General features: G+C 31.7%; 1 protein-coding gene and 1 long non-coding RNA gene across 2 annotated transcripts; one reads left to right on the top strand and one right to left on the bottom strand.

Annotated features, from left to right (window-relative positions):
- Positions 1 to 16,220: 16,220 nt before the first annotated feature.
- Positions 16,221 to 67,335, top strand: LOC123653630 (protein Tob1). The gene is made up of 4 exons (XM_045589625.1): positions 16,221 to 16,488; positions 65,341 to 65,640; positions 66,705 to 66,796; positions 66,964 to 67,335. Exons 2-4 carry the CDS (start codon positions 65,352 to 65,354, stop codon positions 67,333 to 67,335), a joined length of 753 nt encoding a protein of 250 aa, XP_045445581.1. The 5' UTR covers positions 16,221 to 16,488; positions 65,341 to 65,351.
- LOC123653631 lies at positions 21,829 to 22,483 on the bottom strand. Its single transcript, XR_006743133.1, has 2 exons — positions 22,074 to 22,483; positions 21,829 to 21,941 (listed from the first exon to the last, which is right to left on the bottom strand). It is a non-coding gene; the product is annotated as an uncharacterized LOC123653631 (long non-coding RNA).
- Positions 67,336 to 72,089: the final 4,754 nt, after the last annotated feature.

Genomic DNA, 72,089 nt, shown 5'->3' with positions numbered 1-72,089 from the left:
TATACGCATATTTTAATGTAAATTTCATGCTACAGATGAACTCGCTTTGTTATGTTACTTTTATTATGTCCATTCGGAATATAACTCTTGTTACGATTTTTTTTAATATTCTCATCTGCTGTAGTATTATACGTAAATTAATTATGTATGTTTAAAATCTAAGAAAAATTGATGTTGTATTTTAAATTTAAGAAAGATAAGAATTATGGCGCCCTTTTGGAATGAAATAAATCCTGACTATCATCAATAAGTAAATGTCAAAGTTTACTCTGACGTATCTGCCTATTTGTGAATCTACTACAAAAACTCTTGTTACATATTCGGGACATTAATAAGTGTTCGGACGAGAATCGATTTTCATTGTATTATTTCATCTCCAGATTTCCTGACGCCGCACATCTCACAGCATTGATTTATATAAATACTAGCTGACCCGGCGAACTTCGTATCGCCTAACACAAACTTTATCGTATGGTATTAAAGTTCAAATTGACTTTTAAGTATTATCACAAATCTTTTGTATGGGAGTATAGAAAAGTGTTGTTTTTAGACTTTTTCAGAAAATTTAAAAATTTTTTTTTAGAATTTTTCTCTCCGTAAGAACCATCCTCGTACTTCAAGGAATATTTTAAAAAAAGAATTAGCGAAATCGGTCCAACCGTTCTCGAGTTTTGCGCTTAGCAACACATTCAGCGACTCATTTTTATATTATAGATCTGATATATCTGATCAAATTTTCTTTCATTCCTTCGCCGATAATTGTTTTTTTAATTATAATTCAAAATTTATTTAGCTTAGCTAGAGTAACAGTTTTAAGCATTTACTTCAGTAACTTGTGTACGAAATTTCTGTACGTATTATAACAAATTAAACAAATAAAACTTTCTATCACATTAATACAACTATGATTGCACTAATAAACTATTTCAATTTAAACCTATTAAATTGTGCTACTTATTTTTGTCACGTGTTAATTAGCGGCAAAACTCACAACCGTTACTGAAAATAGCCGACGATGTAGCAATTCAAACATAATTAAAAGCATGCAACATAAATGAAATCTGTATTCAGATTGCCCAGTAGTTGTTAAACTAGTAATATCTACATAATTATTACTAGACACGTTATTTCAGTCAGTCTTCACACGATCGTATTGTAAACACAAATCTGATAAGGAAACAGCGATAAACCGCATAGTCAACTTTCTGTCTAACTAAAAACGCGTAAAAAGCAATATCCACGCACAATTCACAAACAATTTTTTCTAGAATAAACGCCATATTGGCCGAATTCAATAAAAAGTAGGATTGACTCGGGATAGAATTCACTCCTGAATATAATGAAATGAATTCCCCGTGGACGCCCTTTTCGTCCCTATTAACATTTTTATGAAATATAAATGGAATTGAGCTTTAGTTTTTTTTACGAAAGCCTTTATTGTTTTTGTTTCTATATGGCATTGTTCTGAATTTCCTCATATTTTTAATTTTTTAGTACTAGCAACTGCAAAAACGTAGTGAATATTTAAAGATATGTAACATAAGACGCCAGAAAATCTTTAATCTTTGAGTATTTCTGATTTTTAAATCAGAAATAAATTCGGTTCTCTTATACAAGATAATAATTGAAAAATTTCTGCAAATACCTATAATTCAGTAGAAATGTTACTAGTTTTTATATTGAACAGTACACTATATAGCCTGTGTTTTCCTTTTGTAATCTCGGGTGGGTTGATGAAAGAGTATTCCAAAACCAAAAACGTTTTTTAAAAACCAACGAGAAGACTTTTGATTCCTAACACGAAACAAACTCATTTTCTTTTTAGCAAGAGTTTTAAATGTAATTGAAATTTAAGCAACAAAATAAATATCAAAATCAAACAACAAGAAGAATAGAAAAAAATTATAAGAAAAAGAAACTAATAACAAGATCGCAATTTAAAGGGCCAATTTTCTGTGACTTGCATGAGAAAAAACTATTTGATGACAGAAACGAACAAACAGCTGCTTGTTTAACTAAGCGTATCGGATACAATTCGCCTATCTTGTTGACGGTTTGCGCTAGTTTACTTTATATAATATCGTTCTGACAAACAAGTCGAACGGAAACGAGGACAATTGAATAGTTTTGCGGTTTTATGTAATTTATTTTCTTTCTTAGATTAAGAATATTTGTATGCATGTAAATATATGTGTCGCACAGAAGACGGGCAGCATCGTCTTCGGTGCGACAAAGCCAGCCCTGCGGCCACCTAACCTCCTGCCCAACGTGTTGACTATAGGCAACACACAGTCATGAGTTCAGATCAATTTTGGAGCGAATTTGTAGAGATACCTATGTCCAGCAGTGGACTGCGATAGGCTGAAGTGTGAAGTGAAGTATATGTGTACTATGTTTGAAACCTATTTTTTCATTGATTTTTTGTCTCAATTGTTTGTTCGCTTTTTTATTATTGTTTACATGTAAACTTACCTCGATGCTGGATTTTGTTTGAGCCCGCCCTTTGCGAGACATATTATGTTCAGTAGACGATAACCTTTAAATAAATGATTAAAGAATAACGATCCTTATCGTTCAATTTCATACAATTATTTCATTTTCAATGCTATAAAATTTGTTACCATAAAACCTTATCTACTCGTATATCTATGCTTCTATTCGATGTAATATTATCTCAAAACAATTTTGTACCATTTCTATTACGTAGATAATAAAAACGATACAAAATTCGAATGCCATCGAAAAGGATTTAATATAAAAAATAAGGTTGTTTTTATTTGAAGTTGTTTTGCACAGTGTATACAAGTGTATACACGTGTTACGTACAAAGCCTACAAGGGAATCGCTGACACCGCGCGTCGCCACGAGTCGCCGTTGCAATATATGACGTCAATCAAGACTTTTTGAGATTTTTAACATATAACAATTTAATTATATAGAGTCTCTAGCATCGAGCACTATTGTAACCTAGAATAAGTTTTATTGTAATTTCACTATATGAATAAATTTTTATAAAAGTAATTGTTTTTTTTTTTGGATCCATCGGCTGTGGTAAACGTAATTCACGTTACTAACTAAATATTAAAACTCAACCATAAGTTGTGCTGGTTAAATACGTTAACAATATAAATAGACATTTGGATAAATTTCTACTTAAAAAAAAACTAAGCAATTTTTCAGCTATTTTGTTAAACACGTGCCGTAAATGAAACTTTATTCTGTGTCCGGTGCTATAGCTTGATAAATGATAATAGAAAATATTTATTACTATTTATTTAGTGCAGTCAAATCTTCAACATTAATTAAAATTTGGTTCTACGTATATCAAACTATAACTTACTACACCAACAGTTAACCGCTAGTAACGCCGATTATCAAATGTTTAACGTTTTATTAAGGTAAAGCAAGGCCTGAGATATTTTACTTAAAATTTGAAGCTATCCATCTAATGAAGTACCTAGTATCTACAGAAGATCACAGATAAATAATAACATGATTATGTAGTGTTGTGTTTCCTCCGTTAGTAAAGTAACAAGCGCTAAGGATGCACTGTATCGACAGCAAAGTAAGGTAACCTACGCACGGTATTGCCAACGTTACGGTCTATGGTACAGCCTACGGTACGGCCTACGGTATCCACTTGCCATTCTGTGAACCCTCTTTGTGTATAAATGTGCCTAGTTTGAAAATATTATAGCAATACTTAACTCAATTGAAATAAGTATTATGGTTTTTTTATCATTCTTTCATGACGTGTGTTTTCCTCTAGATGTTATTCTGAAGGATACCCTATTAACAACACAAACTGTTTAGACGAGCGGAAATAACTGTTAGGTAAATATAAAGGTGCAATTGTGAATCGTTTCATTAAGTTCGTTCTGTAATTTAACTGACTGTCTTAGTAGCCGTAATAGCCTTAATAGTAATCATGAAATGAAATGAAAATATTTCGCCATTAGGTTGTTATACACACTTAAACACATTACTCATTAAAAAAACTGTTTTGAATAGTTAATATTAAGTTTGTGGCTTAATTACTATATTTAAAAATTAGTACTTTACTAACTACGGTAATACTATACCAAATATTATCCAGCAATGTAGAAACCTTGTGTACTATGAAAATGTATCACTAATTTACGTTAATGTTTCATCATATAATATCTCACAGCTTAGCATAGATCTCTTTCTCCATGTAGGAGCCCGAGTAGAAATTTTTTCGTGTTCCTTAGAAGGACCGGACCGGGCATGCCTGATCTGGACCGCATAAGGTACGTAACGTAGACGATGTGTCTGGACCTGATCAGGATGAGATGAGATTTCCTGATCGGGTCCAGATCAATCATCTGCGTTACATACCTTGCCTGGTCCGGGTCGGGTATGCCCGGTCCAGTCCTTTTAAAAAACACGAATGTATATTCTTGGAAAAAATATTTATTAAAAAAAAGTGAATTGATATTATAAATATGTTACTTAACATAATTATTATTATATTTATTTTCGTTTATTTCAAATGTATTATTTATTTTTGTTTTTACTTTAAATATCAATTATTTTTATTTTTTTTCCTTTTTTAATTAATTATTATTAAGCAGTAATTAATTATTATTATATTAAATTTTATTTATTAACTTTTATTAATTAACATTACATAAGAATCTTAAGCAAAGTATTTGAAAAAAATAGGCTAGAATTGGCGGCTGGACCACTTGAGTTTAGTACTTAGTAACACGTCATGCAATTTGTTTTGTTTGTATAAATTTACAATATTTAAAAATTTACACTAAAGGACTTTCAGTAGGACGAATAATTACGTTAGGTTCAGAAACACATAACACAAATTTATACATATTTGATGTAGTATATAATCATCAATACATATAATAAAAATGTAAATGAAATATGTTTGTGCAAGCTACGAGTAATATTAAAAATGGCTTGATTTAGGTGCGGTTTTTATTAATATATTGTGGTAAGCTTCACTTAACATTTAGTGTTTATTTCATGTCAATCGTCATAAATAAAAAAATATGCCAATTTAAAGAATCACGTTGAACATGTAAATACCCAAACGACGGTGTTTATAATCTAAAATAAACAAGAAGATATATCCAAAAAATGTCGCCCATAGTCACTATTCCACGCAGATGAAGTCATGGGCATAGCTAGTAGTTATTATATATGTTTGTTTTAGTCCCAGATTATGTAAAGCCTGAACAAACATTTGAGTTCGAATCCGTGATCGTTGGAAACCCCGCCAGCTGTGTTACACTGCGCCAACGTAGATATAATACGTTTGTTAACTTTACCTCAATAATAATTTAACGACAAGTAAATCTAAATATCAACAACCTTTCTGGTGCAAAGGTGCGTGTAGGTGTCTAAAACACCGACGATTTGCGGGTTCGATTCCCGCTCGGGATGGATACACACGTGTTCAACGTGATTCTTTAAATTGGCGTAATTGTACAAAAATTTCATTCCGGCTTGGATGTCTATTCTTGTAGGTCTCCCCACCATGCATTGGGGGAATACGTTAAGCTGTTGGTCTGTGATTATTATCATAAATAGCTAATAACGATCGTTACTCATAGTAAGAAATATTTCCGCATACCCGCAGTGGAGCAGCGTAGTGGATTAGGCACCAATCTTTCTCCCGACTAGAAAAAAAAGTCAGGCTTAGCTCAACCAGATCATGTATCTGGACCGGATCAGGATAGAATGAGGTATGCCAAATCCGGCAAGCTCTACAAGGACCAGGTCTGGTCTACACAAGGATAGCCTGATGTAAAATATAATCAAGTAGGTAAGGCATACTGGATCAAGACCCGGTCGGGTCCAGATAAGGACAGCCTGATGTAAAATATAATCAAGTATGGTAAGGCATAACTGCATCAGGACCAGGTCTAGTCCAAATCAGGATAGCCTGAAAGAAATTACGCGAACTGAGCCTGAATCGCGCTATCGATTTTTTTAAGCGCACTAAGTATGCATACTGTTATCAGAACGGTATAGCAGGGAGTCCATTTATAAACAGCGGAGCAATCATAAGAAGTAGGAAGTAGTAACAAGTAATAACAATTAGTAAATTACGTATAAAACTGGGAAATTTTGAAAAAACATTTTAATTTCTTGCGTTTGACAGTTTGTAAGACGAGGCAAACGCTGGCCGGTTAGGTTGTGTAAATGACAATTAAATGAAAATTTCATTTAGTAGACTGACAATTGTAAACCAATTGTAAATAAACCTATCATAAATTTGTTCATGTAAGCAACATACAATGAAAGAAGAATTTACGTAATATTACAGTGCATTGTCAATGTAATTCCTTTAGGGATACATATAAAGCGACAAATATCTTAAGCCTTTGTATGGAGCTTATAGAAACTTTTATGTAAAAGAAAATGTGGTTTACACTTGAATAAATACATATTCTCTGTGCGTTATAGAATACAATGTTTGAAAGAAAATATTTTACTGATGTTTAAAAATAAAAAAACCTTTTATAACTTCTCTTCTAACCATTTTATAAACTTTGGTTCAAATTTGATACTTCATATTACTACTGATATAATTTAAATAACACTTATTCTTCCACTAAAGCATTTTAAAGGTTTTCGCATGGAAACTTATTATTAATTCTGCAAAACTAGCCCGTCTTTTTTTTTGCTTTTTTAATTATTTAAAAATTTTGATCCACGGGCTCAAAATGCCCGTGCCTTTTGTTAATCATTCATGCATTATAATAATACCACAGGCGATTTTTCTTTATTACTACAGATCGACAGTCCTGTGACTGCCTGGTAAAACTAAGACGTGATCCGACGCTGACGGTTTTTTTTTTCCTTACTAAATACGTAATACTATATGGAGAAGTATAAACATAATTCCATTCTAATTTCTGAACATTATTATTTTTCTTATTTATATCTATATTTACACTTATTTGCTAGTTATCATATATGTACACTTATTTCCTAGTTACCATAAAAAAAAACTATCCCGTTGGCGCAGTTTGTAGTAACCCTGCTTTCTGCTCCGAGGGTTGTGGGTTCGATTCCCACCCCGAGTCTGGGTGTAATATAAATATTTATTTATATATTTTTATATGTATTATTTATAAGTATATTTATCGAAAAAAAAAAAATATAGCTATATACCAGTCGGCGGTTACCTATAACAGAAGCATTAAGTTGCTTACTTTAGGAACAGACGACCGTGTGTGTATTGTGTAGAATTTTTTTTTATTTATTTAATTATTAAAATATGTTTCTTATCTGGGTTTAGTAAAGTCATCGATTTCATTTGTTATCAGAAATACATTTTTAGTATGTAAATAAACAATTTTTTCGCACAGATTAAGGGGAAAACTACAACAATTTTAAAATTTGTTATTATTTTTTATATATTTTTAATACCTTTAGATTAAAAGTGACAAAAGAATTGCGTTATATGTTACCCACTCTCTAAATTTGAAGTAAATGGTATAAAGAGTTTTTTTACACTTTCATTAAAAATAATACAATAAAATAATAACATGTTACTTAATTACGGTTTCGTCACATGAACATACTGAAATTCTTACTATAAACTTTATATAAACTATAAACAGTACATATAAATTATAAACTATAAACAGACTTTTCATTATATTTTACATCAAAATCTTGACAAGCAACGAGACAGCGAACTATGTTACATGAAATCCATCAACAATTCATATCGTGAAGGTTAAGATTAAAGTACCTATATCTACTGAAGAAGCGTGAACTACTGAAATATTGACGATACATAACACTATTTTACAAGCCTTTTTTATTTTGTTTTAACACTTGGAGTAAAATTATTGATAATTTGGATTCGTTGTTAGGCGGCCATTATGAATAATGCCTATTATGAGCAATGGCTATTATGAAAGAACATTGCAAAGTAACGCTACTTAGTGTAGCGTTACTGTGTTACAATGTTTTTTTATTTTATTTTACAGTAATATTAAACCGTAATGCACTGATGTGACTAGTAAATTATTTACTGTTGAACTAAACCTTTTTTTTTCTCCTAAGATAAAGTATTTAAGCATAAACCTCTGACTACAGTCGTAGTTATAAATATTTGAAGGTTGTGCAATAAGTATGGAATCATTTGTTGAAAAGCACAGCTAGGCCGGATAACTTCTAGAAGTGTTAACTAAGATTTAAATTCATGGCCTTTTATCATAGATAGATATTAGGCTTCTAGCCGCAAAGCAAATTAGGAAGAGCTGCAAATTAAACATGCGTCTCCGCATTTCATATATACTATAATCTTACCTTATGTGACAATTACACAATTCATAATGAATGTTAATATATTAAAATGAAACTACTATTAAGCCCAAATTCTGTTTTTATTAAAAGAGCTGTTCCACCACTGAATGAGTTGTTATTCTAGGATAATCAATAAAGTGCTGCTGTTAAAATGATTGATGATTAAGAAATTTAACTGTAACAACGTATTACAGAATTTGTACAAATTAAGCACCAAAGTACAAAAATACTGAACACCTATGTAATGCCGTAGCCCATGTATAAACTAAGACTACGAGGCCAATCGGAATGCAGTTTGGACTAGGACTAAAGAGATTATTCTTATGTATTGGAATAGAGTTGGCGTCATCTTCAATCGCGGTAATACTCACCGTCATTTTAAGATGATATTTACGTTGGCAGAGAGTCTAGTACCGAACATGTATGTTTGTATCAAACAAAGCTACTACAACAGATTTTCTACAATCAACAGCTGGTCCTAAAAATAATACAACAAATATACATATGAATCAGGTATCCCTTCCATAGTGAAGAAATGTTTGTAGTAAGTGAAGTATGAGTCGCTGAAAACTCAGTAAGTCACTATATCTAGGTAGCAAAATTATGGTTTGTATCAAAAACACCCTGTTTTTAACCTGTGCAACTGTGTGCCTCAAACTAACAACCGATTTTGCTATTTTTTCCTTTGAGAGATGGAAAAATAATGCGTTTTTGTAAAATATATTTTTGCAGCACTAACGCTAACCGAACTCATCGAACAATGGTATCACCATTACTTTCCATAAATAAGCAGAAGTGTCAACAGATGTTAAATAATTGCCGCTGCCTCCAAATATTTGATATTTCTTGAGTGGTACTTTAAAAAAAATTAAAATACTCAAAGTATGTCGACTTTCGGCTTTCTTATTCACCGTGTGTTACACATTATTATCGCTAGACATCCGAGTCATAATGAACTTTATGATCTCATACGAAAACAACTCCGACTTGAAAACAATAAAAATTTAATTTTAAAATATCAAAATTATAAAGATAAAATGTTCGACACTAATTAGCTACATTTAGTAAATATTAACGAAAGTTCAACATCGTACTAAACCTGAGAGATTGAACATGTTTCTAAGAAACTTCGAAACGATATTGACAAGACAAGTCTTAACATGTCAATAACGCGAGATAATCCTAATGCTTCAGCTCGGAAAGTTTTAAGAGCATATGACAAATTTAGCAAATGAAAGTCTGCTGCGAGATTAGTTTATTGATACAACATATTTCTATATATAAATGAGGTCATTGAACATTTCTTATATAGCTTGTTTTACAAGTAACAATTAATTGCAAGCATAACTATTTACCCATGTTCTTGAAAGTTAACAAAATATTGTATTAATAAATAAATTCAATAACTCAAACAAGTGTAAAAATAATAAAATACAAAATGTAATTGTATATTTACACGCAAATAAAGATAAACGTTTTTTTCACACAGCTGTTTCGCAACTACAGTGTGACAATGACATTACATATGGATTGAAGTAATAACAGAAAATGATGCTAAACAATGACGATACGTGGCCTCGCTCGTCGGTGTGACCAGGACCGATTCCGGTAATAACAATGTCTAGGTACAGGTTTCATAACTATTTTATTCTTGAGCTAAATGCAACTTGAACGTATATGTAAATACAACTTGAACATAATATACCTATACACACAAATATATACCTATATATATAGTATATTTGTGTGTATATGTATAATAAAATGCAGTTACTGTATCGGTAACTAAACTAATCTGTGATATTATAATACATTCAAAATTTTTGCGCTAAACGCTATTTTTAATTAAAATTGTTTCATTAGAATTAATTAAGTAAAGATCTTCAGTAAATCTCATTGGAACATTTGTTCCAATTCTCACCAGAAATTCGGAATCTCCGACAAGATAAGTCAGGAGCTTTTATATTGTTTATTAATATTATAAAGAAAATATCATTAGGTATAAATAAACATAATTATGATTCGTTTAATAATAATTTACACTATTTTATTGCGTTCGTAGGAATGTGGCGAGAAATTTTTGAATTATCCTTTATAATAAAGGTATTGTAATATGCTAGTTCTTCTCGATAATTTGAAGTCGAATTTCTTTGAAAACAAATAAAACACATTTTTTATTTCCACCTTTAATAATAATAATATAATAGTGTTTAGATCAACATTACTCGATATTACATTACTCCACCCGATATGTATGATGAATCGGATAGAAAGAGCAACGCAGTATATTACTTCAAGCGTGAACGTGAGTTTTAAAAAACCTCTTTTCGATCAAATGATCTTTACCAGTTTTAAATGTGAATAATTAAGGCATTTTTTCGATCTAATAGTCCTTACCAGCTTTCAAAGTTAGCTCTTAATCTTTTTCGATGAAATAATACTTACCAGCTATGAAAGTCACTATCCTTAGATAAAAACGTGCTTACCCAATTCAAACTGTGCTTACCTGATTCAAATTTACATTTTTCAGCCAGTCATTATTTCTGAAAGAATTTTGGTTTTTTGACCTTAAGAGATTTTAAGTTTTTTTTTTTAATTTTTATCTTCCAATATACAATTCGTTTTAAATTTTTTTGTCAAAATGTTATTAATGGGATTTCGTAATCATTACAGCCTATACAGTCCACTGTTGGACATAGGCACAAGTTTACGCCAAAAATAGCGTGAACTCATGTGTGTTGCCTATAGTCACCACGCTGGGCAGGCGGGTTGGTGACCGCAGTACTGGCTTTGTCGCACCGAAGACGCTGCTGCCCGTCTTCGGTCTGTGTATTTCAAAGCCAGCAGTTGGATGGTTATCTCGCCACCGGTCGGCTTTTTAAGTTCCAAGGTGTTAGTGGAACTGTGTTATCCCTTAGTCGCCTCTTACGACACCCACGGGAAGAGAGGGGATGGCTATATTCTTGAGTACCGTAGCCACACAGTACGATTTCGTAATATAGCCAATAAAAATTATATATTTTTTTGAATACACATTTTTTGCTTTATGAGGTCAATTTTTTAAATTAAAATGTAAGTTGTCCATTCAAACTTAAGTTATTCTGTGTTTTTGCCTTTCTTGGCTATAATAAATAATTTAGAAATTAAGAGTCTTATTTTTAACGCTATCACAGTTTTCTTAGGGACTAATATGAATTTAAAACTTTAGTGGAATTTCCATTTATCATCCCTCACTTGAAGGTTTTACTCTGCGGCATTCGCGGTTAGGAAAGTTCATCAACTGACCAACATCGCTAGATTAGTATATTTAAGTTATTTCAACAGTTTCTAAACAATGTCTTACGGTTTGTTACTATGGAGTACCGCTAAATATAGTTAATATATTTGACTTGCAAAAAAGGGCTATTTTCAGCATGATCGTGGAACTCCAAGGTTCCCTTAGGGATCTTTTTCATAAAATATTCTCACTTACAATATTAACATATTTAATTCGTAATAACGTTATGAATATTTGAATTCATATAAACAATAGCTTTACACTAACTATAAAAAATTTAAACATTAAAAGTAGAATTTAATTAATTATTTATTTAGACGATTCAAACACTCTTGAAAATACTTATAAAGCCTATTTTAAGGAGGAGGACATTTTGTTTGTTTTTTTTTTTTTCGTTTTGATAAATCTGAACGATTGATAATATTGAGGATGAATATAATTCGATAGCATGTAAAGATGTCAGCTACTTAACTGTCAAGCTGAATCCTTAAAAGGATCAGTTATTTCAGTTAGTTCAGTCAGTCAGTTCAGCCTATTGCAGTCCACTGCTGGACATAGGCCTCCACAAGTTCGCGCCAAAAATGGCGTGAACTCATGTGTGTTGCCCATAGTCACCACGCTGGGCAGGCGGGTTGGTGACCGAAGGGCTGGGTTTGTAGCACTGACGACGCTGCTGCCAGTCTTCGGCCTATGTATTTCAAAGCTAGCAGTTGGATGGTTGTCCCGCCATCGGTCTGCTTTTTATGTTCGAAGGTGGTAGTGGAACTGTGTTATCCTTTAGTCACCTCTTACGACACCCACGAGAAAAGATAAAAATTTAAATTTATATTAGGACTTAAAAGGATAAAAATCTCCTGTTTTCTCCTTTTGGGAATTGATGTAAAACATTGTGAACGAAAAGTTTGTTTGCTTAAATTTCATATCTTACGTTTTTTTAATTAAATTTAGTATCAAGACAATCAACAGGTAACAGCTGACTGTTATAACTATATATTTTTTGATAAATATACATAGAAATAATACATATATAAATACAAATATTACAGCAGGCGGGAATCGAACCCGCAACCCGCGGTACAGAAAGCAGAGGCCACTACAACTCGCCAACTTCCACTTCCAACCACCACTTCGCCAACGGGCTAGTCAAAATTTATGTAAGGGTGTTTGTCAGTCAATTTAAATAAAATACCAAAACAAAAGAATATATATATATATATATATATTTAAGAATACGTTAATACAAAAAATTACAATGTATGTATTTTTAATAATTATTCTGTACCATAGGTTTTATCTTGTAAATATGTAATTACAGCCTGCTTACACTTAAGTCTCGTCAACTTGTGAATAGAAATCTCGGCATTCAGCTTGTTATAAAGAAAAGGTCCTAGATAGCAACAGAACCTTTTGATGAAAGTATGATTAGATTTTATTACTTTACATATTCTATTTTACACCTGTTTGAAATAGGAATACTAGAAGTCCTTTTACTTATCTCATTCTCTCACCGTTCCTCGTCCGAAAAAACCATTTATTACTTCGAAATAAAAACTAGTATTTTGCTATCCCGAAATACCTGTCTCTAAGCCAAAATTCATCTTAGGTACCGCTCAATTATTCTGGCGTGATTGCCTTTAGGGCTTTTTCGGATTGCGATCCTTGAACCCTCTTGAACTACTTAAATATTCTCTATTTCATTCCTATGCTACGATATTTTATTTTTCTACTTTGAACATCATAGATACACAGTCATCATCACTCGTATGAAATTTGATTCTATTAATTTTTACTTAAAAAAAGACGAATTATTAGAATCTAAGATGTTATAAAAATATATTATAACTTATAAAATTAAAAAGTATTTTAATATTTAGATGAAATGCAAGTATATATTTTATTGTAACGTCAAATACCACACTTATTAGTTTTAGGAATTGCTTAGGCATCAATTTACCATAAATTCAAGTACGCATTTACGTTAAAAGTCGTAGAGTACTTACTTAACAGTAATTTAAGTCAACAGGGCAGAAATTGAAATTTTCCCTCAGGTCATTTGAAATAATCCGAAGAAAAAAAAAACTCTTAATGTGTCCTAATATTTTAAGACTACTTTTGTGAGTTTTTTTATGTATTTTTATTTTAATTATTATAATGCATCCACAGATATTTACATCGTAATTAAAAAGCTCTAGGTGTGTGTGCTTTTATAAAAATATTAATAGAAAAAGTGTTTAAATTATTTAAAAAAATGTTGCGCTTCAGTCTGTAATATCCCAATGCTGGGTATAGGCATAATTCCCCATGAAGGAGAAGATCAGAGTGTAATCCACCACGCTGCTCCACTGCGGGTTGGCGGATATTACCTACTATGAGTAACGATAACAAAAAAAAAGTTACTGGAATTAAAAAGTCAAGATTATTTTACTGAAAAAGCTTCTAAAATTGCATTTTATTAAATAATAGTAACTTTTACTTCATAGATTACTATGTGGCACACTATCTACTCGTATTATTACAATATTGAACTAACAACAATTGTATATAATTGTGTTTGCTCGCAAACGAAAAAAAAACCGACTTCAATTACATCGACAAGTAATACAACTAGGTAGGCGAATAATTGTGTTTGTAGGCAAACGAAGAAAAACCGACTTCAATTATATCGACAAGTAATACAACTTAGGTAGACGAAAAAATAGTCAAGTAAATACGCATTATCAAAGATTACTCCAAAAGTTGTGATCAGATCTCGACGAAATTTAATTGTGACCACATGATAAATATCGGCTTTCGATTAAATTAAAAATTATCGACATTGTTACACCCAGTAATAAGTTATGCGGATTTTCGAGAGTTTTTCTTGATTTCTCTGAGATCCCATCATCAGATCCTTGTTTCCTTATCATGGTACCACACTTAGGATACCTCCTTTCCAACATAAAAATAATTATCAAAATCGGTTCATAAACGACGAAGTTATCCCCGAACATACATAAAAAAATATATATATTTACGGTCGAATTGGGTAACCTCCTCCTTTTTTGAAGTCGGTTAAAAAGCAATTTTGTTTTTATACCAAATAAATGTAACCGTAAAAACAAGGAGCTATCAACTTTGTGTATTTTCAGCTAAAAGTACCGACAGCATGTACTCATCCAAAATAACGAAAAAGCGCATGTAACCCTCTCAGCAATGTACAATGAAAATCAAAACGGTAAAATATGTTGATATTTTATTGAATTTATTAATTTATTTATTTTATTAAATTATAACATTGATATTTTACCATAGCTTGGCACACATTTAATCGCTAATTTTTATTTTTTCATAAGTCAGGTTCCCTTTGAATATCGTGCACCATTAAATACTGGATTGCTCAATTTAAACATTTTTTTTTCAGTTGTGAAACTACAAGCGAAATTTGGACGAAAATTTAATATTGATAAATTGCGTTTGTGGTGTTAGACTACATATTTTAAAATATTATTTCATTTATAACAACTGTAGTGAGTAGACGAATAACCCTTTGCTCCTTTCCACGAAAACATGAGCCGACCACATACTTGACCATTCATGAACACTTAAAATTACGCAAAAAATTCATAACGTACGTGTTGAGAGATGAACGAATTGAGAAAATAACCCTTGCTCTTAGACCCACACGTAGGATCATATCACACGAAGTGGGGTTAGAGCAGGGATAAATGAAGATGGTAAATAATAATTTAACATTTTTTATACTATTAGGTCGGCAAATACGACTCTACTGATAGTAAGCGAATACTGTAGCGTATATGACGCCCGCAATACCAGAACACCCGTTGCCGACACAGGACCACAGGAACACAACACTGCTTGAAAGCAATATTATCAATTTATCTGTGATCTTCTGTAAGGTCAAGGTACTTCCCCAGTCGGACTGCTCCAGATTTTGAATAAGATTTTGAGCAAGTGCCCTACAACACAACAGAAATAGTTCAATTAACTGTTAAACCTCAGTTAACATACGAATTTTATCAAAAATTGTCTTTGTAATTAGGGGTTCGGGATACGGTACTCAACTATATAAAATACTCATATTTAATCTAAATATACGATTCGCCTAGAGACATGAAAGCCTTTTCAACCGTATATTACTCTATTGTAATACACTGTGCTATAATTTATTTTCAAAGAATAAATTGAAGGCCTCCGGCGAAATATATTTTATTTGGTTAAAGGGGAAAATTTTTAATATTTTTATAATTTATAAACAGTCAACTTACTAAAAACTAAACCATAGAGACGATATAAGATATTTATTAGATTTTTAGAGGGTAAATATGGAAGTATGGAAAGCGAATATGTCCCGGTTCTAAAAGGAGTTTCATAGTAGAAGTAATAATCACCTACGTTGCACTCATAACGCTACGAAAGCGTAGCATACACCTACAATTGTATGCGCCCAATCTTACAGTAACGTCCTTAAACTTGTCGAGTGTATCAGCACGGTAGAGTGGGCAAGTGCAGCCCAGTCCCCGTGACCTACATCTGACGACCCTCGCTCGGGAAGCTGCTAATTTCCACCATCGTCGAGCGACGTCACGGCGGGGGCCGGGGGTTTCGTCGGCTCGCTGGCTGTGCTCGCTCCGACCAGTCCGCCGCCTCACTCGGAACTGCAAGCACGTCGGTCGCGACCTAGCGCGTAGCCGCGAACAATAAGACCTCACACTCGCCTGATCGCAAAAACACTCAGTGTCCATCAATTATTTTTTTAAAGTGTAGTGAAAAATATTTTTTTAATTGTGACAAGTCAGGCGGGCGGAGGCTCGGGTGGGGCGCGTTCCGCTGACACAGTGGCTCAGTCAGCCGTCGGTCGCCGAGTGGCAAGCACCATCGATTTTCTCCAAACGGCTTTACGCGAGGTACGTAACATCACGTGCTCGTATTTTCATCGTGGCTATTTCCACACGCCGAGTATTTTCGAACGATCTGCTTAGCGTTCAAGGCCGCGTCTGTTTGTACTGAAGTTTACGTTAATAACGTTTACGCTATAATCCCTAGTGTAAATGTTGGACAATACGTTATCTATTATCTCGACGGTCGTCAAGAAGGAAAACGAATCGCTTTCATGGTTTCACGATCTTTGAAACGCGCTTAGAATAAGTAATGCGATAACGCGATATTACCAAGGTTGCAATTTACTCGTCCATAGCGTGTCATATTATTCTTTCACTTCTACATGAATATATTCAATAACAACTACCGTATGATATACCATTATACCAATAATTTGTTTGCACATAAATGTAATTTGTTTAATGCGTGTTCGATGCAGATACATATGTAAGTATGATCATGACCTACAGACAGCACCGATCTAATATTACTATAGCGATAGGCATCTGGCATCTGTTCAGATTATATTCATTCAGAAACTCATATAAATTATTGCATATTTGAACCCTTTTGTAGAAAGTTATATTTCATCATTACTTTGTACGTATGAATACTCTTATCGTCTATGCAATATCTCGTAAAGCCTTAAAAAATGAGTCACCTACATACAAGTTTGTGCTCTATATTTCGTAAAATCATCTCTCTCCTATAATTTTAAATATTTTACATAAGCCACACGAATGTTTCAATTACATAGCATATGCTTATTTAATTATTTACTTGATTTAATTCTATAAAAAGGTTTTTTGATATCCTGTAAAAATAAAATATTGTTTGTAATCTAAAAGTTTAGTAAAATGTTTATAGACGTGTATTTTTTTTTATTCAATTTACATTTAAATATAAATGTACAATTCTCTTGGCTGTAACATCGATTTCCAACCTTACCTATTAACCTTTTACGTTGTTATTTAGATTTGCAAAAGAAAGCTATATGTTAAGTTTAGCTTTAAGGATGCTACGAACTCTTATCATTATCGCTACTCATTTAATATAATACATAAGTAACCAATAGTTTAAAAATACTAAACAAATATTTGTCATATTCTACAAAAACGATTTTAAGGAGTAAAAAATGTGGCTTGAACGGTTATATCATCTGCATTAACATAATATATCAGCGCTTGATGTCCTCTGCAGTTACAACCATATTGTTTGTTGATATTTATAATAGAGTCTGTTCTTTGAATGATGATAATGTTAACATAACGTTTCATATTTTTTCTTACTAACTAGATATTTTTGCATATTTTTTTTTTTCCTTTTGACACGCCAGATAGCTTCTTAAAAGAAGTTTAATTAATCTTTCATTTAATTGTATATTAATATAAGTACATAAATACTCATATTACATCTAACGAGATATATACCAAATTTATACTAATATCATAAAGAGGCAATGTGTTTTTTTTTTGTAACAATAACCAACCTGGAACAATTAAAAAAACGAGTGTTTTTTAGACCACATGACTGAAGTAAAACTTCTTATATTTAACTTATGTCTCCCTCTCAACTTCCGTTCGCCTCACCCGATCTCACATTTCGTAACGTTCTCGTCACGCATTCACTAGCTTACACCCCAAGTCAAGCGTGCGTAAAGTAGAAATATGCCAAAGTAGAAATATACGTTATCACTGAGTGACATTGGCTTTATTTTAACAGGAAGAAACCGAACAGCCAAAATCGTATAACCTACGCGGGCGAAGTCACGAGCGTAAAGCTAGTTTTATAATTTTCCTTGAGATAAATTACTTATGCATCACATTTTTTTAGACAGCCCTGATGGGTTTTAAACTTCTTCTGTTCTTAACGTTTCATTGTATAAATATAAATACATATTATATTATGTATAACAAGCTATATCATAACTATATATTAATAATTTCAAGCCAGATTTTAACAAGTAAACAGCAGAGCTATTAATCAGTGTATCAACGTACGTAGCTTAACGGTCATGGCCCGCGTCCAACTTAGTATCCAGGTCAATAGGTTTAGTTTATTTTTCAGTATATCGCTGAAATTCAGTATCTGAATATCATATTTAAAGGTCGGAATTATATCATAATTTTTCAGATTGCTTAATACGTAAATGTGAATGGATAAGGCTTTTATTCTATTACAGATCATTTTTTTTAATTTTTTTTAATGTGAACATATTTTTGTTGTCGATACGACCACATTGTTGTTCCGCTAAATGTATAATTATATTTGTATATTTAGTGATTATTTTACATTTCCTATACTACACTCCATACTGGTAATTTTGTAACTTACATTTCACAACAAAAGCTCTGAAACAAATACGTGCATTAAGATACTGTAGAGTATTTTAAATGTATGCGAATTGTATGTTGTAACATATTACGAAACATAATTTATAGCTTAATATTTCTCTTTTTCTTTAGAAGATGTTATATGTGATATATATATATATATATATATATATATATGTTTAGCTGATGTCTTACAAATAAGTTAAAAGCGTATTGTGTGTCATATAAATTTTAACTTGCTAATAAATATACCCTATATTTCTAATGTTAATCTTTAAACTTTCTGTATATTATTTGTCAGTTAAGCATCCATTTTTAATTTATACTAATTTAATAAAGCTAATGAGTTTGCTTGTAAGAACGCTAATCTTAAAACCTAGCCTGTCGTTTAAAAACACATATATATATATATATTTTTTTTTTTAATAATTACATGTTGATTGTGAAAGGTAACAAACAATATAATTATGTCATTGAACGCAGTACAATCGCGGTAAAAATTGAATGAACATAGGTTATTAGATGATTAGACCACGTAACCATGTCAAGGTATTGTCACGGTTGCGGCCCATCGCCCAATGTACGCCGTGACCCCGAATTCACTTAATAAAAATGACGGTGATTATTTAGAATCGGAAGGAAATGGTTGTATTGGTTAAGCAATCCGTCATACATAGATATATATCATTGCTAATCTTTTTTTTTTTGACCTGTGATTAGTTTAAAATTTTCATCAAAATTTTAAATGGTAAAAAATTATTTAATAACGTAATGCTTGATTGACTGATTAAACAGTTTGATGCCATATAAAAAAGCAAAGTACCCGCAAAAGAAAAAATAATTTACACTAATAATTATGTATGAAATTTATTATAAAAAACTAACATAGCTTTTAAGGATCTTACTTTATATACGTGTATAAATATTATTGTAGTAAAAGGACTCCCAAAACTTCTTATGTATAAAGTCGAGTACGATTAATCAATGCCTAGCCTTTTCAACCAGTCTGGCCTAAATTCAACTCCCTTACTTCACGAAGATGGTTAAGTTTCCAAGCTTTTTTATGAGAGAAAAGCAACTTTCCCTTCTTGAGAGTTAATTTTAATTCGGAAATAATTATCGCAACGTCATTAATTAAATTTTTAATTTTTTTTTTAGAGTGAAGCAGGTCTCCTTTAATAAACTTTTTTTTTGTTATTTTTTGCTTCCGAGGTAGGAACTCTTGTTTCGATTTTAATTAATATAATCTGTATTTATAATTAAAATGTGGATTTCATAGAAACCTAATTAAAACTTATTTTCGTAATTTTTAAAAGCTTATTATAAAATGTGAGTGATTATAACAATTTCCTTAATTATAGTAACGACACAACAACATAAATACGTAAATATATTAATGATCGAAATACGTTAGAATATACATAAGCATTTTCTTAAGTTATAATTATATTATTTATTATATTATTACAATCACAAATTATTTAGTGTTTATCGTGTGTGTATCATCTTATGTTTAAGTGTCGCTTATTTTTTTAAACCTTGATAATATAATTTAAATAATTATACTTTGTAATATGTCGCTATTCTATTTACGTATTAAATACAACACGTACACAAAATACAATTCCAATTGAGATTCTTATTCACTCTCAATTAAAATATATTCTTAAAAAAATATTTCAGTAACAATAAAATAGCGATCGACAATATCAAAATTACATACGTATTCCGAGATCGTTCGATAAGCACGCAATAAAACTATTTGCTCAATGAAAAAACAGAACTACTTGTACATATTGTTCACTGTAATATAATAGACATGTTATTGATCGGTCATCTAAAAAGTATTAAAATTTTGAATGAATATCGATGACTCGATAAATAGAGAACCTACATAAGGTATAAAAAATTAAGTTAAAGTTACGTTTATTGATAAATCATTTATGTATTACATCTCTACAATCGTAAGAATTTTATAGGCTGTGTAATATCATCTAATTTGTGTAAATGAATGTAATAGAAAACGCAATTATACTTCGTTGAAGTAAATAAAGGCTGCCATCATGGGAGATGTATTTTTTTAGTACAACAATATTTAAATACTGTGACTTTATATTAAGTGTTCCTTATATACATTTTCAAATGCTTATTACAATATGAAAAGGTAGAAACAGTTCACGGTACATAAAAATGTACCATGATGTATTAAGTAAAGATCTAATTAAAAAGTTGAGAATATTTTTTAACAAAGGAATAACTTTTTTAAGTAAATAAATGTAAAAATATACTTAAATTAACTCAAAGAGTAGTTTAGTTAATTGATACATCAAGAGAAAACGAGCCAACTCGTGCTATAATGCGAATTAAAGTGGTTTCAAAGTCAATGCCAAGATAAACTTAGTACTTCTAAATGCATTAGTACAAATACGAAATTATTTTAGTAAATGAAACATAAATATTTAATTAATTATTTCATTTCAAACGAGTCATTTCGTAATTATAGTTTTTTATCCTAATAATTATGTGTAAATGATAAAAAAAATTAAGATACGACTAATTACTGAAGATAAACCATTGATGTCACAGAGAGTAAATCTTCGGGGGTCGTCTAGTTAAGAGTTTAGACATCTTTATTATATATATATATATGCTAATAAATAGCTTAATATGTAAATATAATTAGCATACATTATAGTATTATGATATACTACTATTATACTTAAATAGCGCAGTAGCGCAGACAATAATAACTTGAAGGTCATTACATAGAAAGCAAACTATTTCAATGTTATGTTATCGGTAAAAGAAGACTAGAAAAAGTATTTTCAACGTAATTATTTACTTGCGTATAAGGAAAAAAACATCGATCTTTTTCTTTCATATTGAGCTAAAAAAGTAATACAAAATATTGATATTTCCAACTTTTTAGCTTTTATGAATGATACCTAACTAAATTGATTGACTTTTTTATTGTATGCAAATTTCTGAACACATAGAAACAAAGAAAAATATCCTAAATAAATAACGAAATAATCTTGTAATCACAACCCATATTTATTTAACTCTTCTGATTAAACACTAACATAAAATTATTTGAAACGATAAGTGTAGTTATCACCAATAAACATATAACACTAACGAAACATCTGAAACAATAACACAACACAATTATGATTCATTACAACACAAACTAATATATCGAAGCAAGCATTCGTGTAAAACGTTTTAATAACTCGACATCAAACGAAAATAATTACATACGAAAACGCCCACATTACCTGCACGAATGCGTCATGTGGATATTAATTTATTCCTTTATCTTCATCAAAAAGCGAGATAACCGATCATTTGTGCGATACTCGAATGCCAAAACGTGAATGTTATTCCACCGTTTCATCTGGCATTTATTCAAAACTGCCAACGAATTTCTGCTGCCTTGTTTCCAACTTAAACATCAATGGATGCGCTTTTAATACCCTTGAAAGTTTTTCTTTTTTACGACCTAAAATATAACAAAAAAAAAACATTAAAATCGTTATTATGAACATATACTTATAGTCTAACTAGGTCTATAGATTTGAGTTTCAACACTAATTTTAATGACCCTATGAATTGACGTCATCCATTGTATTCATTATTGCCTAACTAGAGAGGTAAACAAAAACATCAAGATACTGGAAATGCAATAAACCAAATTAATTGTTTAATGAAGTTATACTTATTTTGGCGCGTGAGGGAAAAATGATGAGAGTAAATTTTTACGATGCGCGCGCATACCGTCACAAAAAACCGACACTCTGTAGTTAGGTAGTCAAGGAAGAAATTAGCAACGTGAATTAGCTAGCCAATGAAGGATAACTTATTACGTGCGTACATAAGTACATACACTTTTTTTATTTAATGTTAAAATTACGAGCAAAATTTTACATCACAATAACAAATAAAACGACATATCATTGTTACATTAACATTACGAACAGACTGTTTAAAGTTTAAGTCACGTTTCGTCTAAAATGTAATAAGTCGGCACGTGATGAAGTGTTTGCCAAATTAATAATAAACGTTGTAGACGTTCCAAGAGCTAATTTAATGTGTTAAGAGATTTAAGATCACAAAAAAATCAACTTAAAAAAAGTGGAAGATAAAACAGATAACTAAGACGCACTGACAGGTTATTAAGATGATGTATAGAAATTTTTATAATTAATCTTAAATTAAATATCGATCGTAATTTAGGATCATACAAGTGTGTTTCGTAATTTAGTTTAAATATAAAACAAGCAAATATAATTAATTATAAATGAAACCTTCACAAAAAACGCTGTAAATTTAATAAGTAACCTATAGAGAATTAACGTTTATCCTGCTATTATATTCCACGTTGACGCAACGGTCCACAGCACTAGTTTGTGGCTGTTGCGCTGGTGGTTTCGGGTTCGATCCCCGCACATGACAAACATTTTTATTGGCCATAAAGATGTTTGCCGTGGTCTGGATGTTTGTGCAGTTTTTGTGGGTCTCTTCACCGTGCCTCGGAGAGCACGTTAAGCCATCGGTCCCGGTTGTTATCATGTACACCTGATAACGATCGTTACTCATAATAGGGAATAAATCCGCCAACCCACATTGGAGCAGCGTTGTGGATTAAGCTCTGGTCCTTCTCCTGGCGAAAGAGGCCTATGCCAGCAGTGGGATATTACTGACTGGCTCTTATATTCCGTGGTAAATAGAAAAATTAAATAAAGCGTTCTAAACAAAGTCCGTCTCATCACTTCGGATTGCTTTATAAAAAGATTAGGTGTATTCAATATCTATATAACATTATTTGGCGTATCGAAATCTCGATTGGTAGAAATTTACAATGGTTTTTAAATTTCAAATGTATATAACGTATTCTCTTCAAGTTTTCTCGTATGATCTTATAATTTTGAATTATGTAATACATGTCAGATATTTCTATTAATATCGTTAGTTGTGGTAAAGAAGTGAAGAAGGTCTACAGTTTTTTCGTTCATTAACAATACATAATCAATCTACTTATATGCTGCTAAGGTGTGATAAGTATTTATAGACAACGATGGTAGTTTAACATGAGGTAAATTAGCTTGTGCTGGAAATTTCCATAAAAATATGAACTTTCATTGCATTATATTCGTTTAGACTACGATTTTAAAGTAGCTTGCGAGAAATTGTCTTAACATCGACAGTCGCGGCTTTGATTCTTTGAACACATATTTCTATTCATACTAATCTGGGTGTATTTACTTGTGGTTACCCATTGTATCCGGACAGCAAATAAACCTTCGTTCCTGGTCGTTATCATGGACATCTGATAGCGATCATTTGTCGTTCTTTTCAAATTTTTCCCCGATCCAAACTAGAGTAGCGTTTGCCCATTAGTGGTACGTTTATGAGCTATTTCAGTTAGTTTTATTTTAGTATTCGTTAATCAGACCTAACGCGCGAATATCGGTTCTGAAGCCAATCTTGTTAACTCAAATAGGATTACTACGCTTATTCATCACACTAAGCCATTTCTCCCTACTTAAGCCCCGTTTATTGTGTCTTATCAAATGAGAACATAATATAGCTGAATGGAATATATTTTTGTGTATTGTCTTATATTTTTTTTTAATATCTTGAAAATAGCTACACAAAAATAATCTAATATAAAAATCTCGTGTCACGTAGTAGTGGTGGTTGTCACGCACTTTTCCGAAATGGCTTGACCGATGTTTATGAAGTAGTTTGTGTAAATTTGGTAGGTAGGTTATAGGTAGGTAGGTTGTGGTAATTTGGTAAATAGGTCGTAAAGTATATTTCATACCACAATTTTTTAATTTTAGTAATTTACTAGCGACCCGCCCCGGCTTTGCACGGGTGCAATGCTGATACTAAATTTACTACAGAATGTCTTTATTTACAGTGTGAAGCTAGCTATTAACATAATAACAACAACATTCAAATATGCGTCGTTAGATTACACTTTGTTACAGAATGTGTTGAAGAAATAACGGTTCACTGCTTGTTCCCCGTAGGTGATAATATGTAGCCTATAGGTTGACCCGTCTTCTTAATAATATTCGTGCAAAATTTGAAGTAAATCCATGCAGTACTTTTTGAGTTTATGCCGGACATACAGACAAACCGACAAAAATTCTAAAAACTATATTTTTGGCATCGGCATCGATTGTAGATCACACCCCAAGTATTCTTTTAAAAAATATTCAACGTACAGTTTTGACTTTCTTACCATTTTATTATATGTATAGATATGACAGAACAACGTATGGGTCAGCTATTTTATGTAGTGGTTATATCCTCTTTGTATTTTGTCTTTTTTTAATTTTGATTGATTAAAACAAAAGTCAATTTTTTTTCTACGAAGTTAAATTAGTATTTGCAACCAACAGTTTAATTCAAACATGAAGAAGGTTCTACATAATTGTATAACGTATGTTACCTATATTATATAGCGTAAAAAGATCTTGTTACTGCATTACGGTGATTTTGTATTCGTCACAAACAACAATATTTTATTTTTTTTGTTTTTATTTTGGTACTTTTGATACATGTGTACATGACAGTTTTATACTAAACTTATCTATATAAAATTATCAACTTAGCAACATTTTTAAATAAACTAAAAAAGAATATTAAATGCTTACTAGATCTTAACATAATATTACTGAATACAAACTCTAGAAAGCTTTTGCACAGTAACCAACAAATGATGTGATTACTAGTTCACAGCTAGCGGGTGTTAAATATAGGCAGTTGTTACCAGTTAGCTGGTTACAACAAGGATATTGGATGATGAGGAGCGTGTGGCCTCAAATTGCATCCGTCACACGTCTCTATGAATGTGTATGGTAAAGACAATCTCATAACCGTAAATCAACAGTATTAAAACAAATATAAGAATCAATTTGTTGTTCGTGTTTTTGTAAGACAAATTTCAACATTATTTTCAAATTTTAATGTTACTATTGATCATGAGATTTTTTGCAGCATAGAAGAATAAGAAGCTACCGTGCTAATGTTCTAATAATAACAACAAATTGTTTGTCTTTAAGCAGTTCAAGCATTGTTTTCAAGCAGTATTGTGTTCCTGTTGGTGAGTAAGGTGACCAGAGCTCCTGGGGGGATTAGGAATTGGGTCGGCAACGCGCTTGCGATGCTTCTGGTGTTGCAGGTGTCTATAAGCTACGGTAATCGCTTACCATCAGGTGAGCCGTACGCTTGTTTGCCGACCTAGTGACATAAAAAAAAATAATAATTATTATATGAACTAAAAAGCTATATTTCTAAATTAAAAATTTTGTGTTAACAAACCTAAACTAAGCCCTTTATCATAAAGGTTTGTATAACACAGAAAGGTACGGATTGCGGATAATGCAAATTTGCAAAAATCGTTTACCAATCTGATGATTATCAAAATATACACTATCTGAAACTGAAATAGTTATATATTATTATAATATATACAATTGACGAGAAATATACCATCTATTGTATTTAAAGAGCGTGACGTTAAAGGAACTAAATACTAACTGTTGGTAAGTGTCAATTGCCAATAGATATTGGCATTCCTTATAACGCCCATCCTCTGCCAAGTATGGAGTTTACTTTGATTCACATTGAAGAAATAAAAAAAAAATTACATCACATATTTAAAGTTTTTGAAAGCAATAGTTTTGTATCATGCACTATCTGACCCGGCGAAATTCGTATAAATATATTTTTATGTTTTATGCAAAACTCAAAAAAAAAACATAAATAAAGAATGACCCAATTTGTTGCAGTTGTCCGGAAGTTGTGCGCACATATATCTCGGCAATTCATTTTGATTTATTTTAAGGTTATTACTGATATTTATTAAACTCAAAATAAAACGAATATGTATCTTGTTCACGTAAAATTGATTGAACCAAATTTATATCATTCATTGGGATTATTATAAATGACTTAGAATAGGGGTTTGATTCAAAATGATGTTGAAAACGTTTTCATGAACGAAAATGTTTAGACGATAATTCTGACTAATGATTTTAACCTTCGCTTCGTCGCTAGAGCTGTTTAACATAAGCTTAGATACTTATGTAATTCGAGTTATACCATATGCTTGTTTTGATGTAAGATAATATAATATATAAATTTTCTGATATCTTTGTATACAAATGCTTTTTAAAATGATCAAAGCTATTTTGTAAAGAATACTGTCGAATAATAAAGCGTCCGTCAAGGGTGTTGCGCATTCCTTGATAAGAATATTCGTTAAGATACCAATGAATGTACGTAAAACTTACACATTCTTATTAAAGTCATTATTGCACTATTATTAATAAAATAAAATGTTCAATAACGTATAAATAAAAGAACTTTCTAAAAAATTCTACATAAAGACGACTTGCATGTTAATATATAAAGTAAATATTAAGAGTTATTTCTGTCATATACAGACAAATATAAAGTATACAAGATCTTAACATTTATTGTAAAATACTATTTCACAAAACGTAAATACAATTTTATTACGGTTTCTAGTAGGTATTACAAGATTAAGAGTAATAATCCATTGCGTCATAAAATATTCAGCTTTACGTACTCAGCGAAGAGAGTCACTAATGTAAATTAACCACACATCGGCTTAATCTAATGTAAAGTTAACTTGGTACAATTTATTCAGTGTAATTAAATAAACATTACATGACGTATAACATAGTAAATTAGGTCAATAAGAATATCTGAGAATTTTAATTCTAATTTACATATTAAGTCATCTTGCGACGACGTCAAAAGGTTGAATAAAATTAAGATGATTTGCGAAAGAATGCCTCGAGTTAGACAAATTTTAACAACGATAAATAAATAACGCAGTAATTTTTTTATATTAGAAGCATATTTAATAGATACTATTTTCATTTCTAACTAAAATGACGTTTTTGGTTTACAAAAATACACAAATGTAAAAGTGACCCTTACATAGTTTAACTGAAATAAAGCAATTATTCAAAATTGTTAGCCTATTAGCCTCAATACATATTAACTGACGAATTCAATTATTGATAGTGTCTGGAGAAATAAACAAAAACATATGCGACTTACGTTATTAAATAATGTTTTTTGTTTTTTTTTTTTACTTTTAACAAAAAAGACCAACACTCCAAATCAACTACGAGTATATTGCCATTAAAAGCGCAAAAAAAACTAAAAAAAAAAGTATTTAGGAACTTTTCCATTGCACTAATAGCGTCATATGCTACGGTCTATAGCAAAAAATAATATAAATAAACTTTGTCATGCATCACGGTATCAGAGATCATCCGAGCGTGCCAACTGGCAGCTAGGGATTTCAATTCGTATAACGCTAGTCCCGTATCGCGGGATTAGAATCCCGGACTCTGTAATCTTATTAAGTGTTACGTTTTTCTTTTGAATAACCACATATATAGTAACGTAACTAAACCTGAACTGAAATCTTGCAAGTGTTATAGTTAACAGACAAACACATAACAATTTAAAATGTTATGCAAAAAAATATTATTAATGCAAAATGTTTTACTAAATTAAATTCAAAAATAACTTTCAAATAGGCTACAAAAGTACTTTCGAATCGTCATTTTATAAATTGAAATTTTAAAAGTCATTATTAATTTTAAAATTGAAGCTACGACCGATTTGGAATGTAGATTATACAGAGAAGAATCGGTAAGAAGCTCCACAGGTACTCTTATAAAAATAATGTATTAACTCTGTTTTAGTACAAAATTAGTAATATCTTAATACCTAAAGGTACTGAAATAATAAATAAACATTCAACAGCAGATACTAAAGATTCAAGATGTAAAAAAAAACACACGGATATCTATATCGACAATTCAAAATTTCGAATAAGTCCAGACTAAAACTGCAACATTTTCGGCACTTTCCACAAATTTTAATCTCGACAGCGCAGCGTAGAAAAATAGTTAGGAAATATGTTTGAAACAAGCTACTAGTATACCATCGCTAAGAGAAGCCGTATGCTTTCTGCATTGGTTGGGAATTAACCCAACTCGCAGCTACGCTATAGGCTGAGATATACCCGCAACAAGATAAAATTAAACCTCTGTGTCTGAATATTCTAACTGCAAGCTTTACCTGTTCTCCGAGGTACGATGGAGAGATCAACAAGGATATACCGACTAGAAACCAATACTTGTAGAAAACCAAATATCTGCCTGATTTAAGCGACTACAAAATCTAGTAAACAAAAAATTATTGATCACCATCATCGTTTATATTTAAAATGATAAATCAAATTTTGTTTATGAAGATACGGGATCGCTATCGGTAGTAACATCACTGCCAACAGTGAATGGAACCGTGACATTGACGGTGTACGATGTCAGAGCTGCCAACCTTGTCCTGTGATTTTTTTATTATTTTACGCCAAATTCTCAATTAATGTATTATATAATAAAATAAAAGTCTGCAGGTTTATGTAATTTATTATTAGCCAAGGTAGTGTGATTAAAATCAAAATAAATATGTTGCACTTAATTTTGTACCACCATATTTTATTTTATTTTTTATTTATTTTTTTTGTGCAGTCGTGCGGAAGTTATGTGCATAGATACATTGCAGCGATTCATTTTTATTTATATAATAGGTTTCGAATTAAATGTTATTATAACTCAAAACTTTTGAAGATTCACAAAAATTACTTCTATGAGTTATAGGTAATAATCTCATAACGTGAAGAGTGTTTCATTTAAACCCCTAGTTCTAATCAGTTTGACCTCGCATCGATTGACCTTCCACTCAAAGGTCAACTATTTATTTATTTACGTAATTTACCCGTGTTTTGTTTTGTATTTACCGCGATTTATACGGTTATGCTGCGCTGCTATTAACATTTGTTCGTTTTAATAAGGCAAAAAGTTCTTTACATATTCTAACATTGTAAATAGGCAAATTATATACTAAATTATCACAGTTTTAAATAGACATTTGAGATAATATTGTCGTGTAATATTTTTGTAAAACTAAAATGTTTTCGAAATAGCGCTGTATAAGTACAACTATCACTAAATAAAACTAATTTTAGATTTCGAGTGCGTTTATAAATATTAATTATGTTTTAATAAACAATGGACAGAAAAAAGAAAATTACGTAAAACAAACATTAGCTCAGGTATTAAAACTCATTCAAAGAATAATTAAATCACCTCGTGTCCACGTGCTCTGACCTTGTGATGTCACAAGCGTTGCGTGACATCCTGTCACTGTCACAGTTCGACCACGTTTCGAATGATACTTTGTCTTCCTCGCACAATACTCGACCTCGTGAATGTCACGGGCGGAACGGAAAACTCACTGCACGCTATACAAATTTTCTGCCAGATATTTATATCAAAGCTAATGATGTCATAAGTTTTACAGTTTCTTGAAAATATGAATTTTTTTCTTTAATTTATTGAGATATTTCATATGAGTTAAGAAGTCTTCATAAATCGATTTACACTTATTTCATCACAATCAAACTAAAATCAAACATATTACTGTATCTTTTAAGTGGTAAGTTTTTATGCCCAAAATACATGCAATAAGCGTCGAAAATCCACGAAAATCGTCCAATATAACAGTGTATGTATTACAAAATTTATGAAAACCATTCCTACAATAAGCGTCGCGGCTAAGCGAGACACTTTTGTTAATCGCTCAATTGTTACCTGCGACACGTTTGTATTACGATATATTTATTTATTTATTTATTTATTTATTTAATTTTGAGGAGGAACAACAGCTAAAATACTTTCACAAATACAAAATTTACATAGAGACATAAAGCCAATAATAGTTCCCCACATATAGAAACAGAAACTACCACAGAAATACACCACTAACCACATATCACATTTTATCTCTAAGACATATCAATGTATCTTTAATAGTGTTGTTATCACAATACCAACAAAACTAAAGAGAGTTAAAGAAAGAGTCGCTAATCAACTTTCTAACAGACGCACAGCTAGTGTCAAAGAGGTCTATATCAAATTTATTCGCAAACATATTGAATTTATTACCTGCTCGCCAGAGAAAAGTATTTTGTTTATAGTTTGAGGAGACGGAGGGTAGGTAAATTAAAGGATTTTTTCGCAATGTTTTTGATGGAATATTAAATGTAATTTGTGACAAAAGTTCAGGACAGTCTATTCGATTTGAAGTAATATGAAACAGATAAGTTAAGTCAGCGATTTCTCTTCTTAGTTCAAGAGGAAGAATATGGTATTTTTTACATAGGTTTACATAGTTACGAGAATCATACGGTTGATTTGATTTAAAACAAATGTACTTTAGGAATTTCTTTTGAATATTTTCGAGGCGTGCAATATAAGTCCCATACCTAGGATTCCAAATTTGCGAGGCGTACTCCAAGTGACTACGTACAAGTGAACAATATAATATTTTTAATGTTTTGATTCTAATAAAGTCCACCGAAGTACGCATCACAAAGCCCAAAGCTTTAGTGGCTTTACTAACTACACTATCAATGTGGGCATTGAAGAGGAGTTTGGTGTCATGTATTACACCCAGATCTCTAATTGTAGAACTCCTAGGGAGCTCTTCACCTTTTAAAATGTAATTATGTGATTATGTGGCAGATGATTATCTTTTGAGATATGATCGGCTTAATACTTAGACTCAAGTACGTGAACTGAATTCATCTATACTTAATACAATAACGTCCAGACTTATTGACTCCTTAACTATTAAAACAGTAGACAAGTTATTTTGTCACAAAAGCTCTCTTACAAAATATACGCCCAATAAGATAGAATATTTTATCATATCTGTTTGAATTAAAATGTGTTGATCAATACTTTAAAGATTCCACATTGCTTGAAGGCAAAAGTCTTCGAGCAATGCGTACTGTCTGTGTTAGCATACGATGCTGAGACGTAGACACTGACGAAGGGACTGGTTAACAAGCTTAAAGTCCCTCAACGTGCAATGGAACGGACTATCGTTGAGGTCTCTCTCAAAGATAGGATTAAAAATGAGACCTTTCCCTTCAGAGCGAAAGTAATCGACATAGACCTCAGAGTAAGCAAGTTGAAGTGGCAGTGGTCACACAGCCATCACAGGGTCGATGGACGTTAGAGCAGACGTGCCCTGGCCGCATGTTGGCAAACGCAGTGTGAGATATACTCCGGCCCGCTGGACCGACGATATACGTAAGATTGCCGGTGTAGGCTGGATGAGATTTGCGGGAAACCAGGATGTCTGGCGCGAATTAGGGGAGGCCTATGTCCAGCATTGAGCGCAATAGGCTGAGCTGAACTGAAAACAAAATGAAATCATGTATTACAGTATTGATAGATAATGTAGAGTTAAAAGAAATAAAATGGTTTTTTTTTTCTATTTTTATCAAAAACATATTATGTGCATTCAAAATTGTACTAATCTTTTTTAATCTGTATTTTATATGTCATCAATTTAGTTCAATAAGAATATTGTATTTTACTATAAATATCACAAACGACCTTTGCGTGTCATAGCAGAGTATAATTTTATTACTTTGAACAAATGATGTGTTAATGAGTCAAGTAATTTGTACTATATTTGAACAAATAAACAAAATAGTTTGTAATTTAGTGGATTTACAATAAATAACGTTGAATCAACATTGAAATTCTGACGACGCATTGGCGCACTGGTCACAGCACTGACTGTTGCGGTTGCGGTCGCTGGTTCGACCCCGCTCATGACAAACATTTCTATCGGCCATTATATTTTTGTCGTGGTTTGGGCGTTTGGCTTATGTTTATTTCCCGACCTCCGACACAGAAAACAATCCTACAGTGGGCCGTAAAATGTAAAGCGTTCGTTTAAAATTCAATATTTTGTATGATAAATGATATAACACGCTTCCCCGGCGCATTGTAGTGGCCTTTTGTTTGTTTGCGATTTGTCCAAAAAATATACACGTGCAATTAAAATGATTCCATTGAAATTATTCACTCCTGTTTCTTTAAACTTAAATTTTATTATTTTGAAGAAATAAAATAGTAGTTTCTCATAATAATTGACTTTTATATAGAAAGGCGCCTTGTCTTGATAGTTTCGCTTTGATGCTTAAAGTTTTATTCTAGTCAATAAGTTATCGCGCTTATTATTTTTCAAATGTTACCGTATAATTGTGAACATTGTGAGTTTTTAATATTTACTGTCAAATCTTTAATCTAAACTGTCAAATTCTTAATTGTTAAAAAGCTTCCGTGTATCTACTATAAAGAATTATTTCTTTCAAAAATGTAATCGAAATTAATCCACATATTTGTTCAATTGGGACTTCTTCACAACTTTACCATTTATAAGTGATAGAGAGTAAGCTGACAATGATCGTAATATTTTAGCGAATTAAAAACTTTCTAAATAAACAGATGAATTAAGCTCCAACCCTTCTCCCAGATAGAGAAAGAAGCCTAGCAGTGGAATATTAAAGGCTGAACGCGAACGCGTATAAACAAACTCTTATTATATTATATTATTTTATAAAGAATTCACATTTTGTAAAGAGCGCTTAAAGCCTCTCCATTTGTAAAAATAATGAAAGAAATAATTCTATAGAATATCGTATAAAAGGTTCAAATATAAAGGTATTATTTTCTTAGCATCCTTCGATTTCATCCATCACATACCGAAAACATCACAGAGGAAATGATGGTAAATATTATGAGTGTCCTCGACTCGCATCAATCAAGTTTTTCTCGTTTCTCGGGATACATACGGTATAAATGGATATCATTAATCATTATATAGATGGACTTTGTTCTAGTTTATCTCTGACTCTTTTATCGATATTTGCAAAAAGAGGTCAGAAAAAGAAATTGACAAACGATTTTCATTCTGTCAATTACTCAATCCTCAATCTCTCAATCGCTCAATCCACAGGCTCAATCTGTCAATTACAACAATCGATCTGGTGTAGTGGTGCGTGTAGGCGCCTAAAACACCGACAGCTTACAGGTTCGATTCCCACTCGGGATGGATATTTGTATTTTACAAATATTTCTTTCCGGTTTGGATGTCTGTCCTTGTGCACAAAAAATGCACAAGAGGTGACCAAATAGCTATCAAAGCGATTTCTTCCTTCCCTCATATATTGACTGCTAAGTCACAACTTACTTAAATAATTGTGTTTGCTCGCAAACAAAAAAAAACGATGTCAAGTACATCGACATGTAATACAACGTAGGTAGACGAAAAAATAGTCAAGTAAAAACGCATTATTAGATATAACTCGAAAAGTAGTGGTTAGATCTCAAATAAATTTAAATAGGACCAAATGACACGCACCACCTTTCGATTAAAACATTTTTGTCCAAATCGATCTACCCAGTCAAAAGTTCTAAAATAACATATATAAAAAACACAGTCGAATTGAGAACCTCCTCCTTTTTGGAAGTCGGTTAAAAATTCAGAATAACAACAACAACAAAAATATTGTATTAATTTCTCTCATTTTTAAATTTCTCATTTCTCATTTTTAATTATTCGAAATAAAAAAAATCATTTATTCATTTAGTAACCAAATTATTCCACTAATATACTTGTAAATTTATTCACGATACGATGACGCAAACAAAATATCTTTTCAATCAATATCATAAAGCAAAGATAATAAATGTTGGCTTTTAGATATGCCTGAAAACGTAGGCGTTACAGAAACAGTAAGACTTGAGAGCCTATAATAATAAACGTATATATATTTTGAATTATCACACGTGTTTATTTGTGTTATAGGCTTTATTGTTTTAATTACATTGCTAATAAAAATTTGGTTTTAATGGTATGTAAGAATTTTTTGAATTATTATGTAATTACTTAAGCTTGTAAAAAATAATCTAAAGCAATTACATTTTAGCAATTCTGTGAATATTTTAAAGACAATTACAAAGCTTCGATTATAAAAAAAATCAAGTCCGAATAAAAAAATGTGTCGAATGTTAATATTTTAATACGTTTTTCCCTCTACACGGTAAAACCGCCGGTCACACACTAGTCCAATTATAAAGTAGACGTTTCAAAGATTTTACGTTTATGAAATAAATTTGATAAATCGAAAAACGAAAAAAAGCAAATCACGATGATTCCGCGGAATAATCTATCGTCACGAACGGTGCGAAGTTTCATCGTTTATAAAGTTACGTCATAAATCTTAACTAAGTGCATTTAAGTGGACCAACGTTCTTGCTATCATTTATACTTTATATTTCCGCACTTAATTCCAAAATTATGGAGTTCGATTTAAAATACTTTATACCTTAAGAGAAATACTAAAATTCCCATAATAAAAAAAATATGTGTATAAATAAATATAACCAAGAAAATAAAAATATAAATAAATATAACCAAAGTTCAAGAACTGTGTCGTAAAAAATTCATACCAAGTATTAATACCAAGAAACAACTAACTAAAACTTTAAAATAAATTATGGTAGTTCAATAAAATTTTACATATAAAGGTGCAAATACTCTCACTAAAAGCTGTTTTTAGCTACTGGTTTAGAAACAGTATCCGCTTTAGCTGTTTTACAATTACGTCATTCGTTCGAGGAGTTATAGGCTCTACGTCATCGGTAAGAAGTTTTAATTTCCCATACTCCAAGCCAACCCGCCACCCTTCGGCCGAGACCCAGTGCCTTATGTGAAAACTTTGACGTCATCGTCCCACATTAAGTTTGGTTAAGGGCGGATACATATTGAGAGAATGGGATTTAAATTTATGCATTTTATGTAAAATTGGACTTATGAGAGTCTCGCCAAGTCTAAAATCTAACCACGTTTTTATTAAGACCCACGAAAGAAATAATTAATTCTATTCTTTAAAAATATAAAGTTATATATTGTTAAATAACTAAAGGTGTGGTAAATAATGAAAAAAATCATAAGCGTGATGTAAACACCGCTTTACAGTTACCGCTCTATCAAACCGCGTTTTTCAGTAACACACTAACATATGCTACAACCAGAAGCTTTTTAATGAAAAATGGAACGCAATTTTCTCGTTTCATCGCGTCATTCGCTTTACCACTTTATTTAGAGAGAATTTTACTGACTCAACATATATTTAATGTAATAGAAATTTTGTATTTTAGGCATTGCAAGCAAAATTTTACCCGATGTGTTGCCCTCATTTCTTTTTTGTTATATATTCCAAGTTAATGCTATATTAAATGGTGAACAAAATATTCTTACATGAACAAAATTCCATCAAGGAAAAGAATTAGAACTTAATCAGCCAAGCTACTACGAATGGTTATTTTCTTATTCGAAAAACTTATTTTGAGGCATTATTGAGATGATATTGAAATTAAATTGAACATATCAAAATCACCGTTAATAACCACGTTAAAATGGATCTTTCCTTAACTTCCTTAATCTTTATATGTACATATATTATGTCAGTATGGTATTTTAATATTAAAAGTATCTTAAAGCAAGTATAAAGCAGGTCAAATTTATTCTTCAGAAAGTATTTACGTCTACGTTTTCTTCGCAGTGCTATATCAATAGAACAGACATTCTTGATAAAAACGAAATAAAGTCGTATTGATATTATTATAAAGTAGTATTATTTATTTAAATATTCAGGATAAGAATATTTACAGTATTTTCGTTATTCGATATTTTTATGGTTCGTTTAATTGTTTCATAATATTATTTGTAAATATATTGGAAATGAGACTATCCGCGAGAGAACGAAAGTAACCGACATAGCCCACAGAATTAGCAAGTTGAAGTGGCAGTGGGCTGGTCATCTGTGTCGCAGGACCGATGGTCGTTGGAGTAGACGGATCTTCGGGACGTCCTCCGACCCGTTGGACCGACGATCTACGTAAGATTGCCGGTGTAGGCTGGATAAGGATTACGGAAAACCGGGATATCTGGCGCGAACTTGGGGAGGACTATGTCTAGCAGTGGACTGCAATAGGCTGAACTGATGACTGATATACCGTATTATTGTGCTGAATAAATAACAAAGAATGTTAAATAGTAAAATTGATTACCGGCGAGGTTGAGGTGTGAGGTACGGGGAGATACAGTAAAAAGGCGCACAAGTGTTCCGGACAACGCTCTGATTTATTCTGCATACATATAATGAAAATACATGTCTTATAAACTAAATGTTACTACACTACACCACCGGGGCAAAATAAAAAAATAAAAATTAATTACATAATTAAGTTTTTTTTTTTTTGTATAAGTATATAATGTAAATATGAAAAGTTTTAATACGTAAAAGTAATAGTAATAAAACAATTAGTATGTATCTAAATATAGTATACAATAATTTGAAATGATTTAGAAATAAACATTAATTATTTATCTTTTACAAAAAGTTTTGTTCTATTTTTATGAATAATTTCAATTTTATTATTTCTCAAAATTTTTACATTCGGTTCCTGCTCTTCAATAACTAAATACGGGCCATTATACAAGGTATCTAATTTTCCTCCTGTTTCATTTTTTACTAATAACATATCATTTGGTTTGTATTTTATTTTATTTACCTTTTTATCATATTTCTGTTTTCTTTTCTCTTTAGACTTTAACAAATTTTCTCTCGCATCCCTATTAGCTGTCTGTAACCTGTACTTTAATTCTAAACTGTAATTGTCTGGATTGTATAAAGGTTCAATGTCAGAAGAAATTCTACTAGGTATTTCACATGATTTTCCAAAAACTAACTCGTATGGTGCATATCTTGTACTTGAGTGAATTGTATTATTATATGTAAAACACCAAAATGGTAGCCATTGGCTCCATGTCTCTGGATGGTTATCACATTGTATGCGCAAAAATGAACCTAAATGTTTATGTGCATTTTCAAGAGAACCAATAGTTTGATGATGGTATGCAGTAGAACTTAGTTTTTCTATATTTAGTAACTTACAAACCTGTTCCATTGTATCCGATATAAATTCAGTTCCACGATCCGTAGTGATGACCTTTGGGATTCCGAACCTTAAAATGAAATTATTCACAAAATTCTTAGCTATACTTACCGTTTCCTTATTTCTAAGAGGATATGCCTCTACAAATTTACTTAATTCACATTGTATTGTTAATATATATTTATTATCTTCTAAATCTCTATCTAATGGACCTATTATGTCTAGAAAAACTTTTTCCAAAGCAGAACTAGCTGTGGTTGTAATAACTAGGGGTTCCTTAATATGCCTAGAATGTTTACTTTTTTGACATTTTTCACACTTTCTAACGTAACTCTTAACATCATTTTCTATTCCTGGCCAGTAGAATTTACGTTTTATGTTATTTACCATTCTGCGAATCCCAGCATGTCCGCTTGTGGGTAGCAGATGATAGTCATTCATAATAAATTGTTTTTCCTCGTCACTATCTATTCTTTTTATACCTTTCAAAATACAAATCCTTGGACCGTTATATTTATTTTTACTTTTTATTTCTTCTATAAGACTCCTTATAAATAACGCGTTATCTTCTTTCTTTATAATGCATATTTCTCTAATTTCTAACTTTTCACATATTTTCCTCAATTTTTCCACAAAACGTCTCGCGTATAATGTGCTTTAAAATCAAGGTTAACATATAATATATTTTTATTTTTATTAAATGCGAAACATTCAGATTCGACATCCATATATTTTTTCTCTTTCATTTTTCTTAGTTCTTTCCCTTGTATTAAACTTAACTCAACTGATCCACTCGGTATTCTAAGTATTTCCACAACACTTGGTTGATCAGGCCAATTGTTCGGGTCAATACTTGGAATATCGCTTATCATTCTATCATCTCCACTTTCATTCTTTCTTTCTGCCTCTTTTACTTTCTTAGCCTGTGCTCTTGTTGTTACTGCTAATAAACTTTCATTCATAGCTTTCAAATCTTGGGAAGTCATACTTATTCGCGATAAAGCGTCCGCTATTACATTTTCTTTACCTTTCACGTATACTACTTTAAAATCATACTCTTCTAGTACTAACCGAAATTTTAAAAGTCTACTTGAAGGGTCTTTTAGTCCAAATAGGTATATAAGGGGTTTATGATCCGTCATAATAGTAAAAGTACGTCCAAATAAATATGGTCGAAAATATTTTACACTCCAAACTATGGCAAGTAGTTCTTTCTGTATAGTTGGGTAATTTAATTCAGCTTTATTCAAAGGTCTACTAGCATATGCTACAGCTCTCATGTTATTATTACAAAGTACTGCACCTATTGCTGTCCCTGAAGCATCAGTTTGTAATATAAATTCTTTTGAAAAATCAGGGTATTGTAGAATGGGTGGATTTATTAAAGCATTTTTCAAAATATTAAATGATATCTCACACTGTTCAGTCCACTCATATTTGACATTCCTCCTACAAAGTTTATTTAAACAATTAGTTAATTCAGCAAAATTTTTAATAAACTTTCTATAGTAATTACACATTGCCACAAAACGTCTCAACTCATCGACGTTCGTCGGTATTGGGTAATTTTGAATAGTCTTAATTTTGTCTTGGTCTGGTTGAATTCCTTTAGAGGATATCGTATGGCCTAAATATAATAGTTCTGTTTTTAAGAATTGACATTTACTCGGATTTAGTTTGAGATTGACTTTACGTAAGCGTTCGAAAATTTCTATTAAGTTTTTATTATGTGATTCTAAATTTCTTCCGAAGCAAACACAATCGTCTAAATAAATAAAACAATTTATATAGTTAAGACCTGACATAGCTACTGACATGACTCTAGAGAAAGCGCTGGGACTGATCTTTAGCCCCATAGGTAGACGTTTCATTTGAAACTGACCTGTACTAGTTGTAAATGATGTGATTGATCTAGATTCGGGTTTTAATGAACATTGATAATATGATTGACTTAGGTCTAAATGAGAGAAATAAATTGCGCCTGATAACGAATCCAATATCTCTGTTATGTTTGGTAATGGAAATTTATCATCCTGTATTACTTCATTTAACTTTCGATAGTCTATAACTAATCTCCACTTTTTATTATTTTTGTCATCTGATTTTTTGGGTACTAACAATATCGGACTGGACCATTCACTTTGTGATGGTTCTATTATGTCATCAGCTAACATTTGTTTAATTTGTTTATCTACTTCAGGTTTTAAACTATGTGGTAATCTATATGGTTTTATATAAACTGGATTTACATTTCGTTTCAAATTAATTGATTGTTCACACAAGTTAGTAGTCGTAAGCTTATCACCGGGTAAATAAAATATGTCAGCATACTTTGAACAAATACTCTCTATACTGTTACGTTCACTTGTACCTAAGTGATCAAGTTTCAAAGATTGCAACAATGTTTTTGCACGTGTAGAGTTCGAAGTACACTTATCAAAAGAACAAACATTATACTCTTTTAATGGTAATAGCTGAGGTTGAAAAATTGGAATAATAATTTCTTTGTCACTAGTGTTCATTAATCTAATAGGTATTATGTTATTTTTTGGTTTTACTATTAAACTAGCTAAAAATAAATTTTCTTGTAATTCTTCCTGTACAATCACACTATCTTCTTTCACATCTGAATTTAACTTTATATAATGAATAGTTTCGCATCGTGCTGGTATCGTTATATAGTCTGTACATAATTTAGGTGAAGTATATAATGGTATCTGGCTTTGTTTTTCATTTGTTAACATTAATATATTTTTCTCTAAATCGATAATCGAATAAAAATTGTTTAGAAAATCTAACCCAATTATTCCATCTGATTTACAAGGTAATTCCTCAAACAAATAAAATTTGTGTTCATAATTAGTTCCATCTAACGCCTGTAAAGTTAAATAAACATAACCCTCTGAATATGTCTTGCCACCTATACCGTTAATGACTATAGGGTCTTTATGTATCGGTGTATGTTTCGATAATATACTACTACGAATAGCCGATAAAGATGCACCGGTATCTAGTAACCACGAACATTTTTTTCTATAGATATTTAAGAATATGTATTTTACATTGTTTTCGTAATTTAAAATATAATTTTTAGTCCCGAAAAAACTGTTTCGGTTCAGTAGTTTTTTCTTCTTCAAGTTGTACCGAACAAAAATTTTGCTTACTACGGTTACCGCTACTATTGTAAACTCGACGGGGACCTCGAGTCGGGGTCGAGTGGTTTTTGTTAGAATAATATCCTGAATTATTATAATTATTTTTAACATACATACCTGTACGAGGGGTATTATTGAGATTGTTGTTCCGTCCACGATGTGAGTAAAAATTAGTTTTATTGGTTCGTCCGCCTCTGCCTCTTTGGGAAGACCTATAGTAGGGGATTCGATTACCTCTTCTTTGCGCGTTGAATATATTGTTAGACGATGAAGGTTGTCCCAACTCCTCGTCTTCAGCAGCACGGACTGCATCCTTCAACTCGGAGTAGTCTCGAGCTGATATAATTGTGCTGAGTCGCCTATTACGTAATCCATCTGCAAATCTTTTAATCGCTAATTTTTCATTAATAGGTCTCAATATCTCACAAGCCTTCGGGTTTCCGTTGCTCTGTGCTATAGTGAGGCCTACAAATAACTCAGATAATTTATCTCCATACTCATGAATTGACATATTATTTTGAGATAAGTTATTTAATTGGCTAAGTATCGCATTTGCTGATTTTTTTGTTAATAAAGAATTTCTAATATCATGGATTAAGCTCTTTACATCACTATATTCGCTTTTTAATTTTAATTTAGCACATTTAGTTAACCTGGTTTTTAATACAAATGAAATTAATAATTTTTTCTGTGTGAAATCTACAAGATATTCATCATACATTTCAATTCCGTCAATAATTTTTTCAGTAGTTTCTTCCGTATTATCCATTACGGGAATTAAAGAAGTAGCAGTTTTTAAGTCGAACCTATCCATTTTTGTTATTTCCGATTTTTCCATTATACTATCCACACAATTAATTTTGTAACTTAAAATTTTATTATATACTAATTCAATGCGTTCTAATATTCCATAAACATAATCTTTTAATTCAACTTTACATTTTTGTTCGTTAAAAATATTAATAATATCTTTATATTCACGAAATAGTTTTTCAGCTTTTACAATTTTTTTATTCACATTACCTGTATATTGTAATCTTCTAGTGGGACCTAATTTCCTTAAATCAATTTGAATTTCACTTAACTTATTTAAAATAATTTCTAATTCTTTTTCCATATAGTTTTAAACTTACAGTCAATATTACACATAGTTCTTACATATTTTACGTAGATATGGTATGAAATCTATACACAGAAATTAACAATAGAGGGGAAGGAAAGGTTTTCACTTCACATATTTTCACTTTTCATTTATATTATTATTACTTTTTAACTTTTTACTTTCACTATTCACTTTTCACTATACCGTATCTCCTCCGTCAGCGTTTGTAGGGTTGAATCTGCCAGAAAACCTCTGCCGAATTCTCGTAAAAAATTCAGACTGCATTCTTTTTTCTATCCATTTCCTTTCTTTATTTCTCCAGCTTTTCCATGCCAAGTAAACCATAGTACAAATAAAAATTATTAGGGCCACGGTGATTAAAATATTACTCGTTTTTATGTTACTTTCGATTTCTGTAATTCCTCCAGTGTTACTCCCTGCAGCGGCATTCTGCGTTATTAATATTTCCTTATCTTCGTTTTTCGAGTAATTTTTCCCCATATTATTTATTAATTAGATATAGTTTTAATGAAAGTCTCACTTTATTCACTGCTCGTTATAAATTATAAATTATAAATTCTTTAAAAGTTGCACCGAGGCACACTGGAATCCGCCGCGTTTGCGTTTTGCGCCGGTCACCCGACACTCGCAACCGCCACGGCATGGCAGGGTCGCCATGAGGTGTGAGGTACGGGGAGATACAGTAAAAAGGCGCACAAGTGTTCCGGACAACGCTCTGATTTATTCTGCATACATATAATGAAAATACATGTCTTATAAACTAAATGTTACTACACTACAAGGTCACTAAATTATCCAAAGCATAAAATAATTCAATTTCTAATTTCGCTTCTCCAGTGCTGCAAAGTAATAATGGGGCTACTTAATGTTATTTTTAGCTAGTACAGCAAAGTACTATAAAAATATCATAAATATAAAGTATTCGTAAAAATAGAAATATAAAAAAGTAATATTTTTATAGCACCGATGACTTTGACTCAAGAGATTACACATTATGAAGGACGTATTACATCACGATTAATAATATCAATAAAATGACGTAAATTACAAACAACCGCCACCGCCGTGACGCCGCGTTGGCGCAACGGTTGCAGCCATGGATTGTACCTGTTGCGCTGGCGGTAGCGGGTTCGATTCCCGCACATTACAAACATTTGTATTGGCTATACAGGTGTCCCAGTTGTTATCATGTATACCTGATAGCGATCGTTACTCATAGTAGGGAATATATCCGCCAACCGGCATTGGAGCAGCGTGGTGGATTAAGCTCTGATCCTTCTCCTACATGGGGAAAGAGGCCTATGCCCAGTAGTGGGATATTACAGGCTGAAGCGTACAAACAACCTAAGTCCACAGATAACATAATTGGACCTTTTCAATTTAGTTTAATTGTACAATAATTACAATCAAAGTGGGTTTGGTATCATTAATAATTCCTGCTCCATATTTACATTCTTTTTATTCGGGATTATAACTAGACATCTGGTTTTAAGAACCTACTAATTACTCGACTTTTGAAAAAAAAGAGATAAAATGAGGTTCATATTTGTTTGTATGTATTTTTTTTTGGTACGTTAGTTGGCATCTTTATGGCCACAAGACTCTTGTTATGTAAACAAAATAGATTAAAATAGATTAGCATCTTCAAACAAACGTCTGTTGTTTTTAGATACTTTACGTGAAAATTTAAGTTATAAATAAACAATTGCGAAAATTGTATAAGAGCTTTTATAAGAATGAATAATTTACAGTAAAAATACTTTTATATTAGCTAATGTTTGAACAAAATTTATCGTTCTTTGAAAGACATCCATTTGTAGGTAATTTAGTACCTATTCACAACGTTAAAAAAATTCACCAAAACTTTTACGAGCGTAAACGATATTTATTTCAAATAATTAAATATATAATAAAGTTAATATTTATTTATTTATTATTTATTTAATATCATTATTTATGAAAAAAAAATATTAATATTTACGTTTATTTTTAACGAAAGCAAGATATAAAACTAATTTCATTCTATATAAAAAAAAAAAAAAAATCAGATAATCTGGAAAAAGATAACGTTTTATAGACACAAACGTCACAAGAGCGTATACTTATCTAATCCTATAAAAAAATTCGGTCTCCATCAATCATTGTATCTCTACAGAGGATGTTGGGGATTTCTTAAGGGCAATCTATCATGTGATGACATAATTGATGTTTGTAGTCGTGTGACTTATTAGATTTTCTAATAAAGTTATAATAAATATTGGAAGTCATTGTTGAGCACTTAACCCACTCTTCACTACTCGGTAACATGTTAATAGCTTGCTTAATGTATTTTCATCTATAGCATACTACATAGATACTTATAACTTAACTGAGGTAGGCACAGAATTCCTTCTGCTCAAAGTGAAAGCCACAGAAGATCACAGCTAAAAAATACTGCTCACAAGCAGTATTCTGTTCCTGTTGTGAGTAAGGTCACCAGAGGTCCTGAGTGGAATGGGGGTAGGGTCGGCAACACACTTGCGATTCTTCTGGTGTTGTAGGCCTCTATAAGTTACGCTAATCATTTCCATCAGGTGAACCGTACACTTGTTTGCCGACCTAGTTATATAAAAAAAAAAGATGAATATAACCTTTCTATTAAAATATCTATATATCTATAGTCTATTGTGTTGAATAAAGCGTACGTATAATAACACTAGCTGTTCCACACAACTTCTGTCGAGTAGCAAGCTTAGTACGCAATAACGTATGTACCTACTGACTTTTCCAGATCATTCCACCATTCACCATTCGTCTAGTTCCTATAAGCCTAAAATTAATTTTCGACGCTCATAAAAATTAATTAAATCAAACAAGTGCTTTAATTATAAACTTTTTCTATAATATAACATACTACTTACAAGTCTCACGACCTATTTCATTTGACACAAGTATCGCTAAACGTCACCATACTTTGATATCGTCAACGTTAAATATGTCAAATGCGAGTTATTTTAAGTTGTATATTAAACTCAGTGACTGTGTGTGGGACATTATTAGCATATTTGTTTGAATACTAGACCAAGCTTTATTTACCTCTTTAATATAATTTGATATACGTTTATTAGTAAACAGTTGCTTTTACATGACAAGATATTGTCTTGACACTAAGGAGATCTTATAGAGAGGATTTTTTCTACGTGACATTGGCGAAATCATCTGTGCTCATTTGGCACTATTGAAAGCCATTTTAAGAAGAAGAAGAAGAAGAGGATTTTTTAAATCTCTTTTATTCGATTCTGCTTCAATTTATATTATGTACATAATGTAAGCTATATCTGTCCTTGCGGCGTCACCCATATGTAAGTGGTCGTAACACAAATTATAATTACTAATCAAATTGTTTATTTTAATTTTGATGTTGATTCTAATTGCAATTCAGAAAAAAAAACATTCACTCAAAATAAAAGTCACACGTGTTACATACTAACATTAGTTTTTTAAGTTTAAAATTGCTACTGACACTTGTATGTATGTAAATCTGGATTAAATATTTTTTTTACATTTATTTATCTCGCGCATAGGAACAGACAGTCCATCATCAGTCCCATGATTTGCGGCTATTTATTGCAAAACAGTTAAATTTTGCGTTACACACATTGAAACATTTTGACGGTTTTTTATTAGTTTTTTTTTTTTGCTACGTTTTCGTATTATATGTTAGTTGTGATTAAAGCTATCACTATATCTTAGTCAAAGCCGATTGATCGACTTCAATCGTATTTCCAGTTCGTTGACTGCACAGGAATTGCCAAAAACATTTTCATAGAAATTTTTATTGGTTCGTTAGCAATGGATAACGTACCGACTCTACGAGGATATATATATTGACACAAGTAAGATATATATATATATATATATATATATATATTTGTATTAATTGGTCTACCAACATAAGATTAAAAAATACAAATTTATTTATGGATAATAATAGTTCCTATAATAATATATAATCTAAAATAAAGTAACTTCTCGCGTATATACCTGCAAATTAAACTAAAGATTTATACTATAAAAATTAGATAAAAATAACAGAAATAAGTCTTTACAAATAAACACAAACTCTGTTTTCTGACTAAGATGTTAGTCGTAAGATGTGTCGTAGCCTGAAAAAAGTCTTTACAAAAGAACTATCAAGCAAACAAACACCTTCATTGGCTTTATTATACATATACAGACATGGAACATTCAGTTTTACTTATTAATTTTTACAAATAATAAAAATAAGTTTGGTAATTCTGTAGAATAATAATAGATAATTAAATTAAAACTAAGCAAGGTAAGCTTAATATGTTATCATAAATTTTTATGCATTCTGTTTTAATCTTAAACGATTTTTTTTATTGAATAACCTTGTAATGAATTTACAATAATTTAGTGCTAATTTGTTTTCAATTATGAAACTCCGATAATCGTTTCGTCGAGTTATAGTTTTAACAATTACATAAAATTATTCTAGTCTTGTAGTTAAATTGTTACACCGAAAACAATTGTTTAAACAACTACTATTAGTTAACGTTATTTATTTATAAACAAACTATGTATTTATTGGGTATCTTTAAATCAAGAGTGAATAGGCATCTTCTAGGCAAGCGCGCACCACCTTAGGCTGCATCTTCACTTGCCATCAGGTGAGATCGCAGTCAAGCGCTAGTCTATATATTTAAATGAAAAAAAAAATGTATAAAAATTGTGTGTGTCAGCTCCAACGAACGACTGGAGTTCACACCTTCAGATCGACTGTCTAAATAGGCACAAAAAGGCTTACTAGTATAAGAAAAAGATTAATACCAAATCAAATGGTAAATAAACGAATCAAGGAACGCCACCTATCGGAACCCAAAAGGCTTTAGAAAAACGTAATGATTTTTATATTCGGTTTAAGCGAACCGTGGCGCCTGTGCTGGCGCTGTGGTCTATAGTGAGCTCTTTACAGAAACCCGTAACTATTCAAAGTTTCATATAACAATGAAAATCTTTGACAGGAGACGACACCATGCTATTTTTAATGTCTAAGATTTTATTTTTGTATTACCCACACATTAGGAATTCTAAATATTTTTGAATATCGAACCCGCGTCTCTGACTGACCGTGTCGGCGTAACGTAATGAGGTCATTCGTTGAGTAACTTTTACTCCTTGTATTTTTTTCATACCGGGGGCCTTATATGAAAATTAATTCTTAGGGAGTAAACTCCAATAAACTGCAATAATAAAAAAATATATAAACTAAATCTACTATTTATTATAAATTTATTATATTTATAATACTTATTATTATTTTCTTTTATATTCTCTTTTTATTAAGCACATTATGTTCTTGTGGCGTTTGGCGTCTGAAGTCGCCGATGCAGGCTCTGACGGAAGAGCAGCGCCTTAGCAGTAACAATTTGCTGCTAAGCAATGCTGAGGCAGAGGCCTGGTTGGCCTTCTAACTTAATTGTATTATTAAAATTTTAAATGATTATGGCCAATAAAGAACTTTTCTTTCTTTCTTTCTTATTATCGAAAATGTAATATAGGTAAACATACAAAACCACTTCATGTTAATTAAAAAAGAAAATTTTTAGATACTTCACAGTACACGCATAATATGTTAACTGTGCGTCCTTTAAAATAATTTATGCTAACGCAAACGTGTTAGTTAATCTTAAATTTATTCTGTCGTATTTTACATTTTAGGGCATATGCATGCTGTTCATACTATATTGATAGTAAAAATTTGCATTCGAAAACAACTCTTGTACACATAGTGATAGAGTTGATGGTTAACTGATAACAATTTACAAAATACAATTACAAAACAATGATAACCCACATCGTTATCATGAACATCCAAAAACATGTGTGAAAGTCCGTAAGAAAATTTGCATTATGATAACGCGTTAACATACTAACATACGGTACAGCAAAACACCAGTGGCCTTGTTCAAAGAATGGAAAGGAAGCGGTGAAGTGGGAATAAAGACCAGATGCGTGGCTCTGTTTATGGACAGCGAAGCGGAGAGAGTCGGAATGAGTTTTTGTCGCTCCGAAGGTCAGGATCGTCTGGTGGTCTCGCCGGGGCTTGCCCTGCTGATGACAGGTAGCACGCAAAACACAAGCATAAAGCGCTCTAAGATCGAGGCGCTTGCGCAAAAACCGAAGGACGACTTAATTTACCGTCTGGTGCGGTTGAAAAATAAAACAATCGTGCTTTTCGAGGAAGGAGAAAGGTCTGCCTTCGCGCAGTCAAGTTTGTGGCTACAGCGGCTGGACGAGGCCTCCGGTGGGGCCCCCGGAAGGATCAGTGTGGACTCAATGAGAGTCGGGTATGACAAAGGCAACGTATCAGACAGGTACGGGTGTCTAAAGGCCTCACTGAACAACGAGGTCATTATATACGAAGACAGGGGGGAGGATCTAGGCTACCTAAAACCCAAGATCAGGACATCTAAACCCCCCGCATCGCCGGCTCTTGAAGAGCCCACACCCAGCGGATTGGAGCGCCTACAGAAACAGGTCGAGGCCCAAAAGGCTGAGTTAAGCAATCGGACAAAAGCCACACCGAAACCGAGCCTGATGTCGATGGCGAAGTTTATCCAATCGACGATCTCCCCAAAACGAGGCAAAAAACCGCCCCATTTGTCCCCCAATCAGGTCGATACAAGAGAGCGGCAAATTAAGGCGTTGGAAAGGTTCACCGAGGACGAAAGTTCGAAGCACCCGGAGGCGCCACCAACTGTTCGAACAAGGGCCGATATGGGGCAAGTAACACCACCAAAACTTCGACCAGCGTCCACACCGTCTGAACACGCGCAAAATGCCCTTACTGAGTTCCTGGCCATAACAAAGGCAAACCGAGAGGTGAACCTGGCCACATGCAATAAAATCATGCAGACCTACCAGTACAACAACCTAAAGTTACTGGAGGTGGAACTCGAAGAAGCCGAAGCAGCCATTTACAACAACGACACTCGACAGATACTCAAAGGAAATATGTCGGGGAGGTATATGGCTGCATATAACATCACAGCAGGCTTCGTGAGCGCGGTCGAGTCTGAGGGGCAGGAACAAGAGCCTCAGATCTTCAATACACCACCAGGGGACCCGGTGGTGGTAGTGGCCAGATGCACGAGAGTAATGCTGGATGATCGGATACTCCGGATGGCTCAAACCATCACGGGGGACCGTGACGCCGATGATTCTTCCGTGGTCTGGGGGCTACCTTCACTGGAATGGATAAATGGGGTTCCAGGATGTGGCAAGACAACTCGCATAGTCGGGGAATTCGATGAGGACGAGGAAGTCGTCATTACGACCACAGTCGAGGCTGCCAAAGAACTTAAGGAGAAGCTGGCACACCGCTATGGCGTTAAAGCCAAATCTAAGGTGCGCACTATGGCCTCCGTACTGGTCAATGGTTTTCGAGGGGGCGCAAAAATCAGCCGTCTTACGGTAGATGAAGCCCTCATGAACCACTTCGGGGCCATAGTGATGGCAGCCCGACTATCAGGGGCCAAGAAGGTGGTCCTCATCGGAGATATTAACCAGCTGCCGTACATCGACAGGGAAAACCTGTTCAAGATGCGGTACAGCAGACCAACCCTGATAACAGGCATATCGTGGGAGCTGTCTTGTACGCACCGAAACCCCAAGGATGTCGCCTTCGCCATCAGCGAGGTCTACAAAGATATTTATAGCTCAAGCCCAATAATCCGTTCCCTGCGCGTGGAAAGCTTCACGGGCGCGCAAATCTCTGCAAAACAGAACTGGACCCTATACCTGGTCTTCACGCAGGAAGAGAAGAAGTTGCTGGTGGACCGGGGATACGGAAAAGGGGAGGGGTCGCGTGTCTTGACTATCCACGAGGCGCAGGGCCAGACGAGTGAGAGTGTCATCGTCATCCAGACGAGGAGTGGGAGGCTGCGAATACATGACAGCGTTTCGCACGCGATAGTCGCGGTGACTAGACACACCAAGGCCTGTGTCTACTACACCGACTACAGAGATGACGCGATCTGTCGTTTCGTCGGGAGGGCGGCGGAGGCTACGGAAAAAGACATCCTCGAGCATAGTCTCAAGATGGCGATTCATAATAGAGACACCGCCGTCGTTGAGAGTATTCTCGAGATGTCAAAATAAAATTCGAATAGGTTGCTTTGCTTGGGAGGAGTAAGTTTGGTAGTAATATAGACAATATTAAAAAATATATTTCTAAGAAAACGATTATTACGCATGTAAATAATGTAAGATTTAGCTAGATATAAGTATAGTATTATAAGGAAATAATAATAACACAAAAAAAAAAAAAAAAAAAAAAAAAAAAAAAAAAAAAAAAAAAAAAAAAATGTTGTACCATAGATTAGATTAAGAACCGGTCGGTGGACTCACGTCTCTTTTGGAGACATTAAAAACAAACATAGTCTGACTTGAACAGCGATGTTGTTGACTAACGCCTACCTTGAAATAGAGAAAAAAATAAAAATAAAAATTTGCATGTATTAGAGTAAAAAAGGACATGGGTTCATAAGCCCGTGGATGTATGACTTGTTAAAAAAAAAAAAAAAAACATACGGTATATTTTTAAAGTTACAAAACCCAACTCGGTGGTAACAGTTTTGTCGATAGAAATCGTGTATAGTATTAGTAGTAAAATTATTCGAAGAAAAAAACTTTTTAAAAACCTACTTCAAGATAATAGCGTATTTGTTTCGACGATATTTGTTACAATATGCATTTATTGTATTTTACAGAGATTTTTTTGGTTGTAATTCTATTATCATTTTATAGACAATTGCTTGCTCTAACGACATCCACAACTCAAAAATTTATTTTGACGGCTTTAACATTTAAACAACGTCAACATGATTGACGCTCTGTAAATTTTTTGTTCAATTTCAGGTTTTTTTTTCCTCAAATGAACGTGGGTGAAACCGCGGGGCCCAGCTACTACATATTAATACCCTAAGGTTAAGATTTTGGCTCCATTTTTAGAAACAACCTCACAATTACTCCACATAAATTATATATCATTTTATACATAATTGCTTGCTCTACCGACATCCACAACTAAAAAAAATTGCTTTTGTTTTTGTAAAATAATTGATTATTATAATTATATACATGGCGGCTTCGATTTTTAAACAACGTCAACATGTTTGACCTTCGGTAAATTTTTTGTTTAATTTCAAATCAACTCACGTATAAATACTTTTTAGTGATAATTATTAGACTTATTTACGTAGTACGAATTATCTTATTTCATTAATGTTTAACTTAAATCATGTAATTTTGCAAAGCCGTCATCGTATTATCTACTCGTACTATCAAAAAAATCTTGAGTTACGTTCAATTTACTAACTACTTACTAAAAGATAGCTGATAAAGTTCTTAAAATAAAAAAACATCGTTTTATATTTTAATGTCACCAAACATAATAAATTTTTGTATGTCAACCCAGATCAGTTACTTTTTGAGCAGTGTCCTCAATTTTCCTGAGACTCTCAAAGAGTCTCGATTTTTAACCTAATTCATACTTTTTAAAGGACCTTTTTTTAACAGAGTTTAAAATGAATGTCGCTGTTAATTTATTGTGTATATAGCTTTTTTTAATTTGTTTACTGAATACTCGAAGACAGCTGGACCAAACATACCAAATGACGTATCATCTTGAATTTCAGTACATATTCGTATCAACTCAGCTGTACCAAGTAATACGCTTAATGAACGTTGTTGTAGGTGTATTGTTGTCTCGTCCAGGCTCTATGTTTAGACTGTTTGATGTATTAATAACTGCAGAGCCTGCCCTATAGTCGTAACTTGAATCGCGTACATAACAACAGTGACGCCATAGGAACAGCGCTAGCTAGTTTTATATAAAAAATAGAAAAGTTCGACTTTGAAGCTATTAATAACTAGACTAATATTACTTAAAAAAACTATTTAACTAAACCTCAAATATATTTACGACTCTCAGAAAGTATTTGTTAGGATAAGTTTCTTATTATTTTTTAATTCGACTTTCAAATTCAACATCAAACTATAAACTATAAATTAGCTGTACAATTAAACAATAATATAGTTTAATTTTTGTTTTTTTACTAACAAATTCAAAGTAAGACTTCCAAAACACTTTCAAGATACTCATAAAACATACAATAAACTGAAAATTCATATCTCAATTTCATTATCAATAAAATTATAGCTGTTGCAAACGTTTCTGTTAATTAAATAACACAACATATCGTGTTTGAGTAGCGCAAAAATAACTAACGTTTATTTTATACAGGGTTTATGTAACGCTGAGCTAGTAGTGAATGAACTCCTAACAGATGTCGTCGCCCTATAAATTGGTAGTATCAGCCCGACCCGCAGTCCGGAAGAAATACGCCGTTGATTGTGCATAGATACCTCCGGAACGACTTTCACGGGCTTAACGTGACTTTTACATAATATCAAGGAATACAGGAAACATAAAAATTCTGGTCCTGCAAGCCGGATATCATTTACTTTTTGTATAAAATTTATGTAGAATATACTATATATTATATTGGTACATGTTACTTATTGTTGACAATATGAATTTAAAAGCGTTGATAGCTTAATCTGTCGTAAGTAAACATACATATATATAATATTCTTCTTTATCTAGAACTTCGAACGAATGTGCTAACGGAAATAATATCAATTAAATAATCTCGTAACACAGCCTTTAATCGTAAAACAAATATAAAAACTGTACTAATAATAAAACCAACTTTGAGATGACGAAATAAAAATAATTCCTATCCATCTTTCCTACTCACTTAGAGCGAAAATATGTTTAAAAGCTTTCAAAGAGCGATAAAATTGCGACGGAAGGTTTTTAACTCAATTGAAGAACGTTATATTCTACAGCAACGTACCTATAGATATCATATTGAATTTAAAATCTTTGAAAAAGTATCTTTTTTGTTCAACATATTTTAAGTTGATGGGAATTGGTTCGAAGTTTAGATGTCACTTAAATGTCGAAGAAAATAAGTAGCTAGTATTTTAATTCCATACAAATTAACTCTAAATATAGATTTTATTTATTTAGGCTTAGATTTAAAGATCTCTCTTCTCAGTAATGCATAGATAATTACTTCCTTGAAATTACTTCCCTGAGAACTAAATTTTAATTTGCATTTGTCAAACCAAATACAAATATTATGTTTAGACGTACATTTTTATAATTTATTTGCACACAATTATGGCTTACCCAATAAATGTATAAAGTTTATAAATTTATATATAGGACTATATGTATTTATCAACGCTCAAAAATGAGATTTTTTTTCATTATTAATCCTGGTCTTTTAAAACCAAAAAATAAAATTAAAAAAATAAATTAAAAATATTATTCCTAGCCTTTTTTACTTACCTATCACTAACTTACTTAAGGTCAAAATTATTTTATACAAAAAATACTGCTATTGACTATGTTCACATAATAAAAATTGAAAATTCTACCACGTAACAAAAGTTCAAATTAATTGCTTACGCTATTTATATAATTTATAAATATATAATATATATTACGTAATTAAAAATCAATACGGCGCGGCGGTCTAGATTTAAGTTAATTCCACTGAAGTTTTGCACGTAAAGAAAATGTTAAAGTTAATATAAACAAACATATAAGTAATGTCAGTATATATTGTTAGATGAGATTATTAGGCCATAACGATACATCAGTCTATTAAGTGCAGACTAGTGGAACATAGACGAATGCAACCTATTCATATCGTCGCTGTCTCGTTTATAAGAGATAGCGTTTATTTAGAGAAAAAAAAATTCTTTCAACTTTTTTTTATATTGTCTATTTTTTGGATATTTTTAGTAAAAGTTTATCTACGTTTCAATTTAATGAGTATTATTAAAAAAAAAAAAAAAAAAAAAAAAAACCATTATTTAGTTTATTTTTGTACGTTCTTTCAGATGTTAGTTAATAAACAACTACCAAAAGATCTTTATAAAGCTCATAATAATAATACTTTTTATTGTACATCATTAAAGGAAAAACATAATAATAACATAAAATGAAAAATTTACAAAGGCGGTCTTATTGCTGAAAGAGCGATCTCTTCCAAACAACCTTTGGGTATAGGATACGGAACAGAAACTGCATTTAGGAAGTAAACAAATAATTACAATGTCTTTTTATATTGTGTTTTATATTGTGTATCCAAAGAAATTTCATTAGAGTTATAATAACTCGCTAGTTCCCATAACTTGAAACAGACCAAACACCATTTCTGTACATTTTTCTTCGTACTTTGTTTCATTTACTTCGGTCCTTCTGATAAAAGCCCAAGATATATTGTGTTTACGTTAGTTTCTGTTTGTTTTCTATAAATGAAGAGTAACAGACATTAAACATAATAAAATAACGACTTCTCTCCAATTTAAATTAAGAATAGCTATACCTAGATATCACTTGTAAAATTAAAAATATTCATAAATTAAATTTTATTTACGTTTAGTAATAATTATAAATATAACAATGCTTCATTTTTATATATTTACAAAAATAGTCAATACAAAAAAGGCTATTATAAATCACAGTCTGATATCATAATTACACTAGTTATGAAATAATCTAACATTGAACTCTGCTCACGCTATACTGAATCATTTTCATTCGACATTTCAAAACGCAATACATCTGGGTATAATACGTAATAAGCGACATAGATAATTTAACATAACAGCTTACCCGCTTATGATTTGCCAACAATTAAATATTAATATTATAAGACTGAATTAAATATTATTTATTTATCACAAAAATCTCAAATAAACTACTTGTTTTCTGTTAGGAGAATTTTATTATCCACTGTGTTCTTGACTGTTCTAAGACCCGACTTAATCTGTCTGTTAAATTATATAGTATTTCTGGAGTACTTATAGCTATATACATGCGAACGACCTTACCGAAAATTGATGAAGCAGAAATATTTCAAACGACTAACAGAAGTCCATTCAAACACATCATTTGTAATCCTATTTTTGGTAAACAAATATATATTGACGATATTATTTAAGCAGATGGAAAAAGATATATAATGGTAATTATGGTTAGAAGTCAAATTTGTCCGGACCATTTTATCCAGCAGGCGGTAAGTGGGAGATGAACGTAGGATTCTGTACTTTGCTTTCATTGTTATAAGTGTTTTTATTGAATGTGCCCAGTCAGGGGTTGTCGGGCAGTGGGGCGACGGATCGATACTGGGTTACTGATATAAATAGGACAGAACTTAAAGGCCGTACGCCCAACGCTCAGTTTCGTTCTCGTGAATCGATTCCGAGATGAGATGGAAGCGGTAAAAATGTCTGCGATGATGGGACGTCTTGAAAAGTTTCATGAAGTAAATTTTAATTTCTCGTATTGTTTTTGTCTTATATAGAAACAAAAGATGTCATAAACAGTTGATGTATATATTTTTTTAATAAAGACTACGGAAAATACTTATGAATAAATCATTGTATCTCATACAATAATAGGAAAGGGTTATAATGGAAAGGGTTATTATCTAAAATTCATACGACGTACGCTTCTTAGACTTTTGTCTCGTATTTCTTATTTTATAAAAATGAATTTAATATGGATTTGAATAAAAATATATTATATTTTTCGTGCTATTAGAAACTGTATATAGCCCACTATTTTCTGAATACTTACACATCATTTCATTACAAAAGCACTATTTATAATATTAAAAAATACATATAGGTAGATACTTACTATTTCTAAGTGACAAGCACGACTTCGAAAATTATTTTTGAATGATGAACTGAATGAACTGAACTGAATGAAATTTCTACCAATTTAACAACTATATTAATAATATAGTTAAAGTGAATAGGTTAAATTTCCTGAAAAGCAATGAAACCAATCCTTTGTTATTTTTATTCAACAATTAATTCTATATATTATAACCGAAAAGAGACTTTTGGCCAACTATAGAACATTTATAGTCATATTCAGGTTCAAGTTCAGGTATTTTTGCTCATCTGTAATTTCTCATGAAAACTATATAATTAACAACATCAATGGCACATTTAATTTACTAACATGCATGCATATAAATATAATTTTAGCTTAAAACCCCCTCGTTTATTTTTCACGATACTCAATCAGTGAAGTCAAACTTAACCGCTTAAGTATAGCAAAGCTCTTCATCCAGTTATACATTCCGGGTGAATAGGTCGTGACATTAAACCTCAATCCACGCCTGTCAGTAAAAAGGTCACAATAAGAAATGGAACAGCCTTGTACTCTGTAAGTGATGGAATGAACTTTAAATACACCATCAATATTTATTAAAAACATTTGAGTGGAAGTGAAATTCAAATTTGTTTCTAGTTTTTTCTAATGAATTATTAATTTTACTAACTTAAAATTAATGTGAATATATTTTTTATACACGTTACAAAAATTAAGAAAAAAATAAGTTTAAAAATGGCATAATAATGCAATTTATATTTTACGAAACGCTAGCGCTTATGACTTTAGTTACAACAATTTTAAGGTCAATTCAATGTCTAATCACAAAAACTATGAAGTCTGAAGGTCGTCTGTTAATTTTTAGTTATTACACATGGCAGACGTAATAATTTATTCTAAGTCTATTATCTATATTATGTTACTGTTTACCGTAAACATTACTGAAACATTTTTTTTTGTATAAATAATTAAATATTTTGACATGAAATACAGAGTAACTTACAATTATGTAGTTAAATATATAATCGTTTTTGATAGAACATCCACAGACAAAATTGTATATTGTGTGGTGCCATATTTTAATAAAAATATTGAAAATGATTATTATCATATCGACCTACATGTTAGCTGTCAACCTGATCTAGAAACGTACGTTTCTCAGTTATGTCGTTTGTACGCTACGTGTTTATTAAGTTATCGTTTTTAAGTAGATTACTATCAAGTATTAAATAGAGTTTTAACTTATCATCTTCTTTAACTTGCTAAAGTTACTTTGACTTTGTTATTTTATATTATGACTAAAAATATTCGTAAAAATAATTAAATTTTCTGTCATACAAAGCTTTAGGGTAATAACTAATATTTGCGTTCACACGTAATCTCGTGACGTCAGACAACCGCGTACGGTGTACGTATATCATGCAAAATTACGTATATTTCGTACCTACTTCTCTCAAATTTATTACACTCTTTGATTTATTTCGACTGAAGGCAATAAAATAAATTGAATTCCTCAACGGTTAGTTGGTACATTTTTTCAATTTAAAATTTTAATATCAACGCCTGTGTATACAGGTGCATTATTTTTGTATTTTTTTTTGTACTTTTAGTTTGTATATTATAAACATTAACGCCTTCTTAAACATAATGTATTTTCTATTTCTTTTTTAATCTAAAACTGTAACCGACATTAAATTAATCTACGATTTATGTTAACATTAATAACTGTGATTCAATTAATTGCTAACGATTTTTTATTTACATTATTACAGCAGAACTGTATTGTCTAAAGCCCAGTTCCACAATTTGAAAACGATGCGTTGTTTGTGAAGGATGATGTGTGTATGATGTCTAAGAATGCTAGACCAAGTTGACTACACTATAACTATATGTAAGTATAATATTAGAGACAGCGCGCTTTAAAACGTAATAGAATATCAAATGCCGAGAATAACTTAAAACAAAAATGGGTAATTTTTTTTAGCGGCATTTGTCTAGACTATCGTTCTTGATTTGATTAGAGTCACATTTGATCCACGTGGTAGCCACTGAGTCATCTCAACAGATGGACTATCAATATGATATAATCTACAAACTAAAACTAGAAATATTAGATATCACAATAAATACATTAAAAAATCAGAAAATCGTAGATGTGATATTTGATTATTTATTAACTTAACTAATATTTAAATGTATTAATAACAGTTAAGATTAAGTATTATATATTTATAAATAATAAAATCAAACAATATTAGTGATACAAGTATTAATGAAAATTACGCTTTTGAAATATACCTACTGTGAATAATAATGCCTGCCCAGCGTGATGACTATGGGCAAAACACATGAGTTCACGCAATTTTTGGCGTAAACTTGTGGAGGCCTATGTCCAGCAGTGGACTGTATAGGCTGTAATGATGATGGTGATGATAATAATGAATAATAATAACGGCAACTAAAAAAATATATTAAAAAATTTTGCTTTAAATTTACTTTGTACTTTTTACTGGGGAAACCTTGATATAAATTTTTTTATCAGATCGAAAAACATAATATCTATATCATATGGTAGAGATAGTCTTCTCATTTTAACGCGTGTTAATTTAACGATATTCTGTGAGTAAGTTGTTCAAATTGACTTGTTGAAGTGACTTCACAGGCGAATGAAGGTAAAATTTTTACGAATGAAACGCAGTAATATTAATATTAGCGTCACGAAGATGTGTAACGTTTTTGTCGAAAAACAGAGCCACCTAGCGTGTACTATAGAAACTACAAAAGTTGTCACATTAATATCGATCATATTATTTTGCAAACTAACTAGATGGCGCTAGAACGCAAATCTAAAACTTTAGATTTGTATAAATATAAATTAGTATGCCAAAGAAGTTTCACTTCTGACATGTGTACTTTGTACGCACGCACTTTTTTTTTTAATTTCATGCAAATACAGATCAAGATATGCATATATTGTAAGTGATTATAATAGTAAACAATGGTAGGTACCAGAAAGAATTATAGGTGATGAAATTTTAATATAACTAGAGCAATCCGCCTAGATTTCTACGCAAGTAGATTTAGATAATACATATTATTTTTGTATATTGGGTAATTTTTAAGATATCATATAAGACTGTGTATGTTGCATACAATAGTTTTAATTAAAATACAAAAAGAATGATTATCTTACTTAATCAGATAAAATACTTACACTGCTTAGTTGTAATTTAGGAAAATCTTGTACATTAAAAGAAATGTGATATTTTTTCTTAATACGCATTTGAAAATGTAACTAAAAAGAATTTTACTAAGAGAGTTCACCGAACGCGTTAAATGCCTAACTTTTAATTTTGTCTCTTTGTAATAATTTTATATTAAAATTTTCCCGTAAGATTAACTTTCAAAGACTTTTAGAATTTTCCGAGGTAAAGTTAACGAACATCATTTCGCGTTCGAAATAACCGTTTCTATAGAACAAAGTTATTAGAACTCTCTAGAACGAGTTAAAGTTTACAGGTTCGTTTTATAGCAGCATCCTCTCATCAGACCCTTATCTAAATTCGAAACAAATAGAAAAGACAACCACCGTGAGATATTAAAAGATCTTGAAACACCTTATAATTTTCTTTTCTGACACCTATCGTTAAACGAAGCGCCATCTATTGACTACTTTGAAAGGTAAAATAATTCTATCATTACATTGTATAAAACAAAGTCGCTTCCCGCTGTCTGTATGCTTAGATCTTTAAAACTACGCAACGTAATTTGATTCGGTTCTCTTTAGTAAATAGAGTGATTTCAGAGGAAGGTTTATATGTATAATACATGCATAATATAGTAGAAGAACACTTAATGTTTTTGCAACCGTGCGAAGCTGGGACGGGTCTCTAGTTAATAAATAAAATTAATAATGAGTTACAAAGTTGTGCATCGTAAATATGTATATTATAATAAGGTTTCAAACTGAATTAGTAATTAAATATAATTATACTTAACAATTGTAGAAGAATTTGGGTATTGAATAAGCTGATTTACAATTCAGTATGCAATATATAATATTATTTCTACGAGTACAGACAGACATAAGTCTGATTGAAAAGAAATATTCAAAGGTTTTTAATATTAGATTTAGGTTATAATATCTTTAAATTAATTATCTTTTAACTTATATTTTAAAATATTAACTATACCAATTAAAAAAAAATCCAAGTGTGCTTTTGACCACACGAGTGAAGTAAAACTTACGCAACGTAACTCTCTCTCTCTCATTCTATAATCACTAACCTATATTTTCCTCTCAACTTCCGTTCGCCTCACCCGATCACACTTTTCGTTACGCTCTCGTCACACATTCACCAGCTTACTCCTCAAGTCAAGCGTGCGTAAAGAAATGTTATTTCAATATACACAATTTTATATCATTTTTAATAATAGACCTACCTTCTATAGTGAGAAAGTTTACTAGCATACATTACTTTATACTACAATTGTGTAGATATATTAAACTCAGTCATTCGTATTCTAAAGTCAGACAAGTCAAAAGTAATCTTCAAAGTATTTTACAGCTGGCTGGTTACATCAATAAAAACTATCAAGTTAAAATTTTTATGTTATTTCGATACATAATATTAAGCAATAATTCATCTTGATAATATTAAATTGATCGTATATTGAAGAATAGTTATTGAAATATTATTTGTGACAATATAATATTATTTATATACAGCATGTTTGCGAAACATGTGTCCTTTCGTTTAGAAAAAAATTATAGATAAATAAATAAAATCTGTTTAACAGTGTAGTCGGTTATTTGTATCCTCTTTACTTATGTCTTGACAACATTGTTTTTTCAAATATTTCGATTTTAAAGTTACTTATGAGCTGTAATTTTAAAACTTTTCATTTTTATTTCACCTATATTTACGGCTATGGAATGCCATACATGTATCTCTATATGCCGTTGTATGCATACATACAGACATTTAGAATGTTTGAAAAAAAAACATAATATTAAAATATAAGTAAAACTGTGTTTAATATTATATTTGTGGTGTACAAAAAATATAAATAAATAAAATATAGCGTATATTTTTGCTAATCCAGTGGAATTTTCTTAGTATTTCAAAATTGTTGTATATTACAAAAGCAAAGTAGGAGCTCATGAATTTCATTAGGTATCGCGATCACGTGGGAAGCAGTCACGTTGCGAAGGAATAACCCGTTTTAAAGTAAAAGGAAAACCGAGAAATATTCCTCTGTTGTCGGATAATCCGCTGGAAATCTACTTTATGTACCGATGAAAAAAGAACACTCAATAAAAAAATCAGTAAAAGTTGAGAGACTGTATGATTGGAAACTTTTTTTATTGATAGTACTTCTTACAATACAAATACAATTTTTGTAAAGTAATGATAGATTTATCAAAATATTGCTTTTTAAAAATAAATAACCAACATAAAAAAATTAATAACGATACAAAATTATATTCCAGTTAACTTAGACAGAAATCGTTTTTGAACTAACGTTCAAACTAGCAATTATTTTACCTGAGAGTTGAAAACGAACGAAATTCTGCTTTTCACAAAAATGTCACGTGCTGCAACACATAAACCAATTACTGGAGAATATAGAACCGTGATGTAGAGTTATGTAGTTTGACTTTTTTTAGTAGTTTATGGAGAAATGAAAAGAGGATTTTCTAATTTCTTTTTTCTTCATTTTAGTACATTTATACGCAATAAATGAATTTTCCAGTACTTGAATTTACAGCACTTTAATTTATATAAAAAGTAAAACTCAACTCTAGTGGAATATAAAAAATTATAATACAAAAATTCATAATATTTACAAATCGCTATTACTCTTTTGTTTCTTATACATTTTTAGGTTTTTGTTTTTTCGAAAATTATACGTTCCATCTTTTGTATATTCCTCTCGTTACTTTCCATACGTCATAAGTGACAAACAGTCATTTTGTGATTCGTGTTCACTCAGAAGAAAGGCTCTATTGATCTTCAAAACATTAATTTTCTATCAAGTTTCTATGTAAATAAGCTTACCTACCTGTAACTGTTTACAGAATGTACCTTCACAGGGACGAACTATAAATTACTGTCTTACTTAAACACGCCTAAATTTCTTGCCTTAATTTGACAAAGAAACCCAAATTAATATAACAGACGTCTAAGGCTTTACATGCTTTGGGTAAACTGACTTATGAACTACATAATTGGCATCGAATAAAAGAAAAGTCTTTCCTTTTTACTAACCGATTTCCAAAAAAGGAGGAGGTTCTCAATTAAATTGTATTTTTTTTTTATGTTACTTTAGAACTTTTAACTGGGTGGACCGATTTCGACAAAAAAAATTTTAATCAAAAGGTGGTGCGTGTCATTTGGTTCCATTTAAATTTATTTGAGATCTAACAACTACTTTTCGAGTTATATATAATAATGCGTTTTTACTTGACTATTTTTTCGTCGACCTACGTTGTATTATACTGCATAACTTTTTACTGGGTGTATCGATGTGTTTGATGATTTGTAATTTAATCAAAAGCTGAATGTAGTCACATTTAAATTTCATCGAGATCTGATTAGTACTTTTTGAGTAGTCTTTGATAACGCGTATTTACTTGACTACTTTTTCGTCTACCTACATTGAATTACTTGTCAATGCAAGTGATGTAGTTTTTTCCGTTTGCGAGCAAACCAAATTATTTTAGTATACATACATTGCTTAATAGAAACGGTGACTATACTTTATACAACTAGTAATCACGTGATTGTATTTCCTTCACATTTGCAAATTGAATTTTATCACAATGACACAACTGTACTATGAACAATCTAACAGCCGCTAGGAAAACTGAATTAGTATGAACAAAAATATTAATTTTATTACATTAAGGGCCTACCTCATCGGTTGTCACCAGTGTCTAGGCTTGGCTGTTTTCGCCTTATCTACCTTTAAATCACAAATTTTACACATTAACCGGCTTGTATTATATCCATCCACGTATGAAAACACTTGATTAGCCCATTAGTGCAATTTGTAGTGACAATGCTTTCAACATTTATAGCTAATTAAATAGATAGTTTTAGAATACAGAACCATCTATTTAAGTGAAATGCTAAAAATAATCATAGAAACTAATAATCGCAATAATCTGTCAAGCAACTATTATTATTTAAAAACTTTCTTCTGTGTTAAAAAAAAAGTCGGTGTCAACTAGTTTATTTGTAACATCTGTGGAAGGCCAAAGTTAATCACGCGCGGAAAACAAAGTACGGCGATTCTAATTTAGATACAGTCGGGGGCAACGACCAGCATCAAAACAACTTATTAATAAGTGACAATAAAGCTCTACATTTGAGAATGCCAACTTCAAATAATTATTAAGACTATTATTGTCACCTAATAGAGACACCTTTAATCCAGAGACACCTTTAAAGATCATAAGACCCTGGCCCATTGCCCCAAAATAATGTGTCCCCAGAGGCAACGTGCCCCGTTAAAAAGCCCGGGTATGGAGGTCATCCTCTAGGCCCGTACCCAGACAAGCTTTCGGGTCTATCAGGAGGAACCACATTCAGTCCTATTTTAATTGTAAGACTATTTAGTTGTTTAGGTAAATAGCTTAACTATATTTTAAATTGATTTTATTATGTTAAATAAGTTTTGATTGTATACAATTTTAGAAGTACTAATTCTTGTACGTATACAAAAACATCCTTATTGCTAGTAATAACGATTTGGCAAGCTACCCTTATTACGAATAACCAAAAATAAGGTCTTGTGAAGAGTGCGCAAACAAAAACAAAGAAAAATTGTAATATTATATAGTTTATCTAAAATATATAATTGGAACGAAGTTCCTTACGGCAGGCATGACGTTTGGCTGGGCGACCGAACTGAAAAAAATGTGATACTAAAACCGTAAGAAAAATATATACATAATGGAAATATATACGTAATATCAGTCACACGACTGTATAATGTGACGTTTGTAAAACTACAATATTACTAGTAAACTTTTTTTAAATTATTTATGTAATTTTTTCAAATTGTGGTGCTTCTATTTTTATACTGTCGACAAAAATAAATAGACATTGTTTTTTTATTTCACTTAATAGTTTGAATTATTATTATTATTATTTTGTTTGATTTATTTTATTTTACTATACTTGTTATTTTCTAAAATACTAAATTTCCTAAATACTTTTATGTACTTAATTAAAAACCAATAAAAAAAAATAAAAAAAACCAAGAACTAGAAAATATATATAAAATTCAACATTTTTTTTTTCAAATTGTGTTGCTTTTATACTATCCAAAGGAACTTCGTTCCTACCTGGTGTCCCATGACACCACATAATTTTAAAATATATGTACTTTATAGATTATGCAACAGTCATGGAATGTATGTACATATTTGATGACTATTTTCTTCATGTAAGTGTAAAGATTTTTTAAAATCTAGGTTGGCTGAGATAAGCGTCGTAATAATTCAGCTTCATTCATAATATACAATCTTTATATATCTCAATTAACAGAACGTTGTGGGAATATACATATTGGTAATAAGCAAAAAGTATGCTATATAGATCTATACAAAAAAAATAACATTTAAAAACCTATTGTTACGTTCAACATTAAATATTACAATAGAAAACATCCAGCTCTTTTCGCAGAAACGAATCAATGTCATCAAGAAAATCAATACGCAAATCTAAAGTTAGCACATTGTAAGCTATTGATTTTGTTATTATACTTAATAAACCCCATTGGTTATTGTACCAAGACATAGTTTTATTGTATTGTTTAGACTAGCACGTTATAGTTTTCAGAGATCCTGATTTCTGATCCAGGGGCTGTACAAATATATAAATATATTTTAAATATGTTTATATGTATATGTACACATTATTCATATGTACACTTATAACAAAAAAAAAAAGATATGTATCCTCTTTAAATGAATGCCTGTGATTCGCTTAACCTTAGGAACAGTCGACCGTATGTGACAAAAAGTTATAATTATGCGTTTTAAGAATATATCTCGTTTTTTTTTTTTTTTTTTTTAACTAAACAGTATACTAACGTGAGTTTTCAGTGATATTTTTTTAGTTTCTGAGTAGCTTGCGCTATCGATAAGATAAAAATATCTTTCTTGAGATAAAACGTGATTTTGTAAGACGTTAAGATCATTTTAAGAAAAAATATTAATAAGTCTACAGCTGTTTTACGAGTTTACAGTCTAGCGTTTCTAAATTTTCTGCTTGGTAATTAAATAAATTTATTTTAGATTTATATAAGTGAACATAAAAAGTAAATAAGATTAAATGTCCAAAAGTGCTGCGCAAATATTTTAATTGGATATAAGTTAGAAGATATTTTTATTGAACGTAGGTATATTAAAAGTTTCTGATAAGTGTTTTATGTACCCTACAAGCGTTTATTGAACATTACACTATTAATTACTTTACTAATTTGTTTTTCAATTATTTTTATATTAATAAATGTATTTTTATTTGTCCCCAGTAAAAACAACAATGCATATTGAAGTACAAGTCGCACTCAATTTCGTCATATCATACCTTTACAACAAGCTGCCCAGACGACGCGTCAACATTTTCGGGGAAGAGCTAGAAAAAGCGCTTAAAGATAAGTTCAGGGGTCATTGGTACCCCGACCGACCGTGCCGGGGGTCTGCGTTCAGATGTTTGAAAACTGGGGGTCCATTAGACCCTGTGCTGGAGAGAGCTGCGCGGGAGTCTGGTGTTCCTGTACGAGATGTGCTTGAACACCTTCCGCGAGACCTCGCTGTTTGGGTGGATCCAGGTAAACATTATTACTTGCTTTCTGCACCGGTGGTCCGGGTGTCTCCGAATTTGTAATTATTGTATTGTGTGTGGGAACACACAAATTTACATATACACATATTTACAAATTCCGAGACAGATAAATATAAGTCAACATTTGTCACATTCTGCGATCGAACCCGCGAACGCAACCACATTAGTTGCTGTGTACCTATAAATTAACGGGTTGCCATCAATATAAAATACTCTAACCAAAATTTCGTTGACCTTCACTCTTTAGCTCTAGTTACTGCTATTCTCCATCCTTATCGACCCAAAACCTATTTTAACATTTCAAAGATCCTATAAGTTATATTGGATAAGCTGTAAGTAAAACTTATGGCCCCTCATGTCAAATGTTTGTATAGGCCAATCAGATGTGTATTTCGGTCAGTAGTGTGTATACATATGTGTTGTTTGTCTTTCCGACTAACAAAGGATTTCACCTCCTTAGGGAGCGCTGATTGACGAGTTTATGTATTTATAATCGTAATTTCCAAAATGTATTTAGGGAATGAAAATTAGTAAATTAGTTCGTATTAGTTTATAGTTTAATATTTATTCCAAAATATATTAAATGCGCAAATGACCTATCTTAATAGTTATGAGCAAACATTAAGCAAACTTCTCATTTATTTAAGACTATCAATGAAATAAGTTTAAATTAAATCTCAAAAAAGTAATATATTTTAGAAGTTATTAAAATAAAATTTTCAAAGGCCAATTTATATAAAGATTGTATACACACAATTTTTAAAAGAAAACTTTGATTGTGTCTTTAAGCTCAAAGCTACGTAATCAGGTCATCTGTTTCTGTAAACCCTTCTTTATAATTTTTTTTTAATTTACCCCTTACATTGCTTGTCACGCACTTGGGTGGGAATATTATTACGGTTATATAACAGTTATTTTATGATTTGTGGTTCTTGGAACAAATTAATTTAATTAACACAATGTCCTTTAGATTTTTTTGAATAAGCTAGTGAGATTTAAATTGAAATAAATTTATAATTTTTTCTAATAAGTTATCTTTTTTCGCTCCAGGCGAGGTGTCTTATCGCATCGGCGAGAAGGGCGCAGTGAAAGTGTTGTTCAGCAGCGACGAACGTGCCGCTGACGAGAGGACCGACAGAGAGGTACTTGTCTCTTTGCTATTATCTACTTCCTAGCGTCATCGATATTGTATCCCATTACTCTATTTCAGTAAAGTCGCTTTTAATAGCTTTTCCTATTTTCCTTATATTTCCTGATTGTTAAGAATCAATATATGTATGTCTAACAAAACTTTCGTTATGATTTCCAGGTTACCCGCGCATTTAACCCTGAGGCACAGTGTTTCCGGCCCGTAGAGCCGGTAGCGGCTCCATCGCCGCCCGCCCCCGCCGCCTTCTCACCCGCTCCGCCCTTCCGAGCGCAGCCGCTCACATTCACGACCGCTACCTTCGCGCAAACCAAGTTCGGGAGTACCAAGTTGAAAACGAGCAGCAAACGTGCCAACCGCATGTCGCCCACCGAGTTCAGCAACTACATCAAGCAGCGCGCGGTGCAGCAGCAGCTGGCGGCGCGCGCGCTGTCGCCGGCCACGGACCCCGCGGCCTACTTCCTGGCGCGGCGCGACGCGGCGCCCCCCGCGCCCTCGCCCTACGCGCCCGCGCACCTGCTGCTCGCCAACTGAGCCGCGCCCGCGCGCTAGCCGCCCCGCGCGATCCTACTGTAGAGTCTTTACTTTTTTACGAGAGATACGCGCGCCGCGATTTATTTTTTTATTTTCCGCGGGGGCGTCCCGCGCCGCCCGCCGCTTGTGATAACCATACGATTTTCCATAACTTTTTGTATTCTCGTTCGTTACGTCGATGTGTAAATTTATCGATAGGAGCAATAATCTGCCGCGCGACTCGCCGGCGATTTATTTTCATACTATATAAAGCCGAGTCGACTTTTTGATGTCTTCGTTCGATATCGATATAATATTCGTAGTGTTTAAGGGAGCGAAGGGCCGAGAGGCCGCGTGCGCTTACGACGACGTACCTTCTAGAGCGAGCCTGTATACATACGTCCTCCGATCTAAATAAATACTGATATTTAAATATGTATACATATAATATATATTCGTACGCGAATAGTCTTATTTTTCACGTGGATACGAAAGGCCAATAGAGAAATTACGTATTTTTAATATTGAGAAATAAATTGATACTTTCTAAGAATATAGCGTACTGATATGTATTGTACTCATGTAATAAATGTTTGCATATCCGGTCGGACGCGGTCGGTCGGCGCGGCGGCCGCCCGAAGGCGTCGGAGATCTCACCTAGTGTAATCATCACTCGTACGATTGTACCCTTATAATAATTATGATATACATAAAATATTATAGGATTAGCTACGTTTCAATCTAACAGTATTTTTTTAAGAAGATATTAGTCCTTGTGTACATTGCCGGTCGACCGCGTCGCGGCGGCCGGCCTTAGTCTATATGGTAAATTTATATAATATTGTTATAAAAGACATGGATATGATAGGAAAAAAGTATTTCTCAATTCATCAACTAAACGGGTGCATGCAAATTCATGAAAATAAAATACTATGTGTTATTTATCTTTTTTATATTTCACTTGGCGATTGAGTTCGGTGTTTCAATCGAGGTCGACGTTAGCGATAGGTAACTGTGCTTAGGTATGCGGGTAGGCAGCTTGTCGTTGCTTGCGACACCCGTCTGCCGCCGGATGTCCGTGTCACGCGTCACGGCGTCACTCACTAGTGTCGGCTCACACGGCGAGCGTTACTCGATAGAACTAATTCGTACATTCGATATTAAATGTTAGGATAACTACTCGTACGTGCAAATATATTAGAATATTGTAAATCTTGCGTTTATATCCTTGTATTGGTTAAAGCAGAGCGAGCCGTGTGGACCGACATCCCAGATGCACAACAATGACAAGTTGTATACGGAAATGTGCAACTATTTTTTTACTATTTTTATATTTTGATTTAGATTAAGTCTAGTTGTATTATTTCGGTACCTTTAATACGTACTTTATTAACGCCCTATTATTATTAAATAAATTACGTAAAGTAATTTTAGGAACTCGATTGAAAAACTGACCAATGTGCTACAGTATTTTGTAGATAAAATCTATAACGTAAGTTAATATAATAAAACTTAGTATAATGATATTTTTTATTAATAAAGATACTTTTTATTTTTCTTTCTTTTGTAAGATATATTCGATGGAAGTGTTAAAGATAGTATATTTGCATAATATAGTTAAAAGCGGTTCTCCAATCCGCGAATATAATTAGTCAATAATAATTTTTCATATTGTTGTACGACTTTTTAAGTTTATATTAAAATGTTTTGTGCAATCTACAAGTTCGTCTTTTTTATTTCATCACATCAAATAATGTTGATCCTGGTTTTATGAATTCTATGGGTTACATAATATTCTAAAAGTATAAAAATTATTTAATGTATAATTTAATTGTTTAGTAGCTATTTGTGTTATTGTTTTATTTATTTTCAAAAGTTTTAAATGACTAAAGCCCGAAAGCGTAAAATACAACAGGCAGAAAAAGTCTACCTAAATAAAATTAGTTATTTCTGCCATACCTTAGCGGTTTGTACAAAGAAAACCTTTTGTCTTTTGTTGAAGTGCTGGCGTAGCCTACCTATCATATATTTTAATCAAGAACCGAACCCGTGGCTGCTTAAGAAATTAACGTGGAAGATCCTTAGGGCTGGTTAACAATCTGATATTTTTAAGTCTATTTCTCTTGGTAAATTAAAGATTACTGTTACCTCCTTTTATTAGCCCGCTCCTAAAATATCTATATCAAAGTCGATAAATAAAAGTTTTTGAAGCATTTCCATAATGAGTTAGGTAATTTGAAAACTCCAAAGTACAATCACGATTTTGTCGTGCATTAAACTTACATCACTACTATCGCAATACAGGTGCAGTAAAGATAAGAAGAACAGGAACAAAAATAAATAAACAAACGCTTCACACTCACCGGCCGCAGTGGTTATTTCCTCCCGTGTAGGGGGTCTGGCAACACACACATTACACAAGCATAAACGGACAATACCGATAATAAAAAGAATTTACCTACACCCGAATCGATGGCATAGCTTTTAGCTTCCCTTTTAAAAATAATAATCCCTTTAAAATTTTAATTTGTAAAATGACGATTCGAAAGAGCTTTGGTTAAGTTATTAAGTTAGAATAAAGTTATTTTGATTTTGATTTTGCTCAAATTTAAATGGTAGGTACCCCATGACAAGCACCAGGTTTCGAATTAAAAAAAAATAATGATCAAAACACGGTACACCCAGTAAAAAAGTTGAAGTAACACACATTAAGATAACATACAGTCGAATTAAGAACCTTTTTAAAGCGTCCTTTTTTTAATGCTTATCCAGATTGTTTTTATTTTTGGCTACATATCCTGTAACACTTAATAAAGGTAGGACATGGTCCGAAATTTTCCGTGTTTTTCTGTTCCATTTTATTAACATTTATATGCTGCTATTTTATAGGTACACTTATTTCTCTACTTTCTAAAGCTAGCGTTTTTTTCCAAGGCTTTCACCCTGAATTACCCAAAATTTTCAAATTACATGTCAGTGGATATACAGTGGAGACGAGAGAAGATGGTGTTAGTTTTTTCACAAATTAGGAAATATCCATAAATTACGTCCCACGAGTTTCACGAATTTTTACCCCTGCCTCGTCCTTGTCACAGATGGTCACATATATTATGACGCCTATACCTAGGGTGACGTCACATTCTTTGCAATTTTACACCAATAAATTATTATTTATTAAATTAAAACATCGGTTTCGACATGGTTTTATTTGTTTTTCAATAAAATCCTCACCAATCCGAAATGGGTATGAAAAGTAAAGTTGCCCCTTACTCAGTTGATTTTGTTGAAATTTAGATTACCTAATCCTACAAGATCAAACATTTATAAAAAATATACTAAAGGAAATATTTATTTATAAATATTCATATTTCTTAATCTACATAATTATCTCTTTTTATTTTCAAATCTTCGAATTGATATTCTTCACTACTACTACAGATAGCAAAATATATTGTGTCAATAGTTCTTGACAAATTCTTTGACACTGGGTAACGATACTGACGTGCTTGCCAATCTTGAAATAGATCTAATATTTCATATTTTTATAGTTTAATATTCACCTTATTAGTCTATATTGTTCATCTCTATATAACATGTCACTTTAAGCACTAAATAGGAATGAGCATAAACGTTGGAGGATACTGAAATAAAACGACAATTTATTTATTAAGTCTTTATTGAAACCACAAAGATGACAAAAATAAACCTCATCTATGGACAAATTTGAAGTTACTTAGTTAATACACTGTAAACACGGTATTCATTATTAAGGTGTAAAATTACGATTTCTCGTTTCAATTAATTTGACATATTCTCAAAGCACATTAAAACATTAGATTTACATCGACAGGAATATTTCACAAACAGAAATAAAATTAAACTGTACACTAACAATGATTTGCCATATAAATCCTTTTTTATTGCTTTAAACTTTCACACTTCGTAATTTATCATATATTTTCACATATAGCAAACGCGGGCACTTCAGAATCAACCAGCTTATATTATATTTACAATGTTATTTTAAAAGAAATCTCACAAAAATAATTACGTAATTGTAAAATAATACGACATTGATTATATTTTAAAATTTAAACAGCACAATAAATTACAATCAATGCAATCAAATATTTGATTAACGTACATAGAAATTTTATTATTTTTAATAAATTAATCTATAACGAAAAAAAAATATTGGAAACGAGACGGATATTAATTACTCAGAGACAATGAGGCTTTGCGCATTAAGCAGGGATGGATGACATAAAAAAAAAATTCAGTTAAAAAAATATATGTAAAAGTATTAATGCTAATTAAACATCTATATCCATAAATTTTGAAGTAAAGTTAGAGGTCAGCGCTCAATATCCATGCTAAGCTATTGAACTATACACGATTTATTATTTGCATCAAGTTTCTTTTATGAATTTTTTATTACATTTCTTAACGATATTGAAAATAAAAAAGTTAAATATGATTTAAATTGGTTAAAACAGGTACATATTTATTATTGCGCTCTACATATATTCTTGTTTTATATATCGTCATACATCTAACATAATTCCGTATTTATTATAAAAATGAACAACGTAATGATATTAACACAATAGCTTACTTTTAGAAAATGTTGTAGTTACCTTATTTAATTGTTATTTTAAATATTCACAAATGCATCTTCAAGCCAGTAAGTATTTTATCTATTTCGTAAATTTTATCTTTCTTAAGCTAAGATAAACCCAAATTTTTGGCACTATCATTAACGCGGTTTTGTTGCA

Source organism: Melitaea cinxia, chromosome 5 (assembly GCF_905220565.1).
Source record: "Melitaea cinxia chromosome 5, ilMelCinx1.1, whole genome shotgun sequence".
In the NCBI taxonomy this organism is placed as follows: Eukaryota; Metazoa; Arthropoda; class Insecta; order Lepidoptera; family Nymphalidae; genus Melitaea; species Melitaea cinxia.
This window is presented reverse-complemented; position numbering and strand designations above follow the sequence as displayed.

Coding starts and splice junctions, on each gene's coding strand:
- LOC123653630 (XM_045589625.1), top strand. CDS start 65,352: ATGCATATTGAAGTACAAGTCGCACTCAATTTCGTCATATCATACCTT. Junction 65,641..66,704: donor CGCTGTTTGGGTGGATCCAG/GTAAACATTATT, acceptor TTTTCGCTCCAG/GCGAGGTGTCTTATCGCATC. Junction 66,797..66,963: donor ACGAGAGGACCGACAGAGAG/GTACTTGTCTCT, acceptor TATGATTTCCAG/GTTACCCGCGCATTTAACCC.